The sequence below is a fragment of the Tauraco erythrolophus genome, chromosome 13, assembly GCF_009769465.1.
Source record: "Tauraco erythrolophus isolate bTauEry1 chromosome 13, bTauEry1.pri, whole genome shotgun sequence".
NCBI classification, from domain to species: Eukaryota; Metazoa; Chordata; class Aves; order Musophagiformes; family Musophagidae; genus Tauraco; species Tauraco erythrolophus.
The window spans coordinates 17,190,987-17,262,017 of NC_141477.1; the positions used below are offsets into that span (position 1 = coordinate 17,190,987).

The window sequence follows — 71,031 nt, forward strand, 5'->3', positions numbered from 1 at the left end:
GAGCCAGCCTGACCTACTCCCTGGCCACAGCCTACAAGCAAGCTCTACCTGCACTGTGACAAGGTTCCAGCTCACCCAGAGCTGGAATCTTTGTTCCCATCTCATGCCTGAAAGCTGTTCCTCCTCCCCAGCACACACCTGGCAGAACTTGGTCTGCACAGTGTCTTGCTCAGCCTTTAGTGAAAATTAGCAGAGCAGCCTTGCTTTGAGCCTCAAACTAGCACCTACTGAAAGATTCTCTTGCTATAGTTAACAGACTGATTTTGGAAAAGGTATCTGTTTTTGACTGTGGTAACGAATTGTTCTCAGATATACTTCAAGCTCCAGAGATTGAAGATGCATTGTGATAATTTCATACGAGGTTTAACCTGGGAGGAGAAAAAAGCTACATATTAAGTGAACATCTTGCTAATAATCCAGTGTTGACATTTCATGCTGTATTAAAACTATTTACCAGTTCAAACAATAAAAATAGATCCATTTCGTATAATCTTAGAGCCAATTTACTTGCATACTAGCCCCTCTCTGTTTGCAAAGTCATAGTGACTGAGCTTTGCGAAGCAGCATTGTAACCCTGCAATGGCCTGGGCGTTATCAGAGAGTCTGATGCCTGAGCCTCTGTGTGCCTTAATTGCATAAAGCATCTAAATGTTGGATCTACTGGAAAAGCAGTTACTGCAACTTCCTTATTACTGAAAATATCATTAGATGGAGGAGAACCTCTAGACTTAGACTTTTTCGAAAAGATAAAATGTCATAGCAAAAGCAAGTTTACTTAGGCGTTTTAAGACAGAATTACCTATTCTGTCTAATTCCCTATTTAGCTCTAAAATACAGGTGTTTCAAGCTGACAACTGTTTGTTTTCAGGAGTTAAGCTAAGAACTGTCATCAAGAAGTGTGATTAACTGTATTCTTCTCTCTGAATATTCCCGTTTAGCATTAGTGGCATTAGCAGCTAAAGTAGCTGAAGCCTGATCTGACCAAGCGTGAACTTTTGATAAAACTGATGCTGCTGACAAAGAACTTGCTGAATTCAGCAGATACGAGCACAATGAAGAAGAGAAGGACCAAGGAGACAATGCCAAGAGAATGAAGTAACTTCAGAAGGTGGCAGGCCCAGCGACAGTGAAAACCAGTAAGAAATCAAGACAGCACCAACCAGAATCAAGTGGTTGGACTTGGGGTTGTACTCGGGGATCGGGTGATGGAATGGGTATAATAGAGGAATAATTGGGGTAGAGGTCTCTCTCCAGAGGCACCCACCTTGGGCTGTAACTGAAGAACTAACAAAAGACTAATTGGAAACCTTCACTCGAACTTGGCGTTCTCAGTGGGATCCTAGGGTTGGATCCGGTTATGATGGCTGGAGTGTATAAATCCACAGCAATCAAACAAAAATTTATTATTTGCTGGATGCGAACTACTTTTCCTAAAGGGGTTTGTCTACCGTGGTGCAATGTCTTATTTATTTTAAGAAATCAACTTTCAAAGTTACTTACTTCTTTCGTTTATATCTTCATGTTTATTTCCCATAAGCAGCAGCAAGACAAGTTATAAGCCATTTTAAAGATGACCTCGTGTCAGGAAGCAGTTACTTAACAGAAGAAAAACCTGCTCCATTGTAGGTTGATCAACATCTATTACTGCTCTTCCCAGTTAACTCCATACTTTACAAGATACCCTCGGCACAAAGTCCAACGTCTGTTAACCCCTCAAGTAAGTTTTGAGGTGTTCATTTCCTAAATACCACGGTATGTCCACAAGCCCTTGCCTCTCTAAGGGGGATGGGGTGTAAATCCAAAGCTACCATCTTAAACGTGATTTGGCACCAGTTTCTCTCAACATCAGGAGATTTTACAGTAACATATCACACTTCATACAGTAACAGAAATGAAAAGTATTTACTGCTCTCTGTAATTTTATCTTTCTTCTTTTCTCTCATTATTAATTGAGTAAGAGTAATCAGTTTCTTAAAGCTCTTCATTCCAATATAGTAAAGTTTAGTATTTTTTTTTCTATTTTGCTCAAAGTTATTTAGCCTTAAGACTAATTTTTCTGGAAGCTGACAGGCTGCACACATCTTTTCAGCTCACAGGGCTGGATTAAACAGGACTCCAACAGCTCCAACCACTCCCAACACAGTACCAGGAGCAAGTCAAATCTTGCAAAGTGAATTGCAATTAAATTGCAAGTGAGACAAATAATATCTTTTTTTTTTCAGAGTAAATAGAAGATCTATCAATCTGCAACTATCCATCTGCTTCTGTAGGATTTTTTTCAAACAAAATTCTGTAGGATTGTGGAGAATGTAGGAAATACTCTTTTAAAGGAGAAATTGTTAGTGGAAAAATCATCCCATGCATTTAGATGCCTCCAAGCTGTAAGAGAGAAAGCAAGCACCTTGAAGACATTTACCATTCCTATTTGAAACCACCGTGCACTGGGAACAGTTTGTGATTACAGCAGTGCTGTGCAAGGTCAGCCTCCCTGTAGTATACGGAAGCCTTCAAGGCGGATCAGCTTAGAGGATCAGCACTTGCTTTGCTACAGCTATCTGCATTTCCAAACCATCCCTCCAGAGCTCAGAAAGTAAAATAAAAACACTCCGCCTCCCCTCTCCACGAAGTCCTGAGTGTCTGCACTGGGAAAGGCTGGGCTGAAGATATTCCTGACATTCTGCTCAGATTTAGTGCAGTGGTTCCAAATGGCTGAAGAAAAATTAAGAAATGGCCCAGTCAGCCATCATCAGTAAGAGAAGCAAGTTCCCTGTCCAGCCTGGTCCTTTGTACTTCAGTAACTGCACCAGAGCCATTAAAAAAATTACTAACTGCACTGGGAGACAAGGAATAATTGTACAGCAGGAGAGCAGCCTCCTCTATTAGCAACAAGCCACCACCCTTGGTATTTTTGTACCATTTCTGGCACTTCTGTACATTCTAATCCCAATTCAGAGTTTGTGAGGATGCTTATTTCCTTCCCCTCCAATAACCTTGTAGATGACTTAGTGGAAAAAAAAAATTCAGGAATGGAAGCCACTTAGAAAACTCAAGGGATTTTAATGACCGAATGAAGAAGGAACTACTTATTATTATATTTAAGTAGCAAACAGGTATTTTGCTATCAAAGCACAAGCTAAAGAATTTAAAGAAGCCACAAACATTAGTAAGCCCAACATACAGAACTTCGAGTAAGAAGGCATTTTACACACAAGAGTTTATCAACACAAAACTGTTTAATATTTATTAAATGACACAAAATACCTAGATAACAGACTCACTCTCTGAAAGGACATGTATTTACATTATTTACCAACTTAAGAAAGACTCTCTGTACCCATATCAGACTTATGAAACATAAAAAAGGTTTTGCTGCTTTTTGCATCGAAGGATGCAATGGTGATACATGCCCTGTTTGCAAGTCTGCATAAACTATAACTTTTTGATGCAGTGAAAAAGCACAATTTTATGTTCTGGTAGCCAAGTGAAGAGGCTTCTGAAAAGTAACAGGGTTAGTTAGTTTTTTTTTTCCCCCCACTCCAGACATACTCTGAAGAGCTGTTATACAAAAAGTATATTACATTTTTGAATGCTGCTGTACTCTTACAATTTTAGTGTAACGTTTCAAAGAAAATATTCTTCCTACTATATGAAATCACTAAAAAAGTGGTATTTGAATGTTTCTTTAGATGCATTTTTTTTTTTAAAAGAAAGCTTTAGGGCAAATGATATGTCTAGGAAAAAATGAAAGACTGACAAAAAAAAAGCAGAGACCAAAATATGAAGAACAGCTAAAGCAACTTAATTTGCTAGGGTTTGTTTTTTTTATTAACTATTTACTTTGGCACCTTTGTGTAAACTATAGAACAAAACGACGTTTACAACACATTTGCAATTACAGCGTTTAAACAAAATGGTCACTTTTTAAACCAGCCAAGACAAAAAATAGTCCATTTATGGGTATAAAGATTAAAAAACCTAAAATATATATTTCTAAGAATAAACTGCAATTTCTTATGAACAAGGTGCTATAAACTGCATGCAAGAGTCAAGATTAAAAATGTGTGGCCAAACAGACAAGCTGTCTTATAGCCAGATGAGCTGTGGTCCGAGCCCACTTTAATTTTTTTCTTACAGAGATATATATGGCTCAATAGGCAGGCACATGATCCCAGCAAGAAGTTGCAAGTTGTACGGCTGGATGATAAATCTTGGCTGCGGCTTTGTCATTAACCAGGAATGAGCGAGACCTTAGCAGAAGAGATGAACAAGTTCTTGGGGGAAACCCATGATGACACAAGAAGCCTTCTCCTCTCCCCTCTCTCACCCTGCTCTCAGCCTAGCCAGGGTTCTCAAAATCCAATCTTTGGGTTGCTTTAACTAGATTGCCGCTTAGGGTCTGCCTCAGATTGTGGAGGTCTGATGAGGTTTGAGGACATTTTCTGCATGTAAGTTACTGAAATGGATGGGATAAAAATTAAACTTTCAAATCTCTCCAGTTAGTTTGACTGAATGCAACACACTCGTCTAATGAGGGAGGGTTTTACCTGAATTGGTATTTTTAACACGGAGTGGCGTTAGATTTATACGCTACAACAGACTGAATGGAACCAGATCAATACTGACATTCACCATCTCCTGTCTCCCAAAGAGTTCAGTTGTATGCTCCTTCTCCAAAACACCTTTTTAAAAGGAATCTTTTATTGGCTAAAGATACAAAACACATACAAGAAAAAGGAACATTGAATGCAAAATACAGAAGGGTTTTTTGGGGGCCATTCTTTCCTCCCCAGCAGATCTCTATCTGAACTAATACTTCAAGATGTGCAGGAGCAGTCTTCAAGTTTCTTACCAGATAACTCTACTGTTAGTATTTTTCTTACAGAGGCAAGGGTGGTCCTGGATGTTTCCCAGTGGTTATGCTGCAATAGTGCCAAAGGGTAAGGCAGATTTTCTGCAGATCACAAAGAGCTATCTGACAGTTAGTAGAGGGTGACAGCAAATAATTTAGTAGGAGAAAAAACCATCCATTTCATCTGTCAGCTGAGGACTGCATATAAAAGAGCTTGAGAGAAAATACAGCTGGAGAAAATACAGAATTAAACAGTAGATCAAAAAAGCAGTAAGGATGGGATGTGTCAGATACAGTATACACACACACACTCCCTCTCTCGCACACGCACAGCCCTGAATGTGGGATCACAGTGATAAAAGTTATAGGTCATAGGGAGCTAAGCTACGCTGCCATTAAACAAAAGGAACATCTCGTTTCCAAGAAATATCTGGTATTCCCCAGGACTATCAGTGCCTGAAAGAGGATGAGGTTTTTCATTGTGCTCTGCAACACAGCTGATCATAGTTCTAAAGCCTGGCTGGGTAAGGAAGAACTGTTATGTGGAGGAGTTGCCTTTTCTGCTGACACTTTTTTTTTCCCATGTATTCCTGGCACATGCTGCTATAGCAATAGAAAATGCATTTTGTTGAAACAAAGCTCGACATTCAAGTGACTTATTCTCCCATGTCTTACAAAGATGCAAAGAATGCTCTCTGGTCATCTAAGAAAATATATTTTAGATGCCTTGTAGCAATACTTAACTTTCTATATGAGAGGTAGGCTTCTGGGTTCTAGGAGGCCTGCCACATCTAGGGCTGAGTTCTTAAAGCTTTAAGTTAAAGCAATCCAAAGCAGGGCAGTCTTAGAAGAGCTACCCTGTCTAAACCTTGAGGTTAGTTCAAGTTTAGAATGTTGCAAAGCAAAACAAGTATTAAAATCCATTTGTAATTTTTGTTCTTACAGCTTTACCACAAGAACAGTGTGGCTTCTCCTTTTCATAGATATCTGTAAATAGATTCTCTTTAGTTCTAGAGTATTGCTGCCAAGAGGTGAAGGCCTCCTACCCATGACTAGTAAAAACTGTCACTTTTTCCATTATGGCTGTTTTATGCTTAAAATTCCCAAAGAAGGTGAACACTAAGTCTTATAGGCAAGCCATATAAATCTAATCTGAACTTGTTTTGTTGTAGCAGTTATTTAAGAATGGTGTTTGTATGTACAGTATATATGCCCACACTGCAAACTTTATACATCGTTTTGTACTGGTACCATTTTTTCTTAATTGCAACCAAGAATATTTTTCATTAGATCAGCAATGAGCATAGCTTGGCTTATTCCCCATTTTCCCTCCCTCAAGGGAAAAACCCAAGTGTGGGCATCAACCAAACCAATGGCATGTTACTAACTGAAATGCATTCTGTACAGTAAATTAAAAGTTTGCATGCAGTTTAAGCATTTTAAAGGCTATTTTCTTATATTAATCAACCTTCCGTTTCCATTTAAAGGTGTGAAAGACATCTGTCATGTATCAAGGGACTCCTCTCCAGACCCAGAGACAAATGGAATCACAAAGACCAAGTACTTTCTTTCAGCTTTCTGCACATCTTACTAAATAACATGCAAAGAGTTCAACAGCATTCTTCTTAAAATGTAAATAGTACTCTTTAAACGGGCATGTTAACCACTGAAAGAAGTCCACTCTACTATACTTCTCCATTACACTGCTTTCATTCAATCATCGGTAGTATAAAAAGTCAATTAACGGGATCAACAGGCTAGTTTATCCACTGGCAACTGTGTATGACACCAAGTGTGCAGTAAAACAAAGGCCAACATATGTTTATGCAATATAGTTGTACTGATTCGGGTTTTCTTTATCTCTTTCCATGTAGTCCCTGTCAATTAAGGATTCTATTCTCTTCTTAAGGTCAGCAGGCTGTAAAATAAAGCAGATGTCAGCATTATTACTTTGCAGTCAATGTTTCTCAGTTCTTTTTTCTACTTAAACCACATATCCATACTGTTCAAGATAGCGGAGGAAACAGAAATCAGAGTTTAAAAAAAAAGTTTCTCTTAAAGCATCAAAGCTTTTAAAAGTCTGCAATGTATAATTGATTGAAGAGAAAGTTACAAAATTAGCCTGTCACCTGCAGCTAAGCATAGAATTTTTATGGCAGGGAAAGATACTTGCTGCAGTTTAAACTGAGCTCTACTTTAAAGAACTGCAATTTGTGCATTATGTACCAAAGCATTTCTATTTCTGACTTTACCTGGTAAAAGACGGTACAAGTTTCATTTTGCCTTGATGTGAGCAGTTTTGCAACAGTTTGGATGCCCTATGCTTTTGTTGGGTGAAGGACTTGATAAAAATGCCTCATGATAAGAGAGTGAGGAAAAACATTTAAATCATCTGTTATAACCCTGCAAAGCCCAACTACAGTTTATGCAGTTGAAACGTAACATGGTAACAAAACAGAATGAGACAGCAGTACCTTTTATTTACATTTCCACTGATAGAAAACACTGTATATTTGAACTCAAACAGATGCATCACCATGTATTTGAAAATCCATTTCCATTTGTACACAATAAGTGAGCTAATCATTTTATATTGCAACTCTGGGCTCCTTTAGCTTTGAGATATTCACCAATACCTAATTTTCATTCCATATATATATATATATGTGTGTGTGTCTGTCTCTATATATATGTATTTACCAATATAATCTGTCTGGAAAAAACACTGTACATTTATTGGTTACTAATTTATTAAAAAGTATCAAAACCAATTCTGCATTTCGTATCTGAATCATTTTCCTCTGGTCCCCAAGAATGCATTACCAGAAAACTTCAATGCAAGAACAACAGCGTACAAGGAGAACTAGCCTCACAGTTACTGCTAACAGACTCTGCTTCTGAAAGCCTTTGGTAATAGGTTTTATTAACTTAATAAAAGCTTCAGGTAATATTCAGATAAATGAATGCAGTTGGCACTTTAAAAATTCCTGAAAGTGAGTATTTGTCCTTCCTAATAGTAAGAAGATGCATGTTTTAGACAGAAGCACTGTTTTAACTGAGGAGAGGCCAGGGAATATAAAAAGAAGTAATAACGTTTTAGAAGAAAAAAAATCAGTACTACACCTTTACTGGGAATTTAAGCTGGTTGTAGACCTCTGACACAAGCAGGTTATGACTCAGTGTCTTGCGCATCTTCATGATCCGTACAATTGCAGCGTCAATCTGGTATTGCCGGTCCTGGAATACTCTCTCTGTCGTGCTCGCCTGTTCCTCTACCTGAAGGATCCATTTAGAGAAGTTTTAAAGAGAACACCAGAACTGTCAAAACAATTCTTCGTATCTCTAAGACGACTCTCGGCGTAAGACAGTAAAACATCTGTTGTCAAATATTTGGCATAAATCCTTTACAGATATGAAGACCAATTGCCTATTAAAAAACCACTTGTCCAAGGAACTAAAATCTTTGCACAGATTTCACATCGGATGCCTGTCAAGGAAAATTCACTGTGAACTTGTTTCTATGTTCACAAACCATTCAGTAAAGCTCCAGGAAATCATCAAGGGTGAAAAGAACATTCACCAACCGGAACTTCTCTTCAACATCTTATTTAGAGACATCTAGCATCGCTGGTGTCTGAGTTAGTATGGAAGCACATGTTTAAATCAGCACTGTTAGGTCCAAATTATGCAGGTAACTTTTACAAAGATACCAGTATATACATTACAACTGAGAGGGGAAAAAAGCTCCTAAATGGGCAGGCAACAAGATACTTAACCCAAGGATCTAAAGCCCAGAGGATTAAAAAGAATGTACCGTTTCTTTCATCTGAATTTGGTTGATCTTTATCCTGAAGAGTTTATGTCTGAAATCGTCATTACATGTGAATTTATCACCATCTTCCACATCTTTGCCTTTGGGGCTTTTAGTCAGGACTCTGGCTTTGCCACAAGCCAGAGACTGAAGTGTCCTTCTCAGCTCTCCATCCTCTAAAGCAGAAACAAGTTGTTTAGTTTTTTTTTCAGTAAGAACACTTGGAAGTAGTCAGCTGTTTTCAATACCAACCTATCCCAGTGGCTTGCTTTATCTCCTCTAAACTGAACTCCTCTCCTTCATTAAACATGAGCAGCACCAGTGTCTGGAACAAGGAGACCTGAAGTTCTTTTTTGCCCTGTCACAAGGGAAATTAACAGATATCACCAGGCTGTTTAGTTTGTGTGTGGTTTGGTTTTTTTTTTTTTTGGGGGGGGGGGGAATGCAAGGAACAAGTCACTCTTGTGTGACAACTATTTCACTTCAAGGATATGATTTATTCTCTGGTCACCTTGTGTTTACTATAAAATGCTGAATAAACTAGAGATCAGAAGATTAGACTATTATATCCAGTGACAAAACTCACCCAAGACATCAACTTACTAAAGACAAATCTAAAAGCAATGAATGCTTAAAATTACAATTTGAAAGACCTTTAAGTCAAAGTGTAACACAAACATTAGTTTAAGAAACACAGTATTAGGAACTATAGGATCTTAAAAATAACTAAGTGATAATATTTGTTTTACCATTAACATTCTTCTGAAAAATAGAACTGCTAAGCATTCCTATTCCAAGAGAAATTTTCTTGAAATATATTTGTGCCCATGAAGAAATGCTGAAGGGGAATAACTGGAAGCCCTTTAAAAACAGTTGAATTTCTGTACAACCCAAAAGTTTTTATTTATTTCAGTAGTGAAAAGCTCACTGTAAAGATGCTTACTGCTGTCAGATGAAATAAGGTCATCTATGGAACATGGCCCCTCTTTTTTTCCTCTCCAGTATAAAAATTAGTGTCATTTTTAATATGCAACTAAACACACTGGATATTTTCCTTGAGCAGTAACCAACAATTTTTTTTTTCAACCAATACAGATATTGGATGCATCATCTTGGACCTTAATACATCTATTTCAGAAACTACCAACTCCACGAATGATAGCAAGATGTCAAAAGTTAAAAGTAATTGCAAAACCAGTGCAAAGTTTTCCATTATAGCACAAAAAAGCTTCTTAGTACATCCCTAAGGTACAATCCAGACTTGGAATCGGCAAAGCAACAGGAATAAGAGAAACAATACACTCACCTCTTTAAATTCTGCTTTTAGTACACAGTGTCCTAGTGTTGACTGCCACTGAAGTTTCCTACCACTGTGTTTTCCTAAATAAAAGGTCTTGAAAATCTCCTGTAGTTTTACCATCTGAAAAAATAAAGAACCCAAAACACTAAAACACAATTTCTACTTTAAAAGCATCCTTCCCTCTCTCACAATCAAATAAGCCTTAAGTAAAGGCTTAGAAAAATGAAGGGAATTGCAAGAAAAGCAAAACAACTTTCTTTAGAAAAGACACTTCTACGTTTCTTTCTCGAGATAATATGAATATTTAAAACCAAGTTGCAGTTGATATCAAGATGCATTACTGACAGGCTGATGCTTGGTGTAATACGTCTGTATTCATTACCTCTGGGGGCAAATGAACCTCCATAGGCACGTAGGTTGGCCAATAACCCATAGTCAGAATATTCACTGTTAGCTCGATGTTGCCAGGTACATTCTGATTTTGCATATACTGCAGAAAGAAACAAAGTAAACTGAAATAAAGCAATGATTATTAAATATATTTCAGGCAGAGCCAAAAAAGTTAATTATAAAAGGCATTATGAAAGCACAGAACACAAGTGACCTTATGATATCTCTGCTACATAAACCGTGAATTGCATACAAGAAAATCAGGATAAGAAGCACTTTTCTGAAGTTCTAAAGGCACTTCCATACAGGAAGAAAACAGCAGAGGTAGTGTTTTAGCAGGATGATGTGAAGATGTACCTAATCATGTATGAATGGAGGAAAGAATGTTGAGAGAACATTACGGAACTGCTGGAACTAATGGGTAAAAACTCACAAGCCAGTCCATCAGAATATACTGGCGTTAAAACGTTTTACAAGTTTACAGCTCTTCTTTTATTACTGTGGGTGGTTGTGCTTTTTTTTTTGTGTGTGTTTTTTTTTGTTGTTGTTGCTGTTTTGTTTTTTAAGCTGCTTGTTTCAGATTTTTTTGCTTTGTTGTTCAGGAAAAACATTAACAAATTCCATAAAATTTTCAAAAGCACAGATAGCACAGAATTAAGAAACAGATTTGGACTGATTTTCAGTAGAGACTGTTTTCCCAGCTGGGCTTTTGTGTGCTCCTTTGAAAGCAATCACCTACAGAGTCCTTTTCCCTGTAGTGAAAGAACATTACAGACAACTGGAATAATTCAAGAGGAGTTTAGCTCAATTATAATAGAAATGTTCACAATTGAAGACATCTTGCATTGTCTCGTTGGGCTTTCTCAGAATAACTCACTCAAAAAGAAAGTAAATGAAGGAGCCACGGCAGGCTTTCCTGCAGTACCTGTTTAAATTGTATCATTATGTCTTTCGAAAGCTCCATATCTTTAACATTCCTTCAAGTTTGCTGGTGAAAGCAGCTCCACATTCTATAAAGAGAAAATGTAAATCTGGAGAATTAATCTAGTTTATTTTCAACACCAAAGAGTAGTTCTCCTAAATATCACAATGTACTTTGAAGCAAGACAATCTATTTTAGCATATGCTCTTACGTAAAGATCTGGATTCTAATTAAGATACAGAAAAAGGTTATAAACAAGAAGGAGGAATATGTCTCAATGCGGCAGCTATTTTGCAACCCAATTGTTTTTCCACGTGGACAAGACTGTTCATGCAAGGACTCCACTGGCAGCCTGTCACTCACCATGACAATTCTAATCCCTATCAGCTGCCTGCCAAACTGTCTCTTGATGGTAGAACAAGACGAAGTTCTAAAAATGTTACTCTTACTACCCAAAGACTCCATCCTATGAAACAATGAAGACTAGATTAGCAAACTGCTAGCTGGTAGCTTCATGTTTCAGACTTTATATAGAGTAACAAGCAGAAGTCATCCTCAAGTTCAGCAAGGAACCTCAACTCTATCCCACAGGCCAAGAGACACTGTGCACTTTAAGTTTCTGGTTTTTGGCTATTGCTGCTACAATTACAAAACCAAAAGCAAATGAGTCTCCTCAAAACCCAGCAGTCATTCAAGGCTTGCACACGAGTTTTTTGCTCTTTTTTGCAAAGAGGAAATACAAACAATATTTCTGAGAAGGCCTGTTAAAATGACTATTTTTACAAGAACACAAGCTGATAGACAGATAGATATTTACCATGTTTGAGTTTGGAAAGCATAGATTTTTCAGCATCTACTGATGCACTCTTCCCAACTAATAGTCTCTTCGCTAGATCTTTTTTATAAAAGGCCTCAAAGACATCTTTTCCTGTAAGAGATGAGATTTTACAGTGATCACAAATCATTGTTTGTTTTAAAGAAACATTACCTACAAGAGGCTCAATTCAAAGCTCAGTAAAGCTAACAAGAGCCTTCACATTAAGATTTCCACAGAATTTCAGTCTTATTATCAGCATTTTAACACACAAACTAGTTAAACAGCACTACAGCAGCAAACTGCATCTAGAGAAAATGCACACTTAAAAATGCAGACAGACTGCAAAAATTCTTTCAAAGTACCTTTATGTTACTGTATCCCCACAAAAACCCCAATACTTACCATATATGAATCTAAATATGATCATAATTTTATCCAGCATTTTTTCAAGTTCTTCATCAGTAGCTTCTTTGTTGCCTGCACGAAGCTTTGAATCTACATATTTAGCTAAAAGAGTGTTGAAGAATAAGAAGTTCAGCGTATGGTTAGAATCACAATGAAACAATTTTTTTTTTTTTTAATCTAATATGGTGAAATCCTTTGGAAATGTAAATTACCTTCAAATCAGTTTCATAGCAGCTGGTTTGATATATTTTAAGAGAGGCTATAAAGTTATAAAACCACTGTAGCCTAATCTCTTTTTTCAGATACGCAATTCCTGCATCTTAACTTTATTAGCATGCATAATGTTAAAAAGATTTTGAATGTGTAAAAAATCCTGGTCCATATTATGATATCAAAGTCAAAAGTCACTACTGCTATTGATGGACACGGCTATAATAGAAGCAAAAAGATCAGGAGAAAAATACATAAACCAGTTATTTAAATGTGCTGACTACACTGCTGAATTTCTCCAGCAGATTACTGTTTGTTTTAATTTCAAATGGCCTGGTAAGCACGTTACAGTTAGTGAACTAATGCAGAAAAGGAGGGCAGAAGGCACCACTCCACAAGCCAACAGCACAACAGACTGCAAAGCAGGTGTTACTCACTATGTAGGAAAATGATTGAGGTGTTCAAAAGTGCAGGAGCCAGGCTTGTAGGCACAAATCTGTAAACAACGTTCTTTGCAACCCACAGAGGATCCGTCCCCATAACACAGAGTACAGTGCACCCTCCTCTCTCTCTACTTTTATATATTCAAACATAGATGTCTACGTAGAGCCCTCAACAGCTCCATGCACAGTGCTGGTGGCACAGTTACGTGAGCTCCTGAAGAAGGCAAATTATCAGCAGTGTTCTCAGATCTGGACACCAGTCAATTGCTGGAATGCCCAAGTCCTAATGTTCTTCACTTTTCTATAGTCTAGCCAGTGTACTGATGAATAGAGCTTGTTCTTAATGTTTAATGCTCTCCCATCAAACAATTCCCTTGCATTAGGCACAGATCTCCAGTTTGACAATGCATTGTGCATAATGTCTTTTAACGCACGGTTCCAACGTATCCCGTCTGAGCTGCGTCAGCAAATCCCTCTTGTTCCCCACCCAAATTCTCACACGGGAAGGAACAGAACAAAAATACCTATGAGTTCAGCTGGCTTATTTGGTCTTTTGTTAATGAATGTTTCAAAGGCTTCTTTCATGGCATTTACAAACTTCTCATTCTTGAGAAAGCAAACATCAATAATATGATCAACTTTGTCTTTAAAATCAAGTAGTTCTTGGACCATTGTTTTGTCTTTTTCTGGATTAATTACTATGGTGCTACCAAATGCCTGCAAAATAAAATAAGTCTTTCAGTTAGTCTGAATAATGAATTCAAGTGCCAAGACTTCTAAAAGCCCAAGTTATCTTTTTAACGTCATCTTTCTGGTATTCATATTAGTTCCACTAACACAACAGAAGTAACAGCATTCTGAAGTATTTACTATATACTAATTTCTAGACCTTGTATAATGATTCAAAAATCCATCTATGAATAAGTGAACAGATTCAGAACTTTTGTCTGAAGAAATGAACTTAAGCATGACAAAATTAACACACCCTTTTAAAACATCTATATCCTCAGTTTCTACACAGGTAAACTAAATTTTATTTAACAGTACTCTTCCGCGTTACAAAGCCTTCCTTCACAACAACTATACTTTCTGGGATAACATTTTCAATGAGTAGTAAGATGAAACATCTTAAGTGATATTCAAGTGCTTTCTGAACTTCAGTTGGTTGGCAACTTAAGCTACCACTCTTTCTGACAAGAAATTTTAGAAGGTGTCATGGTTTTGGCTGGGACAGAGTTAGTTCTTTGTAGCAGCCAGAATAGCTCTGTGTTTTGGTTTTAGTCTGGGATTTGCTAAGAGAAGAATGTCAATAGGGCACTGATGTTTGTAGTTGGCACTGAGACCTGAAGAACTTCTCAGCTTGCCGTGTTTTTGCCAGTGTGAAGGTGCACGGCAGCCTGAGGGGGGAGCATGGCTGGGACAAAGGGTCCATGACTGCCCTTATGATTTGAACTTAGACTTAGGACTGAGCGATAAGTTGGCCAATTAAGTATTCCATATCATGCAATGTCAGGCTCAGTATAAAGATGAGGGTTAACCAGAAAGAAGGGCTTTTGCTCTGCCAGGGGCTCTCACTCAGACTCTTGAAGTGCTTGCTCTCTCTCTTTACGGGTCTCTCACTCGTCTGGGATTGCGGTGTCAGGACTTATCTGTTTCAGGACTGTTAGCTGGGACAGGCCAGGCCTTGGTCACCAGGTGGTGAGCAATTATACTGTGCATCCCTTGTTTGTATATATTATCATCATTATACATATATATATATCCATTTATTATTATTATTGTTAAATTGATCTTATCTCAACCCATGAATCTCTTTCTCTTTTCCCCTTTAATTCTCTTCCCCATTCCCTGGGAGTGAGGGAAGGTAAGCAAGTGGCTGTGTGGCATTTAGTTGCCAGTTGGGCCACACCATGACAGCAGGGAGAAGATAGAAACATTCTGCCATTACCAAAATGGCTCCTGGAGAAATACAATTGTCCCCCTCAACTAACTATAAGCAAGATAAAACCTACAAATTTATTTGGAGTACAATAATTCAATATTTTTCTCGATAGGGCTAGAATAGTTACTTTACTTTTCCTAGTACAGTTTCAAAAGCTGCCTATTAAATACATGTTTATAAGCAAGTAGTCTTTAATTCTTAGAAAGACGCAATAGTTTATAGTGATGACTCAAATATCTATGCATAAACCCCACTGATAGAATAGTGGTATCTGCTCTGGAGCTCTAGGAACAGTACCTTAATGTACTCAATCCAGTGCTGCAAGAGAACCTGTACCCCGCCTCTCACACGACTGAACAACTGATACAGAAGAGACAGGTCTTGAATTCGGTTCTCATCAAGAAGGTGGTTTAAACCTGCAAATGAGAGAATTTCAATAGAAATTAAACCCACAGTAATCCAAAGAAACCACAGCATATTACTACAGGAAGGGACCTCTTGAAAGCTAGTATTTTTTATCAAGCAATTAGTGGTGTGGTGAGGGTTTTTTTGTTTATTTGTTTGTTTTTTAGCTGCCTAATTTAACAGCAAAACACGGAATTGCCACCTGAATAGGCTCAGGTGTTAGTGCACCGGATATCTTAGGCTACATGTGCTTTACATAACATACTTATCACAACACCTTTGCTTACTTCTGCTTTACTATTCCCTAAAGATTTGCAAGGTTTACGCTCGACTGATCTGTAGGAAAGGTTCTTTGGCACGACAGAGCTCTGAGTCTCAACTCCAGCTGTAAAATAAATTTTACAGATGTACGAAGACAAGCAGCTTCAGGAAAAATTTCACCTTTTGCTTTTCAAGTTTTTGGCAAAGAAAGTCAAAGGTTCTAAGAAAGTGGATGGGTAAATATTGCAAATTGGATACTCCTCTCAATAAAGAGTCTTTTACAGATGTGCAGGAAGATGCTCATGTATCTGTTTCATCCAGAATCTGGCTAGTAAGAACTTGATGAATTTTCTTTTATTATTCAACTCTTGCTGCACCCATATCTATTTCCAGACTATCCCTCAGGGCAACACAGGGTCACTTGACTCCACAGAGACTATTGCAGAACTGAGGCAATGTACTTCACTGCTCAAATTGTACTACATTTTAAAAACAAGCTGCTTTTTGTGAGCAGCAAGTAATCAACGTTTCCCCTTTTTGGTGCAGCCATAATTTGAAGGCTCTTCCTTTACTTCTGAGTCTTCAAAATGCTCTTTAGCACACTAAACTCACGAGTCCTCCATTCTAGTTTTCCTTTGGCTTTGCTGTGTATCTGGAGACAGCGTTGCGTCTCCTTACCTCTGACGAGGAGAATGGTACTTGTCCTCTTGCAAAACGGTCAGTGCTATTTCATGAACTGAGTAGCAAAGGGCGTTAAAGAGTGATGCAGCTTGTGTACTCCCCCAGCACCTGAATCTGCCACTTTCTTTTTCAGCACAGGAATTCAAAGCCCCGAAGCAGTAATTAGAAACATTTCTATAAAGAAGAAAGATTACCTTTCTGAAGAATGGCTGTTAAATGTTCACCTAGAAGTTGCTTTTCTACAGTAGCAATTAGTGGCTTCCTATAGAAAAAACGTGTAGAATTACTTTTCCTTTTTCCATTACTGACAGTTTTAAATCCTTTTTTTTTTGAGTTATGTTAACTACACTCGTCATTGGGAGCGCTCTAATTATGTGTATAACCATTTTAGGTCCTTGGCCACAGATATTTATCCTTTTTCTTCCCCAGTAAGCTTTCTTTTTTTGTGTTTGCTGACTGAGGATTTAATTCACAATAAGCCTGTTGTACATGACCTCTAGGCAGCTGGACAATGATTCCATCAGTGAAGAAACTGGGCAAAAGTTTGTCAAAGAATATACCTTCTTCTCTTCTGTGGGAGGAGAATCATGTCTTGGGAGACAAACCAAGGAAAAGAAAAAACACATCTTACAAGACAAGAGGTATTAAAACAAAAAAAGGGAGTTGGCCACTAATAATGGTGTGGAAGAAGGAAGCCACTAAACAACCTAAGTGTTTTTAACAGCTGAAGGAGGAAGGAAATAAAAATGTATGATGTCAGCAATATGTATGATGTCAGCTTTCCTCTCAGACAGATCCTCTGTACCTGCTCTTTAAGAACTTGCTACCACTTGTTCGAAGAGTTTTGTTATACTAGTGACCTACATTTTCTCTCAGACATGACAGCTGTGGCTTTATGTTAGGAGAACATTTCTCCTGTCCTACCAGTCACGACCTCCACTTGATTGTATTTGAGGAAATCCTGCCTTTAAGTGGACAAGATTGAAGAGTGACATAAGTCAATAATTTCCCAGACTGCAAAAAGAATATGCAAATATTTTAATGTAAATATTCAGAGCCTTTAGCTTGAGAATTCTCTATTCCAGGTCCTATCTTTTTCAAGTGGGATGACAGCTGATTAATTGCATTTCTGCAAGAAAGAGATATTTAGACTGGGGGTGGCAGCCTGTTTTTCTCCAACCAAATGCCCAACAACATTTATGTCAAAGTAACCAGTGGCTTAGAAAGGGATATTGGCTGTGTGAGCCAAGACAGTGCTTCATTGTAAACAAGGAATTGTGGGAAGTGAGAAACACTTGATGGTCAGTCAAAAAATGAAATAAACTGCAGTTATTAGATAGCACTCAACAGACGAAGAGCCAAACAGCTAACAATACCAAGCAAGGAGAGACTGCACTTACTGTGTGCTCTGATCTAAATAAGTGATTATCCTGTCTGCTTCTTCTTCCAAGCGCTTGTTGACATGGTGAAGATATTCTGGAACCTGAAAACGCCAGAGTAGTTTTGCGTGTTTTAAAAAAATCAAGAGGGGAAAAAAAAAAAAGACAGTACTGGTCTGACAGCAGCAGCTCCAGTTTTAAGCAGAAATCATTAGCACTGTGACTGAAGGCAAATGCATGTGAATTTCTTTTTTCAGAGTACTATAAAACATAAAGGTCACCTTATTGCCCTGTATGCTGGCTAAGGCAGCAGCATAGTTCCTCTTCCTGACAAATGCTTTGTTATTAGGCACAACAAATATTGTTAAACATTTAAAATACCTCTCGTTCCTGCATAAGCCTCTGTCCCTCTGCTGCATACAGGCGGTTAGTCTCTTCCAAGAATCTATGTTCGAAAGAGTCTTGATAAATCTAGGGAAACAACACGACAGCAATGCAGGGTAAACCTTACTGAGCACTAAATAAGAATCTGAGCTGTTTACTGGTTTAAAGGTGAAACAAGTTTACTCACCTGCAAGTCAGAAAGCATGCTCAGAAGGCTTCGCAGTAAACTTCTATCGATAGCCTCACCATTTCTTTCTCTCTCAATTAGCAGAAGAATGCCATCAATAGTTTTGTTCTGAACCTTCTGATCACTGATTATATGAGTTCTGAACAATTCTAGCCCCATATCCCTAAAAAGAAAAGTGTTCAATAAATTGTGTAAGAATCAACCCCAAATATTCTCTATTCATAAAATTCAATCTAGATCAAACAGAGAGGTCAATAAATACTAGCACTCTTCAGATTCCTCATTCCTCTGCCCCCAAATCACTTGAGATGAACAAACACACAAACATTAAAATAAACCATGACAAAGAATCAACAGTAAGCTACAGATTTTAAAGACCAAGGCATATATTTTTTCCTAAATAATCACCTAACTTTTGCAGCATCTTTATTTTTCACTTGGTTGGCAGGGTGATGGAAACTCAATGAACAGCAGCCTTCATGAGAAAAGGATAGTGTCACCCTGAGTACCAATTCCACGGTTAAGCTGTTGGATAACATTCTTTTTTGTCCATCGCTTTCTAATCCCTACTTCTTAGGGAGAACTTAGAAGAACTCAGTAGTGTAAAAGACAAGGATCTCTGCTTTGGGCATTCCAGTTAAAGCCTTTGGTGAAATTGAAACTGTAGGTCTGGACACTTTTCTAGGAAAAGCCACGCCCTCCTCCACCACTCCTTCAATCTCTGGCAAAGCAATTCAGGTAGTGCCGAAGGCATTGTGGGGCATTTGCTAATTGTTAAAGTATTGGGAGTGGATGGTGGAGGCTGAAGTCCAACAGACAGTAACTTGCTTTTATTTTAGGTAACTTTCTCCTCCAAAAATACAGCACTTTGAATACAATGCATGTTAAAACCAGTAACGGGGCAACCCAAACCCTTGGAATTCAGTTGTTGAACAGGCCCTTTCTTTTAACTGTGCAAACTGGAGGTTGACACCTATTTTGCTGAAATGTGCTGTTCTAGAAGAATCCTGTAATTCATAGCAAATAAACTAAAAGTGAAAGCTCCCTTTGCAACAAGCACATATGCATTCACCATCTAATTTACAGGTCACTACGAAGTTTATGTTAAAAAAACTCACACCTGAAAATCAACAAGATATATGTGATAATTTAAATGTACCCCCCAATAATTTTATTTTTTGAACCCTTACCAAATAGATGGCAGCATTGAATTCTGAAGTACATAAGTTCGATCCAAGAATAAAAAGATACTTCTAATCATAATCTGTTATGAGAAGGAATAAACAAGTCACAACTATTTCACTCGAGATTGAAGAGCAACACAAATTATGCTCAACAACAACAAATCCCATTGACAAATTTCAGGCAGTGTTTTCTTAGACAGAGTTGATTTGTTTAAAACATTCTGCCAATCTCAGCAAGATGATCAATGCGACATTTAGCATCTTTTTGTATAAAAACTAGCTCCTTTTATAACAGGTATAGAAGGAGAAAGGTTTGCATAGAAACAAGTTTAAGAACTGGGAGCGTGTGTGTCCAAGATCAGACCAGTATGTCAAGAAACACACTACAGACAAGTATTTTCAAGGCTCGATTTGTAACAAACTAGATACAGTTTATTTCACAAAGAAGCCTTATATAAATTTAACACAATGTTTCAGAAGCGCAGTATTTTTGTAAAGGAACAAAGTTAAGCAAAACATAGGCTGACTAGGCAACAAGTTTCTTCAAAAAGATAAAAAACTTACCATTTGTCTGCAGTGATCTTGCCAACATTTGTCTATTTTCTTTAGAAAAAGGACACTATCCAATGAATCCGTGAAGAAATCATTAAGAAAATTACGATTAATAGGTAGGTAGTGTCAGTGATGAAATGAATCAACATAATTCTTTTTTTAGACACTTAACAGAGAGAACAACAAACTCACCTACTCTCAAAAAGAACCAGTTAACTTCTTGCAACATGTGTTAATAATGATAAATTAAAATGATTTTTTTTTAAAAAAAGGACCTAAATGCTTTTGAATGTTTTGTCTAAGCCCAGTCTCTGGGGAATGGAACAAACATACATACCCCCACGTCTCAAAACCCAACAATCCACAATACGTTTAAGAGCCCACCACTACACAGATACTATTATTTTGGCTCATGGTAAGAGATAACCTTAAGAGATAAATTTTGTTCTTGAAATTTAACTTGTATTCAGTTCACTGCATAGTTCTGGTACTAATTAATATCCACTTAACAGGATCTTGATCTGACGCAACTCAAAACTTTTGAAAAGAAAACATTTCGCTCCTCAGAACCACTACCATTGTCTGCTGCTAGACCATTTTTCAAAAAGAAAGCAAGAACTACTTGTTGGAAGACTTTTCTGTTTACCTGAGCGTGAAAGTTCAGCACATGAAACAGCCTGAAGTGATACAGTCAATACAGCTGCCTTAAGCCTCGCTGTAAGCCTAATACGAGCTTTTGTACGATGTTGAAGTGTTTCATAAATACCAAAGAAACTTTCTCACAAACTTTTCCAATGTTACAGACATAAAGGAACTAGTAGTGTTCTCTGAGGTCCCACAAAAAAAAAATGAAAACAGACTCAATTATGCAAAAACTAGGAATTTGGATTACCATGGCCTAGTGTCATGAACTAGTCAAAGAAATCCACCCCCACATACTGGCAGGTAAAAATGTTTTAACTTGTCAACAGCTAAAAAAAGGATATTCTCTGAATTGGTGAATTTGTGCTTTAATGTGGTCTTCACAGATCTGTCTCAATTGTTTGTACAAGTTTGCAGAAATCTTGTAGGAGCAGAGATTTTCAACAGCCTGAAGTGAAGAGAGATACCAAGAAATCTGTTTGTATTCTTATATGTGGTTTTACAAGGAAAGGGGGGGGGGGAAACCCAATCAAACCCAAAACAACTATGGAATTCTTCTGCTTCTCACTCAAAAATGTACCAGTTTTTCACTGTAACACCAGGGCATGGCACTGTAATGGTAATGAGACAAAGGCAGGCCATGCCCAGCACAGCTTACAGTTTATGAATTTCAGTCGGAGTACTGATATCTTGTAAGGAGCTGCAGGACTTGCATCTCTAAGAACAAGGATGTTAGATTAATATGTTCCAGTGACTTGCTGGGTTTCATACTTCAAAGCAGACATTTAAGGTCTGAATTTCAGTGACTGGTGTGCTCTGCAAGTCACACTGATATTAGAAGAAAAGCACTGCTGGCATTGTTTCCTTTTGCAGTCCTTTCCTTGATTAAGCTTCCCACATCCCCCAAAGTGCATAAATATATATTTTTATATATATCTCTATCCATCAACTCCTTGCCTGAATAAGTTTAGTTACAATCCTAAACAATTTTTAGTAGTAAGACTACATCCCAGATGTTTACAGTGACAAATCTGATTTCTAGATCATAACCAAATATTAGAAGAATTGTCACCCTGCTTCACAGCAAGAAGTGAAAAGAAGTTTAATGGGGACATTTCTTGGAGACTGATCAAGCAAACAAGCATTCTTAATTCCATACGCGTAACTCAAGACTTTTCTAAAATTTATTCTAATTGCCCAGATTTGGAAAGCAATTGAGAAACTTTAACTCTTTGCAGATTACTCTGTAAAACATCCGTAGAAGCCAGAGAGGAGAGGTATACATGATTTTCAACTAATGCCTTGCCATTTTATTTATTTTTTCAAATGGAAAATATTTCAGTTGCCAGTACAACCAACTCATAGGAAAAAAAAAAAAAAAAGGACTGGAAGATCAAGTTTGTTCCCCAGCAACCACAGGCAACCATGCAGGGACAAGTGTAGTTCTCAAGTACACAGAGCAGATCTACTCCTTTACACTGAAGTCCCCCAAAATATTCCCCAACGGTCCAAATAGAAGCCACCAGGAAACAGTAAGCAGCCACCACTAAAGCACAGTGACAATCAAACCAGCTAAACAAGATGTTCCTCAGTTTATCCTAGGGTATCAACAGGAATCTTTCCCAGTATCGACAGTAACAACTCTCTAGAGCAACGACACTACAGCTAATACTGGTTCTAGGACACAGAGGAGTTAAAAAAAAAACAATAAACAAATTCCACAACAAACAAAACCCCACTACAAAACCATCCCCCCCCCCCCAACAATAACAACAAAAGAAAACCAAACCTGCATAAGCTTACTGTCAGAAACAAACAGGCATAGCAAGAGGATGAGCGTGCCAATCATGACTAAAGCAGGTCTGAATGAGGATTACTAGGAAAGCCAGAATTATCACCGAAATGTACATATCTCAATATTTGGAAATAGCAACAAGATTCAACTCTCAACCTTAATGCTCAAGAAACCCCAAACAAATACAATGATATGGTAAGAAAACATTCTCCACTTCACTGCTCAGAGCAGGTTATGGACGCTGCTCAACTCCATTTTGCAGGGTCTAAACGGAACAGCAGCAAGAGGAAATAGCCGCTACTGATGTCAGAAGAAAAAGGGGATGGAAAGCACTAAGCTTGAAAAGCCCGATTAGACCTTCACCAAGTGCAACGAATGGGTTTCTTCTTTTCTCCCACTTCGGGGAAGCCAACTGAGAGCTGGGAAGATGAATGTTTCAGCAGAACTTGCCAGTCACCGGCATCACCACCGTCAGCCTCGCTTCCACCTACCAGCCCAGGACACCAGCCGCCGTTCTGCTGTGCTTCTGCTCGGTTCATCCATCTCAACTACCAACATTTCTGTAACTACTGCCTATCAAAACAGGTACTGTTTAACCACGCTGCGCCCCGTCCTTCAAAGAATTAGCCTTCGTGCCACAGATGGACAAACGCGTATCCTAAACTCTTATGAAATACATTCACGTGTATTAATACACGCTTTTCATAAAAAAATTGTTATGTGTTCACAAAAAGCTGTGCTTTTGCATTTCTGTATCAGAAATTCCCAAGTGTTGAACATGTCTGCCAGCATTGGGTGTTTAAACATCAAATGCAAAACTGCATCTTCACTACTAACATCCATAGAAATGTTTCAATTTTAATTTGTGCATTCTGCTCAATTGGTTTTTTTTTTTTTGAGATTAAAATTTCCAAGCACACAAATATAGAACCTTTTACTAAGATTTGCTCCGTGGAGCATAACATCACTACTGCAATATTATGCTTGCAAATTCAATTACTGGTGTTGTTAATAATTGCAATGTATCAAAAACTCCCAACAACTTTAGGGGCTCTAGTTCACAAAATTATCTTGTTCTGAATTAGCTGAATAAAGCTTTCTGACCAGGGAATCTGTGCCCTGAGGATGGTCAGAACATCCGAAGGCAAAGCGTCGTGTTTCCTTTGTGTAACATGTATTCTGTGGGTTTTGGTTAGTGTTTTTTTTTTCCTGTTTCTTTTGGTTGGGATTTTTTTAATTGCAGCATCCACATCTGGGTTTGCGTGCTGGGGAAAAGTAGGAAAAAGAACTGAACACAGCTCTGATGAGAGAAAACCAGCACTTTCCAGAAGTACTTAACTTTAAAAAAAACCCCAGAAATTAAACTAGAGGTCTGGTACCAAAGTTCTAGATGTCTATTTTCTGGTACTAATCTAAGGAAAATCATTGTAATAAAGCAGCTTTCAATTCTGTAGCACTTCAGCTACTCAAGGATGTGTATCATTTCTCTTGCTGGAGAGGAACAAAGCAAGTGCGAAGCTAGTGTCCCGCAAGGAAATAAAGCCTCAAAATGTTTGCTCAGTGGGATTTTACAACATGGACAAGAGTTAAACCAAACTCCAAAAGTTTAGCTGCATTAAAAATATTTTGAGGTCTACAGCAGAACTTGTGCAGACTTTTGCAATTCCCTTCTACACCTGGATAACGGTGTCTGCCAAGGCATGTTTGGCATCGGATCCATTTATCAAGCAGCTGTGCAGAAATGACAACTAGTTAGCATTTAAAAACATTAGTGATTCCTATTACTATTTTTAAATCAAGACATTTATTTTTGATTTATTAAAACCTGAAAATTTTCATACTCGATTGCACTCTATTTCACTGAAAAGTATCCAAATTATTACAATGTTAAAATTGAGATTTAAAAGAAAAAAGCTTATTTTTGGTTTTCTGAGCACAAGTAACATTAATTAAGCCTGTGATAGAAGTGAGCAGAAATTTAAGTGATAACTGTGAAGCAGAAGCAAGGTTTTCAATAGAACATTGTATTTTTAAACATTTTGGATATCCATCAGGTATTTAATTAACAATTATTTGCTCTGTTGTTCAGTCTAGAGTAAATAATTTACAACATCAACCGATACAGTGGGCTGTAATTTGTTATTATTTTGCCAAGTTTTGCAAAAGTAACAATACTACTGTTACTTTAACGATACTCTATATTATCCTGACAAACTGTTAAAAAAAGCTATTTTTATAGATTAATTGAACATTATAAAGATTATAACGAGCTTAAAAACGCACTGGACTGAGGAACTTGGCCCATGAGGTTCTCGGTTCCAGGGAAAACAGCGATTTATCCTTCCCTAAATCTGTTCCCAAACCTTGTGCAAACAGGATTTTTCTCCCAAACTTTTCACAGAAACTGGTCACATACAAACGCAACTTTTATTGAAAAGGACAGGGCAGGGAAAGAAGAGACACCAAAAACAGATGGAGAGTAGGCTGTATACACACCGAGGAACAAATCAAACAACTGAGCAGGCAGTAAAGGCTTTAAAAGTAGAGTAAAAAGTGTAAGTGCTTCTTAATAGCTAGCTAAACCACTACTGTTGCTAGGCCACTAAAACTGCGAGTACTGCGGTGTTAGTAGGGAAAAGGTGAGGGGGGAGAAGTCTCCCCAACGCCTTTGGCTGGAAAAGCAGAAGTGGAGCTTATAAAAGAAGTTGGAAAACGCAGTTCAAGTCTGATCACTTCCGAAAACGTTCAGGGTAAAACAATCAGAGCTGTTGCTGGGAACAAATTCTGAATCTCAGTTGGTAGAACAGACAGAATGCTGAATGATAAAAAAATTACAATCAAACCAAAATAATACAGTTCATGAAGAAAAATAGTATTCTACTTACTCTTAAGAAGTCAAATAAAAAGTTTCAGTTTTTAAATGATTTATGATCCTCAATCATGAACAGATACTGTCTTCAGAAAAAGGATTATATTTTAATATAAATTGTCTTTTTCTTACCTAACCACCAAAGTTTTATGGTTTCACATTTCTCCTTTAGCAGCTACACACCATAAACCCCAAAACAGTAAAGGGAATACAGCTCCTCGCCTTATTTAATTCTGGTCAACTGTTTCAAGGGAAACCATACCTTGGATTATGTTGTGGCAAGTAAAAAAAAAAATATAAATTCTGAGTTCAATGTGAATGTGTCTTGTGAAATTTTTACTGATGATTTTAAAATTTGAGAAACTACTCAATGACAAGTTTTGCAATGACAAAAGCTGTTACCAAGCAAAATGTCATGTTCTTATCACTGTATCAGAAGAGTTTTAAGCAAAAAATCCAACAACGAAAAGCCCTACCCCACTGCTCTTACCTAAAGCACTCACCTGATAGAGCTCCTCTAAGTTGTACTTAATTGAAGTACTGTTCTGGATAGCTTCTACAGCTTCTTTCAGTTTTTGCCAGGTTTCATCTGTGTAGTTTTCAGGCAATTTGGGTTTATCTTTAAAAGAAATTATATAGAGTGTGAGCAAGTATTTAGAAAAAGCAGATCTTTTTATTTTTCAGCTAAATTAAAAATGTAGCTTTGAGAGGACAGAGGTACGGGCTGATGCTCTAGATTTTAATTTATACTTGCATGAAAAGACAGTATTCATGCAAAAGCAGTATCTTATTTACATGTGAAATAGTAACGCATTGTAAACACGCAGCATTGCTCTTCACCCCTCGCATGCTTAGCCCAAACAGTGCGTGTGATTTACCAAAACCACAGTACTGTGTCGGAGCGGCTCACGAAGGGAAAAAAGGCTAAAAACCAGCAAGAATTAGCTACGTCTTCAGTTCACTCTTTTTCACTACCAGGACAGCACAGCTAAAAGAAAGTGAACGTAAAAGCCAAAAACGAGGGGTTAAAAGATAGAGTTGTGTATAGTTTATTTTTTTAAATTTACTGCTTATTAATTCTACTCTGTATTAACAGTTTGAAAGAAACCCTCAAGAAACACACGTGGAAATACAGGCAAGAAAAGCCTTCCTATTTGAAAGTAATCCATCTACGCCTCTCTTGGGTTTGGCCAGCAGGTATTTTTTAGAGTTAAGCCCTCTTTTAATGTTCAAATAGCTCAAGCTTTGCAGATTTGACTCTTTCTGTTATTATTTTCAGCCTCTTTTCTAGAGATGCCCCTGCTATGCAGCATCATCAACACGACTGAAACATTTACAACAGGCTAAGAGAGATTCCCCAGGTCACATCCTCAGAACATCAAGACTATTTAAAACTCTGTATGTTCTCATAACCAGCTAAAATGACCATTTCTGTTCTAATAAGCATGTTCCCAAATGGAGAAGGAAGGTGGAGAAAGTTTAGGGAAGAAGACATATACACATCCATGCCACCAACAGGTGAAGCTGGCCCAGAGTTTATACTCTATTAAAATCGACTTTTACCTAAGTGTAACAACCAAATTGTAAAGCTTTATGATTTCTTTAGAAAGAACAAACAGAAGCAATGCTTCTGTCCTCCCGAGCATTTCCCTACAATATCAGCAACATCCCAGCATTAGATGTATTGTAAGAGTCCAGAGAGGTAACTAACTACAAGTGAGACTTGCCTATTTTCACTAGCAACTAATGGGCATGATACTCAGCAGTAAACGCCAAGATTCTGGATTTTAGGAAGTTACTTAAATTGTAAAGGACATTATTGCTATCACACTGAGATAAAGACAATAATCTTATTCAGTTTAGTGTCTGAGAGCAAATAAAGAGCAAAGCTAGCAGATTCTTGAGACATCCTTTTTAAGCAAGTGATTCAAATACCAATTCATGATCACAGCACCATGCAACCCATGACATTTAGCAAATATTTTAAACATGAAAAGTTGACTTCCTTTAAAGATAAGAGTGTACAAGCAACAGAAGAGTAGCATTTATTTCTCACTATCATGCACCATAGGTATAAATTTTAAAATAATCAAATTAAATGATGATGATGTGATGGGTGGAGAACATTTTTGAGAATTAGGAGAACCTTAAAGCAAAAAGTTACACTAGGATAATGAATCGCTGTAAAACATTGCAGTGGCTGAAACAATCCTTACCTTCTGTGATATCTCTACAGAAGATTTGCATCAATTGCGTATTTAGAAATCAATTTTAACATCAGTAATATCTTTTACTGCCTCATCAACTCCAAATACATGGGGAAAAAGAAAATGAACTCAAGCAGGCTAGCTATCAGACTGTTTTAGAAGATAGCAAGAGGCAGGAAATAAGAAAACCCCACAATTTCTTTATCTTTATAGGGGGAAAAAAAAAAATCACAGAGTTTTAGCTAAGCTTTCTGCCTACACCTACTTGTATTTTTGTTTACTAGAAAACGAAGCAGCATCACAGCAGAAAAGTTTCGTTTCTCTGCTTCAGTTGGTCTCTAGTAACAACACTCAAAAATCTAAACCATATCTTTTGAAAGAATTTATAAAACAACATAACTTGTAAAGTGAGAATACGTTAGGATCAAGAAAAGACATTGAAGAGTTAAATAATAAAAACGACACCAAGGATATTGTAAGGAAGACACTCAGCAAAAATCTGAACTACCTACTTTAAAGGCAAGTGGGGAAAACAGAAAGGAAATCCGCCATAATAACCTGCTAATCACCTTAGTTTCAACATTTAAAACTAAGCACAGGCAGATTAACCTATAAAGAGACAACAGACAGAAGCAAGACACATCGATTCAGGCCTAATTTAAAAAAAACACAACCACCACGTTCTGTGCAATGACTTATCATAAACTGGGCTAAAATATACACTAAGCCCTGATCAGGATTACTAGAAAAGATACATCAAATGCTAAAAGTTTGAAGAAATGTACTTTCCTCGTTTATATAGTAAACCTTTTGTCTAACACACGAGTGAAGGCTTTCCCAAGAGACCAAGTGAAAGGAGGCTGAAAAATAATGCCAAGCAGTGAAGAGCAGCTCAGGATGTGTACATGACTGGGCAAGTATGAATCATAACACAGCACTCCCCCTTTACACAAGCACAGAAACATTCACCACGGGAAGGCACTTCCTGTAAAACCTGGAGCTATCTGCAAGCCGACCGGTTTTCACACTGGGAACGAAACCCAACATCAAGAACCAGCTCCCCGTAGGTTGTGACAAATCACAGCCTGTTACCTTTAAAGTTCTTGATCACTAATTTCTTAGCGGAGCCAGGTTTGCTGTTGGCGAAACTGGAGACAGTCGAGGAGGCAGCTTTGGTCAGGCCATTTGCATGGTGCCCCACAGCCACGGACGAAATTAAAAGGCTTTTATTTTTCAGCTGTTGTTGGTGCTGCTGCTGCTGAGAAGAAGCAGCAGGAGAGGAAGAGGAAGAAGACTCTTCAGCCATCTTCACATCGAGTCCAATAAAATCCACGGAGTCCTCAAAGCGCAGCTTCTTCTGGAGGTGATGGTTAGAGGAGGCAACCCCTGAGGAGGAGCACGAGGAGGTGGTGATGACAGAGGAAGATGACGAGGAGGTGTTTTTGGAAGGAGAAGAGGCGCAGGAAGAAATGGAATCAAATTCTTCTCTTTCGGAATTGCTGTTGCTGCTGTTATTTAACTTTCTCTTCTTGCAGGAGGAGCTGCTGCTGGTGTTACCATCAGTGGCAGGTCTGACCTCCTGGGCTGCAGCGGGGGGGTTGGGGGAAGAGAAACCTGTGGGAAACATGAACACACAGAAGTGAACAGGCTGAGGGGCATCAAATCCTTGTGGTGTGACAAAGGGAGAGAGAGAGTTTGAGAGTCAGTCTCTGTTCGGCGTCTCTCGGGGGGGGTGTCTTTCAGCTCCTCTCTCTCATCAGTGGAGTCCTTCAGTATTCCCTCTCCTTCGCTGTCTTCTTTCTCGGAGGGATCGCTTTATCTCCTCTCTTCCCCTTTTCTTTATTACTTTGTTTCTTCTCGCAGTTCGTCTCTGCTTTCCCTCCTTTCTCAGCAGAGCGTCTCCGTTCCTGCCTCTCGCCACCCACCAGTTCCTTTCAATTCTTCTCTCCGGCACCAGAATCCCCCCGCGGCTGCCCGCTCCCCCAGTTCTCCCTTCCGCTCCCCTCCCGCTCCGGCCGCCTCGCCTCCGCCGAACAGCAGCGGGGAGGGCTGAGCACCGCTCCCTCTCGCCTCAGCGCCAGCCCCTCGCCTCCCGCTCTCCCCCCGCGGCCCGCTCTCCTCGGGCTCCCGCCTCTCCCCTCTCCGCCTCCTGCTCGCGCTTCCCGTGGCGGGACGGCACGGCCCGGCCCGGGGCTTGTTATTGTCAATACACGGCAGAGAGGGAGCCTAAAGATGGCGGCACATCCGGTCGCCGTGCATGCTGGGCCGCGGCCGCCCGGAAGCGCGGCGAGGCAGCCCGGCTAGGCGGCGGCGGGCCCCACCCCCGGCCCGGCGGCCCTGCCCGCGCGCCGCGCTGCCGCCGCCACCCTCCGGCTCCTTTCCGCTGCCCTCTGACCTACCGGAAGTGATCATCGCTGCCGGCCGCTCCTAACGGCCGCGCTCGTTACCCCCCGGCGCGCCGGCGCAGGGCGCGTCCTGTGGGAAGGGGGCGTGGCCGCCGCCCGCCCTCCTCGTGGCGGGAGCGCAGGGGGCGGGGCTCGAAGGGGGCGGGGCTCGAAGGGGGCGGGGCTCGAAGGGGGCGGGGCTCGAAGGGGGCGGGGCTCGAAGGGGGCGGGGCTCGAAGGGGGCGGGGCTCGAAGGGGGCGGGGCTCGAAGGGGGCGGGGCTCGAAGGGGCGGGGCTCAGGGGCGCGGGGCTCAGGGGCGCGCGGCTCGCCCCGCCCCGCCCCGCCCCGCCCCGCCCTCCCCTCCCCGCCGCGCGGGCGGCTGTCCGTCCCCTCAGGCCGGGCGGGCCCGGTCGGTGCCGGCGCCCCGGGGCGGGCCCTGCCGCTCGCTCGCCCCGCCGCGCGGGCTCCCGGCTGAGGTAAACGTGGTGCGAAATTGGGTTTCATGCGGAGTCAGGCTCGGGCGCTCGGCGCCGGCGGTGGGGCTGGCGGCTTCGGCCTGTTAGCTTGTTTTGGAAATGATTTTTCTTATATTTATTTATAAATAATCGTTCAGCGTCAGCTTTTTAATACGATATTAATGTATGTGGGCTTGCGTTGGGCTAAAGCCTAGGGTTGCTGTTTGGTTTTTTTAACGTTTGGAAGCAAAGGTAGAAATGGCGGGCCTGTAGCTCGGTGACAAGTTGACTTTTGTGATGCCGGCGTATCTGTTAGCAAAGGGAACGTGAACTCTCCACGGGCGTTGTTACGGTTCAGTCGCCGCTGAGAAACAGCGGCAGAAAAAGTAACGAAACAAGCGATGCGGTTTTGCTCCAGAAGAGATTCTCCACGGACTTCGGCCGAGAGGTTGCACCCGCCTCCCCGACGGCAGCGCTCCTCGGGGAAAGGCTGCTGGCAGTGCTGCGGCTGGGAGAAAAGGCTACGCTGACTTGTCTTGGCAGAAACTGTGGTTCGTAGCGGTACGAATGCAGTTTTAGTGAGGTTTTTCTAGTGATGCGTAGGAAAAGCACTTTTTCCAGATTAAGCTTCGGTCCGTTTTTGACTGGCTTTAGAGCAGGTTGTGTAGTTCCCAAGCACTATTAAGTGACGTTCCAAGTCAGATATAACGGAAATAAACGGATTTGCTAAGTAAATAAAACTTATATTTGTGATTATACTGTCAAGTTTTCCTGTTTCCAGGAACTGTCATGTTCTCTTAAGCAAAATTAGGTAAGAGGTGGAGAGATGTAAGAAATCTTAATTTCCTACAGATTCTTGAGTTGTGAAAACAATTTTATTTATAAAAGAGGAGACATGAGTCAGTGTCCTTTTCCTGGAGAAGCAGGAGGGTTATGCTGTCCATGCAGTCATTCAGATGGGCAAGAGTCAGTGACTGTGTCCCATCAGTCAGAGTATGCAGCTCCTGACCAGTCATGGTCTGGGATACATGAGAAAGTGGGTGAAGGCAAGGTGAAGTGCCGGGGACCCAGGAGGAAGCCAAGTGCAATGGATTTTGCCCCTTTCCCACTGGAGGAGAAATTCGAAATCCTTTCTATTCAGCATGTGATTCTGAAGGGTGGTTTCTCTCGGAGTTGGAGGGGTTGTAAAACCATTTGCTGGATGTGCCTCTTGCTATGTCAGTCTCATCCAGGTACTATGCTTTTAGAATTCTGTTGCTTAAAAGTGGCACTGCAACCAGAGCAAATGTTTCCAGCTTTTTTGGTGATGAGGCTGAAAAAGAGTAGAGAGCTGCATTACAAAACTCCGGTCTAGGTGCTCAGAGCCTTCTTCAAAAATCCTTTGTACAAGCAAATTTAGATTGGGCAAGCAGTTAGCTGGCCTTGAAGTCTTTGCCTCTACACCAACAAAAAGCATTTGGAAGAGAGGGAAATGGTGAGACCAGACTCAAGGTTAGCCCAGCCCTGAGGGGAGGCAGTGGTCCAGGTGCTTTAATGTAGCAGAAGAATGGAGATAAGAGCTTCCTGTTGACAAAAGCCTTTTTTGAAAATTAAGAGTTAATCTTGCTGTTTCAGGGTAGCATGAAACCAGTGGTTCAGATGGCTTCCGTGAGATGTGCCGTGTTTACTGGTGGTTGTTTAGGGTGAAACCACCTTGTGTTTCTAACATTCGAGGAGAGAGTACCATGAATTTTTCACTACAGTTTTTAAAAATGAGCACACCTGTAAGGACTGTTTACTTGGCAAAGTATTATTTAATAAACGTTGTTCTGAGGAGCACAAAAAACGTATGGAATAGTTTGTTGGTGCGCTAAACTCTTGTTCTCACTTCCTAATCTGGGCAGGAGCGATGTCGCTGTGTTTCAGTTGAAACTGAATTCTTGATTATAGCTGAGTATTTTAGTGGTGCTACAATGTAGGTGGAGGCTGCGTTCACGAGTTAAGTGCCTGGATATTTACATAATGCCATAGTTCATTCCTATACTTTTTAAAAGTTATTAATGTGTTCCTAGCTCTGTATTTTGCTGTTTGAATAAATGATACCTTGAGTAAATGATACCATGTGTAAAGGCTTGATTTTTGTATGACTGATGTAACTCTTAAGTATTAGAATTTAATTAGTTGTTGTGGTATCAAAGCTGATTAATTTGTTTTGTATGGAAAAAAAAACCTTGGCAGTTAGCATAAATGACGACCTGATCTTTGACGTCCTCCCCCTTCTCCCAGCGGTAACATTTACATCACTCTAAAACGCAACAGGGCGGTCACCTGTAGGTGTGCTTCTGTAGCAGCTACGTGCCTGAAGAACAAAACCATGCATGTCTGCTTCTCCAAAGAGTTAAAAAGCAGGATGGTGAACTCTCTCTGTCCATGTTTTCTCATTAATGTTCACAGTTTCTGCAGCCATTACCAGGCAAAACCTCATTTGATTCTAATGAACACCGTGTAACATAATCGCCTTCACCAGAACCCATCGCTCTGGCGGCTGAGATCTTCGCTGGAAGCCAGGTTTCTTCTGCTCCTTCCGTGAAGGATGTGGCACCATCACCTCTGACCCATTCCCGGGCCGGCTCTGGTATCTGCTGTTTGACAAGAAATTACTTTTTTTTTCCCCAGAATACTGTCAACAGGATATTGTGTCCCGTTCTGACTCTGGGGGGAGGATAGCTTCTGCTTTGCTAATTGGAAGGTGGCGGCGTTTCTTCCCGTTGGACGTACTTTGCGTTTAAATGACGTTAGTAGTTACTAGCGCTTTGATTTCCTTTTAACGGGTTTATTTCGATGGAAAGCGATCCCTTGCCTGGGAAAGCAGCGCCGTGTCTGCAAGTACCGAGCACCCGCTCTTGTGCAGGCCAAATCCAGCCGCTGGTGCGCGGGGCAGCATTCTGGCAGGGAGCACCCACAGAGCCCAAAATGCCTCCGCGCCTCGTCCGCACGCACGTTCTGGCAACCGGGGGGTTTCCGTGTGCCTTGGGAAAAACGCCAAAGCGTTCTCCATCAATCCCAGCGCTTCGAACGTGCTGGCTTTGAGAAACGACTTCACTTTGGAAGTTGGGGTTCGCCCTCCCCGGCCGTGGCGCAGGTCGGGACGGAGCCGTTCGGAGAACGGCGATACCGGATCAAACCGGAGGGCTCCGGAGGGGAGCGCTAAGGAGGACCGGGACGCCACACGGCCAGCCCCGGAAAAGCTGTCGCGGGGCGCGGCGCCTCTCACCGCGACGCCCTCACCTGCGGGCACCACCTGTGCGCATGCGCCGAGGCGCCGCGCCGCCCCCTGGGAACTGTAGTTCCCCCCGCCCCGGTGACGCGGCCCGCGTTCCGTTGTCATGGAGCGGCGCGACAGGCCGTAAAGCGCGCGGCGCTTCCGGCTGGCGCAGAGGGGCGGACTGGGAGCCTCGTGTCAGGGAGCGCGGAGGCCGTGGGTGCCCGCGCCGCCGCTCGCCGGCCCCACGCCCGGCCCCAGGCACTCGCCCGCCCGGCGCCCACCGCCCCCAGGATGTTCAAGAAGTGAGTGGGGCCGGGCTCGCCGCCCCGCCACGCCGGGGCCGGGGGGCGCAGGGGAAGGGAGGCGGGTGGCGGGGCGGGCCCGGCGTCCCCCTTGCCCCGGGGCTCGGTGCCGGCCCGGGCTCAGCGCTGCGCCCGCGGCACCGGAGCGGCCAGGCCCTGTGCGAGGGGCTGGAGCTGGGGCCGGGGCCGGGGCCGGGGCAGCGCAGGAGCGGCCAGCTCCGCTCCCCGCCGGCCCCCGCGGGGCGCGCCCGCAGCCGCCAGCTCCGCCCTCGGGCTGTTGGGGCGTTTGCTTGTTAGAAGGGAAAAACTGGAAAGTGAGCGGAGCCCTCAGCCCGTCTGGGCTCTGGGGCGGGACAAAGCGCGGTTCGTGCTTCGGTGGTGGTGGTGAAGGACTCAGACGCACCTGAGCGGGGCTGTGGGTGGTCGTGTTACCAGTGAAGTCCGCGAGCTGGGCAAAGTAAGGCTGTGTGCCCAGGTGCGTCTGGGAGACTGAAAGCGTGTTTCATGGATGCGCACAAAGTTTAGGGACAAAGACAGCCTGCTAGTGCGAACCCTCCTGTCTCCCCCAGGCCGGAGTTCCCAGGGGACAAATTTAAGCCCCATGAAATCCGAGATTTGAAAGTCGGACAGATGCAGTACGGCCAAGGTTTTGTAGAGAATTTACAGACGTTTCTGAAGAACGGTGCTGAGACACAGCGTGTTTCGGGCAGCAAGTTGTGCCTTTCTGAAATACTTTCACTCACTTGACAGATTTGATGAAAAGGAGAATGTATCAAACTGCATCCAGCTGAAGACTTCAGTTATCAAAGGCATTAAGAATCAACTGATAGACCAGTTTCCTGTTATTGAACCATGGCTAAACCAAATTATGCCAAAGAAAGACCCAGTCAAAATAGTAAGATGGTAAGTTTCTTTTGTCTTAACCTTTGCTTCCAGGGTGCTAGGATTCCTTTTTATGTTTATTTTGGGCAGTAGATGGACCTAGTGTTTTTGGAAAGCATCTGCCATTTCCTACAGATAATGTTATGACTAAATCAGAAAGTTTGCGCGTGCTTATCGTGCTCTTGAAGGCATGCTAGCAGGACGCTTGCAGAAAACAAAAATACTGCCTAGTAGTGAATGTGTAATGTGTTGTCAGGGACTCTACAGGGCTCAGCCTCCTCTGGAAGGAAAGCATCCAGCTTTGTGGGTATGGAAGCTCAAACTTGTTTGGATAGCTTTCAGTAGCATTTTTGTACTGTTTTTGACTTCCATATATTATCTGGATTGTTTTTTTTTTAAGAGAGAGTAGTATATTTTTGCCGATTCCCTCTCCTTGTCTGCTCTTTCTATTGTATTTAAAAAACTCAAAGAAATGCAGTTTATGAGCAGCTGGATGTTTCTCTGTAGATTTTTTTTCCTTGCTTTTTTTTTTTAAGAGGAAGGAAGTGTGCAGGAGGCCAGTGTTGAAGAACAAGCCATAAAAAAACCCCAGTATTTTTAGTTTTAAATTTTCTTGCTACTTGACTGTTTTAATTCTAAGATGCCAAGATAGATCAGACTCTGAAGTGAAGTATTTCATTTAAACTATAAAAGGCTTAAGCAGCTATTGGAACAATTATTTTTTTCATCTTGCAGTCATGAACATATAGAAATCCTCACTGTGAATGGCGAGTTGCTGTTCTTCAGACAAAGAGAAGGGATTTTTTACCCGACACTAAGGTTGCTTCACAAATGTAAGTTTCTTGCGGGTGGTGGTGGGGAGAGAAGGGTGAGTGCATGATTCTGCCAGACTTCTGTAGAACTGAGTTAAAAACACCGCTTGTGTGCATATGTATGTTCCAGAATAGATCCTAAAGATAGGATATACCTTCTCAACTGCTAATTTATTGCTTTGCTATTTCAGGTGCCTATATGGATTGCTTCCCCCATAGTTATTTTACAACACTGTATGTAAAGCAATTTGAACTTTGATTTCTAAGAATTAAACTGTGCAAAGCTCTGCAAAAGTTCTTGAGAGAGGTTTCCCTAGGACAGAGATCTAAATTTCCTGGGTTTAGTCCCTGTTTTTCTTCTTTTACGTCTTTCTTTAAACCCTTTTTGCTTCCTTTCAAATACTTATAGGTTCTTATTAGAAAAATACTCTTTAATCATCAGTTTAGTGATGTAATGTGTGCTTGTCTCCTGTGAGAATTTACGCTTCATGCTTCTTACTTTTTACAATTTACTCTGTTGTATTGTTTTTCTTGCTGTTCTCACTGTTCTGCTTGATTGTGTTACTCTGATTTGGGTGAGCATAGGTGTCCCTAAAAATGTTATTCAGTCAAATCTCAATGTTTGGAATACTTCAGGAAGGTGCATGCACTTGAAGGATGGCTTAGAGAGCTAAGAGCCTTCGTGAATTTTGTCCATCTTTGCATTTTTTGTCCTGTTAACACTCAACTGTTTCTTTTTCCTGTAAGAGGTTACACATGTAATTTGAGGGATTTAAGACTCCTTGGTTTTAAGGCCTGTCAGTACTTGGCCAGTTGTGTGATTGTTTTTGCTGGGGGATCTTGTTAAAATTGTTACTCAGTATATGGGTATATGAGTATGCAGTAATAGGTAGATAATCCAACCAATAGGCTGGTAATCCAATCCAAGCGTTGGATTACCCTTTGGTTCTCAGAGAGAAGATGTGGTCTGGGAGAACGGCCCTTGTGTCCTTTCAGGACAGTACAGCCCAGTGGTAGTTGTTTCTCAAACTTCCTACCCTCACAGCACGCTAGGTGTCTAATTAGATATAATATCTGGTAGATATCTAATTGCCCTATCTCAACTGACTTGATAATGAGTTATTCATGTTGTCATCTTACTGTGTTAATTGTAACGCTGTATCTTTCCCCTCCTAGACCCATTTATTCTACCACATCAGCAGGTTGATAAAGGAGCCATTAAATTTGTGCTGAGTGGAGCCAATATAATGTGCCCTGGCCTGACGTCTCCTGGAGCAAAACTTTACCCTGCTGCCGTTGATACTGTTGTTGTATCCTTCTTTAACTGTAAATTACTGCTGCTGTTCTTGTGTTCTCAGCTGATCATAACCTGAATGACTTTGGATTTTAATAGTATTTCACAGAATAAGTAGTTATCTGAACAGAGCTGCAGAGGTTCAGATGTTATTTAGCAAAGTTAGAATGATTCTTAATTTTTTTTTACTTACTGTGGTGTTCCAAACCAAATAATTATTCTTGCCGTGCTGTCAAGAGGGATGCTGTTCCATTAATCTAACTGATAAGTGGAGCTCCTTTGTCATTTTATGCAGAACTGTGAGTATAGATGAGGTACAGTGTAATCTGTCCTGTGCCTCCTTAATCTCCTTGAGTTATAGAAGAATTTCTTCCTGTTCCTAGGGAATTTGGGAAGATGTTTAGGATCAGCTTTGCTGTAGTCAGGACTTCCTCCGTGTTGGATGAAATTAGCATATGTAGAATGAGGAAAGTGTGCTAATTGACTCGTGCACGTTATATTACTGAGAAAGGAACCCTGAGCAAACTCAGCGTTAGTAACACTGAGCTGTGCTGCTTTTGTTGTTAGTTGGATTCTACAGGAAAAGAGCAGCAGTCAGCATCACGTGTTGCTAAGCTTTGAAGAGGACAAGTCTGATTTCAGTACTTGTATTTTTTTTTTTAGGTTTGTGTCTCAGTTCTTCTGCACCATAGAATCTAAAACGGCCCCACAAATGTGCAGTTTTGTTCCAGAAAGGGTGAGACTATCATCTCTCAGTGTTAGGCACAAAGGAAGAAATGGAGTGTAGCGCTGGGAGATCTTGGTCTGTAGTTGCTGTTTGAAGTTCCTAAATACACGCTTTGTTCTGCACACTGTGATTCAGTTGTTAAATGCAGCATGTTATTTTGCTTATCTTTAAGAGCTAGAGCTCTAGAATTACTAAAAGGGTAAAAGTTCAACACGGGATTTTGAAACTTTTTAGAAAGTGATTTCCTCATATTGCTTTTACTTCTCTGAAATAGTTTTTTTAAAAAAACAAATCTGTTTTCCTTAGTGGTGATTTGTAGGCAATAATGGCAGAGGGAAAACAACATGCGTTATGTGTGGGAGTAATGAAGATGTCAGCTGAGGACATGTAAGTGTTTTAAAAATTGAACTGTAACCTGTACCACATCACTGTTCCTACGTTAGTCTGGAATACAAGCACCACTGTCAAGCTTACTACGTCACTGTTGGAGCGTGGGTCGTTCAAGTATGGAATTTATTTAAGATTTCATTTCATTGATTAATACTCAGGGGAAGAAGGGGAGGCAGGGAATATCTTCCCTACTTAGTTTACCGAATGGAATCAAAATAGTTCCTCTGTATGAATATGGCTTTTAAGGTGCACAACATGAGTATTGCCTCTGAATGTTAGTATTTCTTGTTCTGTGATTACACTTCCTCAAAGATCTTGAATAATGAAATACCTGTGTAGAGTACTTACTACCCAGGCTGAATAATGAAATATCTGTATTTACTACCCGGGCTGGACAAGAGATGTAATTGGATTTGAGGGGGCTGAAATGTTGAAGTGATTTATTGATTTATATCCCCCTGCAGGGAGAGCAGAGGCTAAAGTCCTGCTGGTACTTGGTTGACCAGCTGGGCTTTCTTCTGGCCATGTCTCTTTCTTTGCCTTGTACTGACACACAGCATTCCTGCCTGTTGTGCTAACTAGTTTAGCTAAGCTTCTTGTGAAATGTAGAGATCCGTTCAGGGGACAAACATCAACTGAAAACAATCTGAGAAGGAAAAGAGACAAAGTGGAAATGGATGTTTGTTGTTCTTAGCATTCAGATGGTGCTAAATTCTAAGGAGCTAAACCACTTTCTCATTTTAAGTTCTATAACATCTTGCAGCAGGATGTAAGAGGCACCCAGCAGGCTTGGGCTGTGTTGCTTCCAGTCCTGTCTAGTGCTTGTGTGGGTGAGGAAGCTGATTTTGATAAAATAAGCCACTCTTGTGGGGATAATTCTCAGCAGGATCACCTGTACTGGGTCACCCTGCGGTGCTAAGTCATAACAGGAGAGAGGTGGGAATGTGTTACAGAGGACAGGGATAGAGCGGGACTGCAGCAACCTGGATTTGGACCTGCTGCAGCTGTTGAAGGATTATATTCCTCAGGATTCTTTGTAGTGCCTTCAAAAAACTCTGAAGAGTGGGTGGAAAGTACAGTTACTTTTGTCCCAGTCCTACACCTGCAGTGATCTGTTATGATCACTGCAAAGCAAGATGATCTGTATTTCTAATCCGAACTTCAAATCCAGCAGTTTTGCAGCTGAATATCCTGTTCCTGTGAGAAGCAACACAAACAGGAGAGGAAGACAAAATTACACTGATCCCTGTGGCCCGTTAGCATGCTTTTTTGTGTGATGTTGTTTAAATCAGAAAATTGTGAAACAGCATGATTTCAGCCACTTGGTGTGATTACGGTACATGATGCGTTAATGCAGTTAACGGGAGTATTTCCCTTCCTGCTTACCTTTGGACAAGTTGTACAAGTAATGGAACACTTAGTGTAAATACAGTAAATTATGTTCTCCAGAGGAATTAAACTTGTTCTCAGTCCTAGAATGATGAGATCTGTCTTGCTTATTGTGACAAAACCAGATTTTTTTCAAACGAATAATGTACTGGAAAAAAGATGAACACAAATCCAATGTAGATGCACAAAAAAAAGTTTTTATAAGATGGTATGATTGAAAAGATATAGAAGATACAGAATGTTATGTCTGTAACATGCTGCAAGTCCTTGGCACATAAATTTAGCATTTATAATTCTCTGTTAGTGGGTAGATGTCTCACAACTAGCAGCGGAGCAGCTCACCTGCATTTAATTATGGCAGTGGCACACTTGGAACCAGAACTCTTCAAATTCCACACTCCAGCCATGTTGCATGACCTCCTGTGCTAGGAGGGGAGGAACTTAACAACTGCTGTGCTACTTTGATAGAGAAACGGGAGGAAAAGTGGCAAAAGTGGTGTCTGAAGAGCTGCCTCCCACAAAGAAGTAGTTAAAAATATTGTGGAATGTTGTTGCTAAAATGTGGAAGGCAAATACCGTGACCTTATCCTGTGGGTACATGGGATAACAGGTGTTGTTTCTTGTCCACCTGCTGTTGAAGATTATGACTTCTGATAGCTTCTACCCTTCCAGTTGATAAATGTTCCATTTTCTACTTTAAATATTGTGTTTTATACTGCTCTAATATTTAACCAAGCTAATTCTTCTGTACCTTTTTCCTCCTTTTACAGTGAGAAGGTCAACAAAGGGATTGGTATCGAAAATATCCACTATTTAAATGATGGCCTTTGGCATATGAAGACATACAAGTGAAACAAAAGGAACTGTGTTACTCCAAAGGAATGCACTTAGATTAAATGTGGACTGCTTTGTAATTCCTTGTTTTTAATGTGACTGAATGTACAAATTACTTTGTTCTGTGGCTATGCTAAATAAATCAAGTGAATGCGAAAGTACTGTTAGGCTACAATAGTTTTCTAGATTTCTTTTTATTACAGTTCTTTTGTTTTTTCTTAAACCCAAGTCTTCAGTGACTGAAGATATCTGATGGAAAGATCCTGCGTGGACTGTGAGTAGACTATTTCAAACAAAAAGGAGGAAAAAGCCAAGAAATGTTTACAATTTTTATGCTCTTCTAAAAGAGTAATATAAAGCATACGTGAAATATAATTAATATGGTTTGTAAAACCTCTGAAACATTTCAGATTTTTTTCTTCTGATTAACATCTCGTTAGTCTACCTGTTTCTTGAATGTGGAGAAATCCGTTTTTTTTTGACATTTATTTTTTAACTTAATTTATTAACAACATTAACTTCAGTATTTTACTTAAAGATTTTCTCTTTTTAATATGCATTTATCTGTATAGGATTTATGAACTTAAGACTGGTATGTGGACTAGAAATTCTTTTATGCTAGTTCATATCTGAAGAATATATATATATATATACACACTTGTCCAAATTTCTACCTGCCGACACTGTTTAATACTGCTCTCCTTATAGTGGAGTTTGTAGTAACGGTGGGCATACTCCAAATGGAGAGTGTGCCAACTTGGTGCCTGATGCTCTACTCCCTGTTTGCCGCCTTATTTTAGGAGCAGAAACAAAATCACTGTTTAACAAAGGCATGATAGCAAAACGTGGCTGTCGGTGTAGCCAGGAGCAGCTGCTTCAGGTGGAACTTCAAAAGAGATGTCAGCTTGTGCACACTGCCACATAATGTACATCCGTAGAACGGGTTCAAGAGCACTGTGTGTGTCTGGATAATCCAACTCTGTTCAGCGACTGCATACCCAAAGCTATGCCTATGGAAAACAGCCTGTGCCATGGATTCATTTAATAAACTAAGGAAACTTTAAGGTCTACTACTCATAACTCTGTCTCTGGAAGCATTTATTAATGTTTCAAGTTTCTGTTCTAACACTTGTATTTTGTAATGGCAGAACTTAATTTTGTTACGCAAATGCCTTGTCTCAGTGCTGTTCTGCATCTTTGGTTTCCCCACCCTGGTGCCTTTACAGAAGACGGTGGCAGAGGTGTTCTCCATCCGACTCTGAAGTCTTAACAAATTAATATATGGGAGATGGAATGTGATACCTAATAAGTGCTAATTTTATATTTCTCCTGTAAAGTTATTTAGGAGACTGTACTTATGAAAATGACAGGGTAAATCTGAAACTGTATTAAAGTAGGAAGGCAAAAAATTATTATTACTGCAGTGTAGCAGAAAAAAGCTTGGTCAAACCTCAGCCTTCCCTTCAGAATGCTAACGGACATTTTTATGCATCTTAAAGACTGCTACAAATGTATTAATTTCTTGTTAGTGCAATGGAGAATTGGCTTGTGCTTCAGTGGTTCTTTTTTGCATGAAAAGAGCCAGTGTTGAGTTCTGTGGCTTGCTTTTTCCTCTTCCATCTTGTTTCTTCCTGTTGTAATACAGTACCTCTTGTCACAGATCGGAGAGTTACTCTGGTTTGAATTGTTAACTCCTTTTTCCTTGACTTGCCCTGTGACTGCTATTGTTGCAGTGGAGTCAGAACTGTCTTTAGTATCAGAAACACCACTGAAATTGAAATTTTACTTCCTTTGTCTGGCTTTGTCAGAGTATTCCCAACTGTGGATCTCACCTTTTAAAAATGATTCCGTAAGAAGATGCAAGTTAAATCATGCTTAAGCTAATTTGTATACCAATTTAGCAAAACATTGTCAAAAATACTACCTTATCTAGGTTTTGGCAGCAATCATGTACACTTGTTTCTTGTGCTGTTAGCTGAGCTCTGACTGGCATGGATGAGAACCTGCAAAACATGCACCTTCTGCAGCATCTGAACTGTGGGAGCTTGCTTCGGGGTCTGAGCAGTTGTCTTACCATTCCTGTGAAAAATGAAGGACCTGATGCTTAAAAAAAAGATGTGGATGTTCTCATCAGCTCTGAAGCAGCTGTTTCACTTTCCCCACCTGCCCCCTTGCAGCTGAGGACAGGATGAGGTATTACAAATGGTCGGTTAAAGAAAGCTGAGATACCATGGTATCTTCTCAGGTCTTTTATGGATAGCAACAGAGCCTGTGATTGTCCTAGATGCAGTACCTTCCTCAAGTCTTGAAACATCCACGTCAGGTTAGTGAATTCTAAATGGAGTAAATATTGAAGTGGTGTTTGTTCCCACCTGCTGTGACTGCAAGGGAGTGTGACCTGGTAGCTTGTGTAAAACTGATTTCAAGTGCACTCAACTGTAAAACCAAAAAAACCCACCAAACAACCAAGTCTACCAGAAAACCCAAACAAAAAATCCCCTACCAAAGCCAAACCCCACCACACAACGCTCCCCCTACCAGCACTGGGGAGTTCTGCATATTGCTTTGTTGTGCACGTAACCTGTTTTGCATAATATTCAACAACAGGTTGGGAGTGCAGGTGTGGTGCTTTCCCCATCCGTGTTTAAAATACCTGTAAATCTATCTACACCCCATTTGTATGGACAGATACCCAACTTCCTTGTAAATACTGTCAGCAACACTAACAGAAGTGGAAACTACACAGGACCTTTAATATACTTATGTACGAAGTGAAATTTTAAATAAGCAATTGCTCTTATGCTAACAGGCTACCTGACCATGTTAACACTTACTCAAACACAGTTATCTCTCTCTTTTGTCTGCTTAAAAGCAGCAGTCCAAAGGTCGCTTACTATTACTCAGCTGCAGCTTCTTAACAGATCTCTTTTTGTCGGCTTGCTTCCTGCTAATTTCTTCCCAGGTTAGGAGGCTGTACATAAAGTGACAGGTGCTGCACAAACAGCGTAGCTTAAGCTGTTGGGTAGTTCAGTGTAAAGGAAATGGCTTAAAGTTAGTCTTTGAGACTGAATCTGTAGTCAGTTTTATTGGTGCATCTTAGAAAGATATAAAGACATTCTAGAAATGCCTGGAAGAATTCAAAGAATCAAAATCTTGCAAAAATATATTTGTAACAGTAGACTAAAGCTCATTTGAGTTTTCATTAATAAATATTTACATGTACAAACCCCCCCATATAAACTTAATTTCCTTTTATCATAAACATTAACAACTTCTTTATCATTTCATTCCAGCACTGTCAAAAGCCAGAAGCATTTCTGTATAAAAGATGTAGAAAAAAGTTCTCCTTCCACTTTTAAAATTAAGAGCTTTACCAAACCTCAATGTGCAAAAAAAAACCTGTACACCAGTACCACCAGGTACAAAATCAAATCTGTCAGTACAAACACGTGTCACGTGAGGAGCTGACTCCATGGTTCCAGGTCTTCTCCGAAGAGACATCAGTCATTGTCTGAGCCTGCAGGCGGGAGGAAGACCAGTGCATCGTTGTACGTGTGGCCGTAGGGCCTCAGCCTGTAAACGCCGTACATCATCACATGCATGTGGTTGGGGGCCAGCCCACTGAACGTGATGGCCATGTCGGAGCAGCAGCCGTCCACCACCTGCTGAGGGTGAGTAGACATTGCTTCCTTAATGAGCGCACCTACCGACTTCGTGTTAAAGACATCTCTTCCTTCGGAGTCTTCTGCATTTTCAGCAAACACCCCAGTATACTTGAGGCAGATCGCTAGCTGTTTATCCTCAGCAAGTTTCCAAATCATACCTCCCTGCTCTGGACACTTGTCGGAGTCTTCGAGAACATGGGACAGTCGTCTTAGCGACTCAATGCTTAAGACGATTCCCCCCTCAGCATCCACGTACTCGAGGTCCCCAGATTTCACGGTATGGCCTATATAGAAAGGCTGCGAGGCGTCTTTTTTCAGTAAGAAATACTTGAGATTTTCAATAATAGCAAACGTTGTTGGATACGCCAGGAAGAACCAGCTGAATTCATCTTTATAGCGTTCGTACGTTATCTTGTAAGCTTTCCTCATCATCACCCACATATCGTTTGTGTTGAGGGCTACAGAATCAAACACTTTGACGTTTTCAGAGCTGTAGAATTCCACCTTGTCGCAGTGCTTGCTCCACGTCTCTTTCACTGCAGCCCAGTGCCCCAGATCTTTCGGCTTCACAAGGATGATACAATAAACGCGGATACTCTTACTGAGCTCCATGCGTTCACCTTCCGAGAGGTTTAGGACATCCTCTTTGTTGGGAGCCTGGATGTGATGATGCTCGTGGTGATGTGCTTTAGTCCCGTGGCCCACCTTAATGTGCCCGAGGAGTGTAACCAACATGCAGAAGGCTCCACCCAGCACCAGCCCCTTCACAAAGGAGCTGCCTTCCGAAATCATTTTTCCTAGGAAGGAGACACACTGTAAGAACTTACAGGAATACGTTTATTGCTGCAGATTTTGTGTAGCTTTAACACGCTCTTCAATTTCTAAATCCAGCTGCAGTTCCCTTAACTCACACCCCAGGACAACGCTGCTGGAAGAGCAGTGGCAAAAAGAAAGTTCCCAGTCTCGGGGCTCCGGACCGGTAACGGTGCGACCGACCCCCGCGGGAGGGGTCCTGTACCCCCCCCCCCGCTCCGCGGCCGTGACCGCGCGGCCCTCTCGCCCTGCCGCTGCTCTGCGCCGGCCCCACAGCCTCCCCGCCGCCCGGCCAGGGCACCGAGACGCCGTGCTCCGGCCCGTGCGCACCGGCGCTTCCCCGGGGGAGCCCTGGCGGAGGCAGCGCCCTGACAATCCCGCTCGCCGGGACCCTGCCCGCCCACCGCAGCCCCCCGGGACACCCGGACCGCCGCGGGAGCCTTACACCCGCTGGGGCCGCCGCCGTGACCCGGAGCACGGCAGGGCCCGCTCCCCCGCCGCTTACCGGTGCTGCCGGGGCCGCCGCGCCAGGACACCGGCACCAACACCCCGCCCCGGAACCGCCCCTTCCCTTTTCCCGCCGGAAGCGCCGCGCGCTGCCCTTCTAGGCGCCGCTCGCCGGTGCCGCGGCGCCCCCTGTCGGCGCGGAGGCCGGCTCGCGCTGCCCGCCCAGTCCGCTGCCCGCCGCCCTCACCCGCGCGGCGGCCGTCCCCACTTCGCCTGATCCCCCCCCGCGCCCCGTGGCGGCCTCTCCCGGCGCGCTGCCTTCGCGGCGGCGGCCCCTCACCGCGGGCAGGTGTCCCGCCGGGGCCGGTGGAGCTGGAGAGCGCGGAGGGTCCCGTCGGGGCGGCGGGCTCGGCGGGCGGGTGCGGAGCGGGGCCTCGGGAAGGGCGAGGCCGCCGCAGCGCCCTTGCGCTTGGCCGGAGCGGGGCGGCGCGCCGGCGGTTCGCCGGTTCTCGACGGGCCGCTGCCGAGCGGGCGGACGAGCCGCCGGCGCGGCGGGCAGCGCGGCCGCTCGCGGCGTCGGCCCGGCGGAGCCCGGACCCACCGAGCGGGGGCTGTGGCCGAGAGGCGGGGGCTGCCGTGGCCGGGGTGCCGCTGCCCCGCGGCCGGTCCCGCTTGCGGAGGCTGATGGGCGTCTCGTTTGCTGTGTTCATCCGAATCTCCCTGCGAACGTACTTAGGGACTAACGGGGAAAAAGAAGTTGCAGTTTCCAGCCCGAACTCGCTGCCATTAGATTAGAAGGTGTATAAATGGGGACAGGCTGGCGAAGGAAAGGCAGAACTGGCCTTGAACCACGTCCAGGATCAAATCTGCTGACTTCGATCGGATGCACTGCCCTAAATTTCCAAACCAGCTCAATAAACTGTGCTTCCTTTCACTTGTTTTCATTTCCCCTGACACAGAGCACAACACGCAGACATAGTTAATATTTAAAGAGTAAAGCCAGAACATTCTGCTACTAACATAACTTTTTCTTTCCTTTAGTGGTAATTATTCCTGAGCTCTGGATTGAAAGAACTGCGTCAGAATCACCTTCTACACATCATCTCTCAAGAACTTAGAATTGACACCTGATTTGAAGGGACATCACTGAACGATAGTTTGCTCCCTTTTCCCATCAGCCTCTTGGGGAAAAAAAAAGGGTTTACATGTTTTATCTCTTTATTAGCTGATTGTAGTGATATGTTAGGCCAACATAGTGCTTGCGATAAAGTCCTATATAGGTTTTTCCCTATATTGTAAGGTCTGCCCTGCTTGGCTGAACTTAGTTTTATTTAAGTCAATTTACGACTGAGTGGCTCTGGATTCTCTGGCATCTGGCTGGGCTCCCAGATGCCTCAGTTATTCAGGTAAGGTTTATTTTTCTAGGCTTATGGCTGTACTGTAGACATCAAAGCTTAAGGATGTTATGTTTGGCAAAGATATCTGTAAGAACATCAATTACTTCGACTCTTCTGGGCTTGGGGAACCATTGCTTGTGGTTCAGGTAAAAGCGTTACAAAATAGTGATTTTGGTTGGATCGGGGTATGTCCAGAATGGCTCCTTTTACTGGAACTAAACCCTAAGTACACACTGTGACAGGAAAATATTGTCAGTTTGTATGTTTGGGCAGTTCTGTTACTGCACTAAGGGAACATGGCTCATCCTATCCTTTCCTGCCTGGCTGCTTCTAAGGTATAAATAGGTGGACACTCAGATTGTCACCACATACCAGAGACTGGAGGTCAGTTTAAAGTTTGTGTTACGCATCTCCTATTTACACAATCAATTGTGGCTTTCAGGGCTTCAGCAGTTGCTTGAACATGTATGTTAGAGAGATTTGAATGAGTTGCGACTCACTGCTTCAGCTGATGCTTCAACAAACTGTTTTCCTGCTTGACTTCAGAGAGGTTCTTTCCAAGGCTCTGACTGAATGACTAGTGTAGCTACAGATCTTGACTGTCCCTTTAATATATTTTCAATGTTGCTTTTATCCAACAGCAGGTCAGTGAAGAGAAAGTTTAAGCAGCATGTAAAGCATGTTATAAACCTGAAGGGACTCTTCTGCCTTCTGGGTTGCTTGAAATTGGTGCTTAGTGTTAAAAGGACTAAAATGGCATCGTAATGCGTAAGATCTCACAACAGCCATTGTTAATTATTCTGGAGCTGTGTTAGAGCTCATTTAGACACACACATACTCCTGTAAACTATCAATCTCAAATTACTACAGAAACTGCTTTTTTGCTTTTTTTTTTTTTTTTTTTTTTTTTTAAGAACTGCAGGAGATAAGTGTTTGAAGTCATTCTGCCACGAGCTGGGAACCGGACAAATGTCGTAACCAAGGAAGGGCCAGCCCTAAGATGGAAGTTAAGTGAGGAAAACAAGGGAGATACTGTTTCACACGGTAGGAATGAACCAGGAGAACTGGCTCTAAGATCACTGCAAATGGCTGTGCATTAGTTTTGTATTAAAACATATAGTTAGGTATGCACACAGAATATCAGCCAGATTTCGGCTGTGAGTACTGACTTGCTGTCCGCTGAGATGGTCTTTAGTTGCAGCTTCACCCCTTACTTGCTACTAATCATTCGTAGTATCTCTACCACGCTCTCAAACAACAGCAGCTTTTGAAACCTACAGACCTGTGCCAGGATCTAAACTGCTGACATAGCTGCAGAGCTCCACGGCTGGTTGCTTCTCTTGACAGACAGCTGGTTCCCTGCTGTGTTCTGTTTGTCTTTCCTTGCTGGCTGCAGCTGCGTTTCCCTTCTGATGCTCTTTCTTGCCTTCAAGGAAAGACATCAAACATAATGTTCTCACTGTGTGGTCCCAAATGTCCGTGAGAGATTGGCTATTATCAAAACATATTTGATAGGAACTTTGTTCCAATTAATGCAAAATGTTTCAGCTGACACATGAGTTGTCATCTTTTACAAGTGACTGCTTGTTAATGATCACAAATGACTGTCCACTCTTTTGGAAACGGACTCATCTGTCTCCCTGTTATGTAAGTGTGCAGCAGAGGGGCTGGGCTAGAGCAGTGCAGTGAAGCTCAGTACGGGTAACTGAAGCTAGAGGCGAGCTGTTGCAGACATTTCCGGGCAGTTAAAGCACCAGTTGAACTATATGCCATATAGAAAGAAGACCTAATCAGAAGATACAGTTCAAATTATGAGAAATGCAGAGGTATGGTCACATCAGCCATATACACTGGAAAACACACATGTTCTACTCGTCCATCTGACTCCTTCAGAAGAGGGAGTCAAGTGTCATTATGGTCTGAAGGTTTCAAACTCTTTATCTCGAATAGTTGATCTCTCGTTGAAGCCAACAGAGTACAGGAAAAGGGTTTTTATGAAGAGGCCAACTATTACTGTTCTGTTACATGCCTGATACTTCCATTGTTTCATTCATCCTATAAAGTGCATAATTGAACAAACATATCTGCTGAGGTCTACAATCCTTTTGTTGGTAAAGGTTTGCAAATCCCCGTTCTGAAGAGTCCTGGTTTTGGCTGGGATAGAGCTAATTTTCTTCTTAGTAGCTGGTGTAGTGCTATGTTTTCAGATTTAGTATGAGAACTACACTGACACTACACTGATGTTTTTAGTTGTTGGGAAGCAGTCAAGGACTTTCACCTTCTCATGCTCTACCAGGTACACAAGAAGATGGAAGGGAGTATAGCCAGGACAGCTGGCCCAAACTGGCTGATGGGATATTCCATACCATATAACGTCGTGCTCAGTATATAAACCGGAGGAGTTGGCTGGGGGTGCGGGATCGCTGCTCGGGAACGGGCTAGGCATTGGTCACCGGGTGGTGGGCAATTGTATTGTGCATCACTTGTTTTCTATATTCTTTTATTGTCAGTGTTGTTATTACTACTACTACTGTTATTTTTTTCCCTGTCCTGTTAAACTGTCTTTATCTCAAGCTACGAGTTTTTTTTCCAATTTTCCTCCCCATCCCATTGTGGAACAGGGGAGTGAGTGAGTGGCTGTGTGGTGCTTAGTTTCGGCTGGGGTTAAACCATGACATAAAGTCATGACATAGTGAGGTGGAGATTCTCATTTGCAGGTAAGTAAAGCCAGATTGCTTCATTCACTTCACAGGGAGCTGCTCAGCTCAGCATTTCTTTTGGAGGAAGATTGATTCTGGAGCCAAACTCTAGCCCCCTCTTCTGAAAATTTTGCCTTGCATCCTCTTCACTTTAGTTTCACACTTAAAACCTGGAAAGACGTGGACTCTTTGCAGGTTGAGTGCATCTTGAGCAAGTGTGCACCGCCACGTATGACACCAAGACCTCTTCCCAGAGATGGGCACTGGGCAAAGGAAGGAAGTTTTAAAGCCAACAACAGGTACAGTGTTATATTTTTAATACTGATTTCAAAACCCAGGTTGAAGTATTTACCTCTGAAAAAGCATTTTCTCCAGTTGCTGGACAAAATACTGGGATTACAGGATGAAATTGTATAGCCCAGGTTTTATGGGAGATAATGCATAATATGATCTCGAAATCTGTTAAATCGTTTAACTGTTGAATGATAGTTTTAAATCACTTTTCTCTCCTCTTTTCATCCATGAGCACTGTCAAGGAAGGGCTTGGCATTGAAATAGCTGTTATTTAAATGGTACCCTCAAGCACAGGAAGATATATGAGAAACAAAAGATGTGTGACTCCAGAAGAACTTACCAACTTTGGACTGCTTTGTAATTTCTTCAGTTTTTAATGTGTGTAGATGAATGCAAAACTCATCTTATTCTCTGGGTATGCTAAATCAAGTGAATGCTAATGTCCTGCTAGCTCCAGCAATTTAGCTGGAATTGAACTAGCAGAGACAATGCCCAGAGCTGAGCTGACATCATTGTGAGTGCTTCTGATGCACAAATACAAGAGAAAGAGAATAGGAACTAGACATTTTAGTGTCAACTCTCTTAGAAGCAGAGGAAAAAAAGAATCATCATTGATCAAATAGAAATAGAAAGGCAGAGATATTTTTCAAGCTCCCAAAGGAAAAAAAAAGGGTGGAGATTAAAATAGAATTCTATCAGAAAGAATGGGTTCTTAATAGTCCTTTAAAATAAAATGCATGAAACAGTGAAGAAATGATTTTGCTGCATCTTTAAGGAGCTTGCTTTTGTCAGTCTGAGGCTATTTGAAAAAGGGCCTCTGCAGAAAATTATGGTCTCAAATTATGGTTTTCAGGCTCAGATTGCATAGGTAAGAAGCGCCATAGTGAGCAGCAGTGACAAAGACAGCCCTGTGGCACACAGTGAAACCAGAAAAGGAACCTTGCTCTTGGGGTGCTGCCTTGACATGAATTACAGATAGTTTGTGGATCCTGAGCACAGGACTAGGTTTGCGTTTTGGTTTACAGGAGATCTGGTCCAGTGTTTGAGAAAATCTTTAGACTTTGCTTAGTTTGGTTACCTGCAACCTGGAGATACACAAAAGCTTCTGACATGGTATTTCTTGTAGAAAGGATTATGGTGAATAAATAGTTATTGTTACTAGATGGAAAGATCTGTGTGACGTTAGGCCATTAAGGAGGAAGAGGAGGGATGGAAATAGCAGAGCTTTTGACAGGCCTGAATGTCAGTAGCTTCCAGGAGATGCTTTCTTGTACCAAATGTGGACATCCCTTCATTTCGCCAAGGAAAGTGAGGTTTTGAAGTATCAGATTCTCTAAGCAGACATTTGCTTTCCTATACTGATGTTGAATAAGAGACTTCTGAGCTGTGTGTGCAGAGGCAAAACAAAAATGTCTGCTAGGTATGTGTTTGCAACACACTGGAATTATTAATGGTGTTAGAGCAGCAACTCAAAGCCCTGTACTGCAACTGTAAATCTGTGATTTAGCAGAGGTGAGAGCTACCACAAACGTTATATGCCTGGTCCTGGGTGGGGGAAGAACTGTTTCATCTTTACCTGCCAGCTGAGGACCCGTGAAGGAGGAGAGAGCTTGTTCTGTCTAGGAGGATGCTGTCACTCTGGCGCTGCAATCTGGTGTAAAAGCTTTCTGCTTTCTGGTGAAGCTGGGCTGTAAGCAGTGCTCATAGCGTGTGCATGTGAGCAGGGAGTAGCCTGGACTGTGGGCGAAAGAGGAGAGCACGTAGGGTCTGAAATTGCTGCATTTGGGATCAGTCGATGTGTCAGATTTTAGCCTCTGTCTCTTTCAAACAGATGTTGATGGTCTTGCCTTGTCTCACAAGGGCTCAGCTGTGCCAGTCCTAGCATGCTCTCGGGTTTCTTTCTGTTTGCTTTGCCAACAGTGGGGCTGTGTTTAGACTCCTGACTTCCACAGGCTGCTGTTTCTGCAGCTGCTGTGCTGCAGCCTCTAGCCGAGGCACTGCCGTCGACAGCTAAACCACGGCGCTCCCTCGCTCTGCCTCGTAGTGGCCTTTATGGGTCCCTTTAACATGTACAAAAATGCAAAGGTGCCACTGCTCCTTAGTACTGTAGTGGTATCTACGGTGTCCCATGCTTAATCACATGGGAGGGGGCACCACAAGAAAGGCATCTGGGGGATCCCTCACCCTGCAGTGCTCAGTGTTGCTCCTGGCTCCTTGCAGTGCTGGCATCGAGGATGGCAGTGGTGTGAAATGAATATTCTGGTTCTGTTCACACCAGCTGCACCTCCCAGCAATCCTTGAATGGCAGGGGCAAGCAGTTGTCACTGCTGCTTGGGGCAGCAGGTACAGATAAGATGTCACAATTCCTTATTCCTAAGAGAAGGAGGTCCTAGGCAGTAAATACAGTGGGGTCTGTTGAGGGGCAAGGTGAGGGGATGCTATGTACTGCATAGTCTTCTCTGTTCTCCCCTCATTTCTATAGAGCTTCCACGGACTTTATACTCTCTATATGGGACTTTTTTTTTAATTTTTTTTTTTAATATGTGCAATATCTAACGTGCTCGTATTTCTGAGAGGACACTCATAGTTTGAAATGTTGGTATGCTGATACACGGATAATGGTGCCCTAGTTCCCACTCATATCTAAACATCTCCCTTAAGATACGAGGAAAGCGATAGCTGATTGCTACATCTGCTTTCATCTGGGTTTAATTTTGCTATCTCATTATTCTGAGGAATTTTTCTTGAGAAAAAAAATTATGCGTGTTTGAGTCAGTTACATCAGTACAAGTGGCTGTGAAGCTGCTATGAAGGAACAGAAAAATCTCTTTAGGAGTGTGAATTGTCAGTGATGTACAGTATCTATTCACACTCTAAAAGATTGAATTAAAAGTGATAATTATGTGCTGTTTTTGCTGCTTAAGTGGTTTAATGCCATAATGACTGTGCTACTTAATGGAAAAGCTTAGAATCAGACTAGCATGGGAATACTAAAAATTTTAATGGATTTCTGCTCAAGTCTTTCTTCCTATTAGGAAACAAACCCACCAAAATATATAGCTAGATCCTTGAACTCAATTATTAATCCTCTCTCCTAATTTGAAGAGCAAAATTATCACTTAACAGCAGTTCTCTGAAATAGAATTTTAATGATACTAGTCATCTCATAGTTGAACATGATTTTTCCTGATCAGAACGAAGTTAGAAGATTCTCAGTGCTGAATTAGTTTTAATTATTAATCCTAAGCAGTTAAAAAATATACTGTCAACAGCGTGTCTCGAACATCTGTCAAAGAAGCTGTCAGAAACGTGTTCAGGGGGTTCTCATGTGTTACCTGACTTCTCTGCATGAGGAAAAAGCTTCGGAACATGGTAATTGGAATGGGATTGTAGAAATAATGTATAGGAAGAGGACTACACCATACTCTTGGAGGATTCTTATGGACTGATCCTGACATTTTATAGTCCTAAACCAAATCTGATGGGCTTCATCATAATGTGATCCCATCTCCCCAAGGATATTTGCAGTAGTTTAGGTGAAGTGCTTATTTTTTTGACCATGAAATGAGAAAAGGAAGCAGGTAGAAAACTGAAGAGTTATGGGTCATCTTTTTATAGGTTGGTGCTAAAGCAAATGGATTGAGGTGGTGTAACTCTTGTGAGACCTCACCTGCAGTACTGCGTTCAGCTCTGGGGCCCTCCACATAAGACAGACATGGAGCTGTTGCAGCAGGTCCGGAGAAGGGCCACGAAGAAGATCTGAGGGCTGGAGCACCTCTGCTATGGAGACAGGCTGAGAGAGTTGGGGTTGTTCAGCCTGGAGAAGAAAAGGCTCCAGGGAGACCTTCTAGCAGCCTTCCAGTACCTAAAGGGGCTTACAAGAAAGCTGGAGAGGGACTTTTTACAAGGACGTGTAGTGATAGGACAAGGGGCAATGGCTTTTAAACTGAAAGAGGGGAGATTTCAATTAGATCTAAGGAAGACATTCTTCCCTCTGAGGGTGGTGAGGCACTGGAAAAAGGTTGCCTAGAGAAGCTGTGGATGCCCCTTCTGTGGAAGTGTTCAAAGCCAGGTTGGTTGATGCTTTGAGCAACCTGATCTAGTAGAAGATGTCCCTGCCCACAGCAGGGAGTTTGGAACTAGATGATCTTTAAGGTCCCTTCCAACCCAAACCGTTCTACGATTCTATAACTCGTGCTCCTCGAATGTGGATGGAGATATTCATAGCTTATAGGGAGGTGCTATTGGTTACAACTGCTATTGCAAGTTCAAAATCAGAAATAATCCCTTAATAATACTAAGCTCTGCAAAACTTCTCTAGGAGGAATACAGTTAAAGGTGGGAAGACTTAGTTCAAAAACCCTTCTCTTTTCATGCTTAGCCACGTTTCCAACTGTTCATGCATCTGATTATTCCCTGGGATTTTTTACCTAGTGTTATAGTTTGTCAATCTGTTTAGATTATTACATATTCTTCTTTTTCCATGTGTTTGTATTTTGTTTCACCTCTTTCCATGCTTTAATGACAAATCAAAAAGTATAATGGATTCGTATTGTATATGTTACCAAGGTCTTTCTGGTGGAATTATTGTGTCTTCTTTACAGTTGTACTCCCTTTTACTGACTTAAAGCAAGACAGCAGAGCAGAGCCTTACAACTACGAACAAATACTGTGAGGTTGAATTTCTTTCCCTTTGAAACTGAGTAATCGATACAAGTTGGTAGAAATGCTCATGTGCAAACGAAGTTCTTGAAAGGCTGACTGAGGTTCATGGGTGCTATTGGGATCAATGGAAACATTGCTGCTTCATTTTCTGCTATGATCCCAAATTGTCTGTCAGCAGTAGCTAGGCTAATCGTGGGAGTTTTCTCCTTTGATGATTTTTCTGGTTGGAAGTCCAGCAGGAATACCACCATGATCAACATTAATATAGGTCTTAAAACCGCTCCCCCTCCTCAATTTGAAGTGAAGGGGAAGTTGGAGAGCAGGATCAAGCCCTTAATTTGTTACTTACATTTGATTTGAAGCTTAGTGTCCAAGGTCGAGCTAAAAGGGTAACAAAATAACTCAGGCCTGTGAACAACTCATCATGTTAGACAGAAAGCAATTTGGTCCAAGGCACAGCATGTTGGAAGATTGCCACTTCTTTCTCTTTCAGTACTGTTGTGCATTCTCACTCCTCTAAACAGTCTCGTCATCCCTTTCTGCGGGTAGCTGGGCTTCCTTCCTGAGACCTTCCCAAATTCAGACTGCATTTGGCAATAATTTGGTATTTGTGTTTGATACAAAAGTCTTCAAAGGAGCTTCACAGACACTAATCAGGGTAAAAAATGTAAATCTAAAATCTGTCTTATTCTAATGTTTCCTTTGGAAACCATTTAATTTCTTACAAGCACACTTTGGCAGATGATGCGGCCCTTATAGTAATAAATCGCAGGAACATAAGACACTTCACTGCAGCTGCAACATGACTAGTTAGGATCCTATTCAAGAAAAAGGCTTAGGCAGTGTATTTTCTTTCCTATACTCTGCTGTACCATTTCTTCCCCTTATAGATCAAGTGAAAAGACTCTCAGAATGCTCTTATAATTGTCTCCTTAGAGTTATAATCTGCAAATGCTTTTTTTCTACAAGATAAAAATACCCAAATCTTAATGGAGCCTTTTTAAATGGCACATCATTAACTCTCCAACCTCCTTCACGGTTTTGTAAATCTCTTTAATAAGGGTGAGAAGAAGCTTAGAGAGGTCTCTTTGATTAAAGGTTTGACCTGGAATTACTTGGAATTTGTATTATGGAGTCAGCAGGTTTACTGTGGTAGTCTTAACAGAGAATCTTTTGAAGTACTTTGCAGGTAGAGCTGTAAAGAGAGTAAGTATTATATAAAACTTGCTAAAAATGCAGCAGAACCAGTTAAGTATCAGGGCACTATATTGAAAAGCCGTATCCATAGAGCACCGGGAGGAAGCTACCTTGCTAGTTTAAAGCCTGAATTTGCAAGTCTTGCAAGTGACATTATATGGCAGGATCTCAAGAAAAAGAAACTGGATTCAGTGATCCATGAGGTCCCTTCATCCCTATGGCCAGGGTTCCTGCAATATTACAATCACTAAAAAATAACAGTTTTAAGAAATGACACAAATCAGCAACAAATAGTCAGGACAGGAGTTTCATGGAAGTTAATGTGCTCAGTGCTCCATCACCATGCATGACTTGGCTCAAAGGAGGTGACCAAGGACATGAAAACTTGAGAGGCATTTTAACCCCACTGATTTTGAGTCTTATGGGTACAAGTTTCTTAGAAGGTGATGTTCCCCTCAAGGTCACCTAACTCTCTGCTAACAGATTTGCTGGATTTGTCAATGGTGGCCCTATAATTCTGATGAATGGAAATGCTTCTCTGTAGGATAGGTGGCCTCACTTCTCCCTGCTGTAACTTTTGCAGGATCTCTAAAGCTTAGAAAAAACTTCCAGTATGGGACAGTGAGTCTACACTGGATATATTGTACAATATTTAATGGCTGACTTAAGTGTTCAGAAGCAGAACAATCCAACATCTACAGTACTCATAATATGTCAGAGTCTCAGAAAGGTCAGATTTTCTTTGGCAATGCCCTTTTTCTTTAGATTTTGGTTTCATGGTTGGCTTTCTTGCCATGAATATACTGACAACGTTCCTGTAACTGCCAAGTAAGGACAGGAATTTGCAGCCTACAGAAATCAGCATTGCAGTCTAAGTAGCCTTTGCTTTGGAGAGTCTGTTTGCCAGGCCCATACATCAAATGTCAGCATGATGGAGCATGCCTTGTATGTAGCCAAATCTGCAAGACCTGTAGCAGAGCCGTAATGTTGATAATACCATTATGAAGTCAACAGAGAAGGTCAATCTTAATTTCCCCCTGCCTACCTGTTCTTTCTGACTTTTGTACTCTGCAGAAATTCGAACAGTGTACGTAGAGCAACAAGTACATGCACATTTGAGCTTCCCATTCACTGCCTGGTGACAGGTGATGTCAGCTGAACTTCTCACAGAAGCAACACTGTCTCACTAGCAGTGATGATATTTTTCAACCTTTCAGACAGGGTGCCAGGACTTTTCCCTCCTAGCTGCACCCAGCCCCTGCTGCTCTGCTGTTGCCAAGGTGTCTGGATGTGTTCTAGGTGATATGCCTCATGCTGGAGGTGGGCGTGCGAAGCAGCCCGAGGGAGTGCTGGTGCTCCTGTTGTCTCTTCCACCTACCCTAGGTATAGGATGTGCCATCCAGAGCAGCTCTTCATCCAGATACACAGGACAGCTCCACACTGGCAATTTACTGGGCAGAGAGGGAAGGGCTGCTCGTGGGGAAGGGGAAAAGATAAGAAGAGGGGAGTATGTTTTTCCTCTCCCAACTGCTAGAATAGAAAGGCTGTTCAAAGAGGACCCAGATCTCCAGATCTGGAGAAGGGAAGCAGGAAAGACCCCCAGAAGGAGTGGGCAGAGCAGAGATGGTGAAAAATAGGATGTGAAAGTGGCACTGCAGAAAGCTCTTTTACCCTTAAAGAAAAATGAAAGCTCTTCGCGGCTCCTGAAGGAAAGCCTTTTCAGTGGCTGTGAGTAGGGTTTTTTGTTGCTTTTCAGGCTATGTTAAAAAAAGATACTCAGTTGCTCTGATAAAATGTTCTTTCCCCCCCTGCAATGATAGCATTAAAGACATTGCAAGTGAATTTATTAGGCTCTTGTGTACGACACGTGTGCATCCTACCCCGGAACTTGGTGGCTGAATGTAGACAGATTTCTCTGCAAGATGTTCAATGCTTTTAATCCCTCCTGAGGTTGGTGACAGAGGAGGCTCCAGCTCTTATCAGAAGCCCTTAGCATTCTCTTAGCATAAGCCCCATTTCTACAGACTCTGGGGAAACTGAGTGCTGATCTGTTTAGTCTGATTAGGTGGCAGCAAGGCTGAAATACTGTTGAGAGAAGCATTGCCGCAGAGTTGCTTGAACAAGAAAAATATCTAAGGTGATCCCAGAAGTAGCTGGTGTTCAAAGCACAGCTCAGGTGAGTACACTGAAAACATCTGATGGGACAGGGTAGAGGACACGGTAGAGTGCTAGCAGTGCTGCATTCAGTGTTCAGCAGTGCCAGATGCACTGTAGGCTTCCTGAATGCCTCAGAGTTTTTGGATATTTAAAGTTTTGTTACTGCTCCTTTTAAAGAAAGATGGTAGATATAAATTCCTGAAAAAGCAGTAGCATAGTACCTGCCTCTGTATGTGGCCAAATAGGATGGTTCAATAGCAAGTTGAACGAAGCAAAGCATTTCACTGATTTTGCTGTAGTTCTGGGTTGTGTTTCCTTTATGACTCCCCAGCAATCTGCAAACATCCTCCTGGAGAGAGAGAAGTGATTGTTCCTGCCTGTGACAGCCTAGCCTTTTTTGGAAATGCTACTGCAGTATTTACATCTACTCCAATGCTGGGTGACAGGAGCCAGGACAAAACCTTAGTCTCTGTGCAGGGCTGATGGAACTGGTGGGATGGTCTGATGGTGATGAGATGAAAGGGCTCCAGGTCACTGTTGCCCTTTGTCTCAGTGGGGAATGCTGTCCTTCATCCTGCATTTGATCCAGCTCCAATTAATATGATGCAAAAACACCCACAAACTTTTCTATTAAATATATATTTCTATAAAGAAAGATCAGGTCCTACTAGTATTTGTTGCTGAAGTATGTGGTGCTACTTGTGCGTTGTCTTCACAGACATCAGCAAGAGCAGAAGATGATCACATCTCGTTAGGAAAAATTCAGTGTCTGGAGAAGTGTATGTTCTGTGACTTATGCTCCACAGCCCTGGGATATTTCTGTGTGGACCAGCCGAGAGCTGCTTGAGCCATCCTGCAGTCCCCAGCTGCCTGTGAGATCAGGCCTTTGCAAGAAGGAATGGGTGGACCCATGGATGTGACACTGCTGCAGGGCACTACGAGTGTGTGACGGTGGACTGGGGCTAAGCACGCAGGGCTTTTCCCCTGCTGCACACAGGGAAGTTCGATTGTACTAAGCTTTCTCTCATTTTTGTTATGGAGTTTCAAAACAGTATCTAATACTGGTTTTGATACTAGCAGAGTATCTAAAGGGCTAGTGCTGAGGTGAGTCCAGCTGCTTTCATAGAATCATAGAATCATAGAATCATAGAATCGTTAGGGCTGGAAGGGACCTTCAAAGGTCATCTAGTCCAACCCCCCTGCAAGGAACAGGGATATCTCCAACTAGATCAGGTTGCTCAGGGCCTCATCCAACCGGGCCTTGAACGTCTCCAGGGATGGAGCATCCACCACCTCTCTGGGCAACCTGTTCCAGTGTTCTACAACTCTCATGGTAAAAAATTTTTTCCTAATATCCAGCCTGAATCTACCTCCCTCTATTTTAAAACCATTACCCCTTGTCCTATCACAACTGGCCCTCCTGAACAGCCTCTCCCCATCTTTCTTGTAGGCCCCCTTGAGGTACTGGAAGACCGCTATAAGGTCACCCGGAGTCTCCTCTTCTCCAGGCTGAACAGCCCCAACTCTTTCAGCCTGTCCTCATAGGAAAGGTGCTCCAGCCCTCTTATCATCTTCGTGGCCCTCCTCTGGACCCTCTCCAACTGGTCCATGTCCTTTCCAGGTGAAGGGATTACTCACCCCTTCCCTGTTTTAGGCACATAATCTTTTGGTCCTCTGAATCACCACCCCTGTTGGAAACACCCTCCTCCTTCACCTTGTATTCTCTTGGGGGAATACAAACTCCTATCTTTGGATGCTGCTTTGAAAACCAAAGCAGGCTCTGTGTGTGCCCCTTCATACAAAGCTGGAATAGGAAAAATAAAAATATTACCTTCTATTCCTTGGAGCTCTGACATCTGTCTCCTCTTCTCTGATTTCATACCATGTCATTTCTTCATCTATTTTACTGGGTGTGTAGGGGCCTTTATTGCTTCCAGAATTTAGATAAAATGAAAACTATTGCTTAAATGAATAGCTCCTGAAATTGTTTCCTTGCTGGGAATCGTTAATATGCCATATGGATTCAACTCATGTTCATGAGCTAATATTGCACCCAGAATTGCTAAAACTATTTATTTTGAACCCTTAACCCTTTATTGGATAGGAGAGGATGATTTTTTTTTTCTTTTGGTAGCTGAGGTTTTAAATGTACGTATGCTGCAGTCATTCAAGATGTCCCGTTTGGATATTTCCTTCTCCCAGACTGTTATATATCTTATTCTCTCACCAAGGATCTCAGGATGTTTTGCAAAGTTATTCTCAATCCAGATGTGAGGAAAAGGAGGCACTAGAAATGTCAAAATGTCTCTTGCAGAGTGTCCTGGTTTCACTGGGACAGAATCATAGAATCAATTTTCTGTTCAGAAAAGCCACATCTCTAAAGGAAGCTGCACTTTTAAGACAACTGCAGCACTGGAATCCGTGAGAACAAAGTTAATAAGACACTTGGGTTTAGTTTGCAGCTAGCTGTGGTATGCAGGTGTCTATAGTGCTCGAGGACTTTTGAACTTAATTTTTGCTAATGATCTAGATGTCCAAGAACCTGAGGGGAGCACAGCCAGGGTAATTGACACCAAAACTGGCAAATGAGTGTTCCATACATGTAACGTCATACTCACTATAAACTGGAAAGTTTGTTGGGGATGAGATTTCTTTGGCTCTCCTTTGCTCTCGCTTTCCCTTCCTCAATGATTACCATCCCTGGAAGGTCTCACTCATCATTCTGCTCCCAAGGCTTACTCTGTCTCTCTTTCAGGATTGCAGTTTCGGGACTTTCCTGCTCTGGGATTGCTGGCCAGGAACGGGCTGGACATTGGCCAAGGGATGGTTAGCATCTGCAGAGCATATCACTTGTCCGTATATATTATTATTTTTATAATTATTATTTTTGTTTTAACTTGATTTCAATTATTAAATAGTTCTTTTCTCAACCCACGGGTCTCCTTTCCTTTTCCTGATTCCCCTTCTTGAGGGGGGAGGGGTCATTGGGTAATAGAAGAAGATACGGGCCCAGATACGGGCTAAATGTAGACACAGAGCTGAGAATAGAGCTGCCCTCTGGCTGCCTAGGACGGCGTGCAAGCCTCTGCACTTCTCTGTGCTGGTGGCCCAGGCACCTGTATTGCTCAGTTATAGAGCCCTCTCCAGTGCTCAGAGGTCAGTGGGAAATTCAGCAGGAACTGGCTGGAGTAGCCAGTGTTGGGAGAGTTGGAAAAGGCTGAAATGAAAATGTGGAGTAAGGACAAGAGACTGCAGTTGATGGAGATGTGAAGGCAAGTGGTCAGGCAGTGCACACTCAGCCTGCTGCAAATGCCGAATTAAACATACCTCCTAAAGCCTTTCTGGTGTTTACCTGCTACCTGGAAGGAAATAGTCTCTCTGGCTCAGCTGACAAATGGTAGTTCATTAAGATATGGTAATTCAATTGCTTGTGATTGTCTTTCTCTCCTCTTAGTATCTGAGAAAGAAGAGTGCTCTAAATTGTAAGGGAAATAAACTGTCCTGATTAATGCCACAAAAAAAAAACCAAAACAGAGAAAGATTAATTCCAAGAAACAAAAGTGTCTATTAACATAAATGACTGTTAGCTATAGTAAGCATTAAACTTAGACGTGTCTATTCTCTCCATGTGGCACCACGGGTTTTAGTGTAGAGGCTTGAGTGCTACATTAAGCTGAACGAGGAACAGTGGCAGCCTTATAGCTCAGCTAGGCATTGAAATGGTACCGGTTCGGAAAGCTTGACGGATGAGACAGGCTTGAGAAAGACAGGCGAATCAAAGCTGTAGTTAGAAAACCAACTCATCCCCGATACACCCATTTCTCATATGGTTTCGTAACGATACTTCTGTTGATTTACTTGCCTCACCTTGTCTCAGGAGATGAGATCTGTAACAATGATAGAGAGCTCCCTTTTGAACTTACGTGAACTCACTCAACAAAGGGATTTAAATTGGGTTTCAGCTTAGTAGCTCTCATGTCATCTAGCATCAGGTAGCGTGTTGCTGGCAGGACAGATATCCTGCTGGGTGTGCGCCTGTGTGTCCTTGAGTATTAATGTGCTACATAGATGCCTCCCATTTTTGGGCTAAGGTTGCTCAGATTGCAACTTGAAGGCTTGTCGTGGCTGAGACTACTCCACTCTGTGAGCTGTCCTCAGACCAAATGGGTTGTGCTGGTCCCAGCCCACTCCTACTCCCTGCCTTCGCTGTGTAACTGCCGTGTTGGCTGTGGGAGGACAGTGCTGTGCATTTGCAGTCACCGTTCTGCGTCCTGGCAGGCAGCCACAGAGCTTGCGCCTGCCTGCGCCGCTTCCGCTCTGCAGGAAGCCCAGCACGTTCTCCTGTGCTGAAGAAGCTACTCTTCCACGCTTGCAGAGCCAAGCACGTTTGCTTAGGAGGTGTCAGGGCCGTGTGTGTGTACAGTCAGCCCAGCGTGGTGGGGGGAGACGTTGCTGTGGTCTCTTTCTCTCTTTTTCTCAGGCTGAAACTGCGGAACTGACCCAGCTGACCAAAGACGAGGAGGTAGTTGTGTCCATGCTGCAAGGTGGAGCACTATTGCAATGGGGCTTTGCGTGCTGAGCATTTACATTGCTCCGGCACGTTGTGCTCACGCTTGGTCGGTAAGTACCCAAAGTCAGGTATGAGGGATTATTGCCCAGTTGCAGTACTGTCAATGGTGTGAAAAGAAATGTGAAAAGCAACAAAAATACTTGAGATAAGCAGATGCAATAATGCAACACTATTCTAGACAATGCCAAAAGAAGTGGTGACTTCCATGATTAGCCAACCCCTGTTTTTAAGGGGGAGGGAGTAAAAATGTTCTGCAGATCTGTTCTGAGCAGGACGCTGGAGAGGCAAGGACTCGAAGGTGCTGGTACAGGGAAGTTAAGGTCTGGTAGAAAAATCTGGAGCCTGTTGCCACTGTTTAACAGGCAGCTGTTGGAGAAAACTGAGAGCTGGGGACTGTTTCTGATCTGATGAAATAGATCCTTCCTTCAGGATTAACTTTGTGGCGGCAAGCGAGGCAGTGACTGCTTCCTCCTCTGGCTGCTATGAAATCTTCACCTAGATGGTTACCTCAGTTGTCAATCCTGGACCAAAGAAGAGGCCCGATTTTTTTTTTTTACCTGAAATATCCTTTGTCTTCATATACAATGCATGTGAGAATAGCTTTTGAAGTGCTATCTTGGAAGATAACAATTTCTAACAGCCTGTTCAAAAAGGAATAGACATTTACTCTACCTGCCAAAGATCCTAGCTCCAGCCCTTGTTTGTTTAATACTATTGGAACACTGAATAAGAGTAAGTAAAAGCTCATCTCACTTGGTAGTTGAACTTCATCCTAGTAGGGAAAAACCTAGATGAGGCTGCAGAGCAGCTGCACAAGAGGTAGCAGTGTTGCTATCGGAAAGCATCTCATGCTATATGTGTTCACCACAGCTGGAAGAATGTAAGGAACAGAAGTTCCTTGTCTTGAAGGTGGTCACTATAGTACTGAAACATGGAAAAGTATGGTAGAAACCAGTCTGGCCAAACAGTATGTTCATGAGGCTATTCCATGTATTGTCCTTGGTACCATTCATCCAAAGGCTGGCAGTTCTCTGCGTTGGCTGTAGCTGGTTCTGAGAGATGTTTGCTTCTGATTCTCTCCACTGGAGGATAAAATAGATTTTTGGAAGAGTTGCTACTGGATCTGCTTTTAGATAGACTTAGAAACTGAAGAAAATGACACTTTTTCTTAAATTAAGGTGGAAAGGCTAAAATGCTGGGAGGTGGCTTGCTGATGCTGAGTTTTTTCCATCTGACGGAGTGGTCTATAGGCTGGTGCCTTGATTACATCTGTTTTTAAGCAAATATCTTTCTGAAAGGAGAAAGTGAAATAATGGCCAGCCAGCTTCACCTCAGTAAAAAGAATGCTGCTCTTTCCCAAGGTTGCAGTCAACACCATCTCTTGCTCTGAGCCAGCCCCAAGGGCTGGATTTGTACACTGGTACAAGCCTTTACAACATACAAGTAGACCCCAGAGGAGCTGTCTGTGTTTTGGGAAAGAACTGTTGGAAAGCTTCATCTTTTGTTAAGGTGTGGGTTAGTGTATTGGGTTTGCATGGCAAGGTTTTGGTAGCAGAGGGGCTACAGGGGTGGCTTCTCTGAGAAGCTGTTAGAAGCTTCTCCCATATCCAATAGAGCCAATGCCAGCTGGCTCCAAGACAAACCTGCCACTGGCCAAGGCCGAGCCCATCAGCGACGGTGTTAGCACCCTTGGGATAACATATTTAAGAAGGGGAAAAAAACTGCTGTGCAACAGCAGCTGGAGAGAGGAGTGAGAATATGTGAGAGGAGCAACTCTGCAGACACCAAGGTCAGTGAAGAAGGAGTGGGAGGAGGTGCTCCAGGTGCTGGAGCAGAGATTCCGCTGCAGCCCATGGTGTAGCCCATGGTGAGACAGGCTGTCCCCTGAAGCCTATGGAGGCCCATGGTGGAGCAGAGATCCATCTGGAGCCCATGGAGGACCCCACGCCGGAGCAGGTGGATGCACCTGAAGGAGGCTGTGACCCTGTGGGAAGCCCACACTGGAGCAGGCTCCTGGCAGGACCTATGGAGAGAGGAGCCCATGCTGGAGCTGGTTTGCTGGCAGGACTTATGACCCTGTGGGGAACCTATGCTGGAGCAGTCTGCTCCTGAAGAACTGGGAGGGACCCACGCTGGAGCAGTTCATGAAGAACTGCAGCTCATGGCAAGGACTCCTGTTGGAGAAGTTTGTGGAGGACTGTCTCCTGTGGGAGGGACCCCACGCTAAAGCCAGGGAAGAGTGTGAGGAGTCCTCCCCCTGAGGAAGAAGAAGCAGCAGAGATGACGTGTGATGAACTGTCTGCAACCCCCATTCCCTGTCCCTCTGTGCTCTTTGGGGGGAGAAGGTAGAGAAAATCGAGAGTGGAGTTAAGGCTGGGAAGAAGGGAAGGGTGGAAAGAAGGTGTTTAAAGATTTGGTTTTACTTCTCATTACCCTACTCTGATTTGATTAGAAATAAATTAAATTAATTTTCCCCAGGTCGAGTCTGTTTTGCCCATGATGATAGTTGGTGAGTGATCTCCCTGTCCTTATCTCGACCCATGAGGCTTTTGTTACATTTTCTCTCCCCTGTCCAGCTGAGGAGGGGAGTGGCAGAGCAGCTTTGGTGGGCACCTGGCATCCAGCCAGGGTCATCCCACCATAGTAAGTCTACTGCCTGTTGTATTTTAACTCCAGTTACCTTTCAAGCACACATCTAAACTCTTGCCAGTAAGAGATAGAATCATCTCGTAAGCCATTTCATTGTGGCTGCTTGATATCTGCTGTTGAAAGACTGGTGATAAAATCCTGTGCATTAAATTACACTGGAAAGCTGGCAGCATGGTGAAGAATAAACTGCAGTGTTGTATGCATTTGGCTCTTGGCACAATATTAGCCTTGGTCTGTAAGGAGGATTCCCACAAAGTAAATTTAAAAAAATGCACAAAATTTCCCTATTCAAAGCATTTATTCTCCTTTTGTCAGCTCCGCAGCGCTTCCTAAAAGACCCCAAACCAGATCTATACACGGCACAGCTGACCTGAAGCAACTGGGGGGAAACCTCTTGTTAAACACTGGCTGTGTTAAGCCTTTGCTTTAGTGCTTTACTGCAGAATAGATAAAAGGTTTGAGAGTAAAAGGAGAAATGATGTTTCCCCGCTTGTCTGCTTTTTCCGGTGTGATCACTAGAGGCAGAAGTGCCTTCCAGATCACCTGTCAGCATGGTGAGGCACAGATAGGTAAGTGCTAACTCCTAGTTGGCGTTTCTGTCCCTTGTGAAGGAGAAGATGGCTGTACTGCTGTGCTGCAGGAAGGGGAGAACTCCTGCTTGAAGGACTGGTGCTACTCCTCTCATTTCCTAATCATGCCAGTAGAAAGAGCTAATATTGGCTAATATGCCCCTGAGCATGGCCCCTTCTATGCCTTGAAATGATGGCTTGGAAGTGGGAAGGACCAGGGCTGGTTTTCTTGCTGTAAGGCATTTCTCTTAACTCTAGAGGTTGAGTTGCAAGTTGCATGGATAAAGAGGCTATGAGTGACAAAGGGTGTATTGGTGGGGCTGTACAGGAGCTTGGCAAGCAGCTCCTATGGCAATTAACCCAGGGCTCTGCTGGCTCCCACTGCTCTGGTTTGCTCTGGGTGGGTTGGGAGAGTGGTGGATATTTTCTCCACTCGCAAGACACAGTGGAACACAGTATCCTATTTTAAGAACACAAGTCAAATTGTTGTAAGTACAGCTAATGGACTGAATGTTTGATGTAGAGCCCACACAGGTCACTCAGTGAAGCTGAAATAACATCACGACCCTTAACAGCTTCCTGGTTCAATAGCGGCCCTGGAAATAAAAATCTGTCTTTTTGAGTTCTAGTATGTGCCAGGCTGCAAGCTCTGTGCTCTTGCAGCACTCCAGCACTGCTCTTTGGCAGTGGGATGGGGTGTTAGGCAGTGACAAGGATGGGTAGGAAACATCTCTTGGCCCTCACTTCCTTCCTTCTTGCAAGATCAAGCAAGTGACCCTGAGGCTTGGGAACGCTGTACAGGAAAGAGCAGGTGCGTATAGGTCAAGCCTAACTATTGTAGATAGAGTAGGGACCATCATGTTTGACTCAATTTTTTTCTTTCTTTTTTTCTCCTACAGATGGGTTATTTTGTTTTAACTCCAGCTATATTCATATCTGTTTCAGAGCAGAGATGTTTGTTTTGATAGCTGGAAGCTGAGGCTTTTTGTAGAAGATGAGTTATAAAGTGCTTAATTAGGAAGGTGGAGAGCAGTTTGAAATGAAACCTACACCTTCCCAGTGAGAATGACATTGTGCTTCTCAGCTGTAGAGGCTGTATTGATTAACTCATGCTGCCTTGTAATGCTATTGAGCTAGTTACCTTAGCTCTAGTAAATGGTTTTGTTTTTGTAATGAAGCGGAAAGAGATTGAAATAATGAGACGAAAATAATCACTATGATGGAGCAATAGAAAACTCCATTTCCTTAAAAAATGTATAAATTGTCTTTTTCTATGTGATTGGTCAGAGCAATGGTAGGGTAGCACATCACAGTGACTGCTCTGCTTTCTTCCATCTGAGATGATGGGGAGAAGGCAATTTCTGAAATGACAATGAGAACACAATGAGGGTACTTAAACTACTCCAGACTCCTTAGTCAACCTGATGAATATATCAGAAAAACATACAGGTTATGCTCTGTGTGAACAGGAGTGAGAAGGGAGCCCTTCCTTATGCCCCAAAAAACCCACACTGAAGTCAAGCCCCAAAACCCTGTCAGGCTATTTCTTGGCTATTTTGAAAACAAGCAATCGAGCGTGCATCTAGCTCTAATAGGCTTTTTTCTAAGAGAAAGGAAACCAAATCTCAGTATTAATGGGATAGTACCATTGGCATCTCACATATTAATTGCAAGAAGAAACTAGGGGGGAGAGGAGAAACAGGGAGACTCTTGTCTTTGACAATATTCTGGTCGTCTATATAAAACAAGTTTGTGATTGAAAATATTTATTTGAACTGAATGCAAGAGAGGATCGAAACTATTGTATCACACCCTATGAATCTTTATTCATAAGGGGTGAAGGAAGGGTATTTAGGTACAAAGATGTCATTGCCTTTGAAACAGCATTTCCTATAGCAGAAGAAATTGTCAGCTGCTAGCCAGAACTCTTATTTGCTTTTTTTATTAAGTAGACAAAAAACAACCCTATACCACTGTAATAGTTCTCAACATTTATGTATCAACCTCTGTTTCATAGCCATCAAGTTCTTCTGTAAGCTCTGAGTAACTTCAGCTTGCAAAACCCCCAAAAGTAGTTAATAACATTTACTCCTTATAAATGGGATGGTCTCAAGCCCAGTTCATTTTGAATTGTAATCCCCAGAGCTGTTGCCTTCTTACAATTCCAGTTGAAGACAAGGGTAGCTGGAGGAGCTTCTTGTAAGAGAGGATAGAACTGGATGAGGTTGGGTATGGTGCTGTGCTGACACAGGTACAGCCTTCAGCTGTGGAGTTACTGAGCTGGGAGCGGGGAAGGACACTTTGCATCTGTCTGCACCTGCATTTTCCAGAAAGCCCTAAATGACTTTCCAGGATTAGAAACCAGGTCTGCGCAGTGGTAAGGATCTTTCTGCTCTCTGCGTGTATTTTTGAGATGAATACATGCTAAAACTAATCTAGTAGCCATAAAAATCAGTAAAAATTACCCTGCTTGAAATAAAAATGTCAGACCCACTTGTGATTATTTAAGAGGAGAAAGTCATCATGTGCTGCATTAGAGATGAGGCCTGTGCGGAAGAGATTTCAGGATATTCTCTGTATTCTCTCTCAGTGCAGCACTGATGGCTACTCTGGAGCACAGCTATTTAAAATAATAGTTTGATGACTTCATTAAACTGTAAGTTTCTCCAATTTAAAGTATAGCCCAGAAGAGAATTTTTTTTTAGTACACCCTTAAAAAGTCAACAGTCCATCCCTTCCTGGTGTATATCCTTGACTGTGGGAACACATGGGGCTGTAATTAGTCTGAGTCCCATCCTTGTTCAACTAGGCAAAGTATTTCTCTAATTAAAAAAAAAAAAAAAGGGATTATTTGTCTAAACTTTTCTGTGTAACCTGAATTAGAGAACTGTGGATTTGGATCCCAATGTAATATGGATGCAATTGCAAAAATCAATGCATAAAACAGAGCCCAGAAGAGAATTATATTTAACAGGAGACAGAAAATCAAAACCGATTCCAAACAAATTAGAAATTAAGGCTGCAGCAGCTTGAGCCGAGTTTGCCTTATGGGGAAAGCTTATTAATGTAACTAAGGTGATTTTTCTCTTTCCAGAACTCCCCTCAGTAGTATTTGCCTGTGTCACGTCTCTGTTCTGTGACTTAATACAGCGACGTGGGCAGCAGATCAACAACGGTAAAATGACAAGGAGATAATTAAACCTTTACCTCACAACATGTTGGAACTTCAGACGTATTGGAAGGTGCTGATACAAATCCTGAGCACCAGAGCCGTAGCAATATCAGCGAACAGAAGCAGTATAGCTTTTAGTCTAGAGAAATATCCTGTGTTTCCTAGATCTAATAAAGTATATTGGATCCTTAATTTGTTTTAGAATTTGCATTTGTTTAATTTAATCCAGTCTTAACCATTGTTAAAATGGAAGGGCTCTGTCTTGCAGGTCACACAGAGAAAGATCTACCAAATATGTACCTTTTGGCAGAGAATGGTCACTTGTGTTTACAATAGTGACCAAAACAATGAGAAGAACACCCTCTTTCATATAGGTTCATGTAGTTTAAAAAGCACTGAAAGTCTTGTAACTATTCACTAGCTAAAATATCTGTAGGAAGAGAAGGTTCAGGGGAGACCTTATTGGTGTCTGCAACCGCCTGATTGGAGAACACAGAGGAGACAGAACCAAACTCTTGTCATAAGTGCACAGGGATGGGAAAAGAGGCAGTGTGTGCAAGTCAGAACATAGGAAATTCTGGTTAATTATAAGGAAAATCCTTTTTTTTTCTGCAACGGTGCCTAGAGAGGTTGTGGAATCTCTGTCCTTGGAAGTGTTCAGGCCTCAGCTGGATGAGTCTCTGAGCAATGCTCTAATTGACCTTGCTCTGAGCAGGATCTCAGGAGGACCCTTCCAACTCAAATTATTCTGTGACAATGTAATTTTTTGAGACTGGAACTTGGCCTTTAACTCTTGAACTGATGTTGATTATCTCTAGTAGTACTAATATAGATATAATCTCTTGACCATCTATAGCAGCTGAAATGTCTTGAAAGCATTTGACTTGACAGTATGTATAGCAAAATTGTTGTGCCTGGGCCAGTACGTGTCAGGCTGCTTTTCATGGAGTCTGGAAGTAAGGAAACAACCATGAGATTGTTTCTGTATTTCCCATTGTCAACATAGTTGAAAATAAGGGGAGTTAGAATGCTGACCTGGGACGCTGAAAAATGATAATTGGAAAGATAAACCTGTTCTAATTAAAAAAAAAGAAAAGAAGAAAAAAAGAAACTAATTCAGGATATGGCAGCACGATATGAAGTTGTTTATGTGTCAATGCTATGGTAAGAGTAAGAACAACTACATTACAGATTGGCAATGGAATATCTTTTACCCTGACTTTATATTGGATTCCGACACAGATCCAGGTATTTCCCCAGTGCTTTCCTTCAGGTAACCTATGTTGTAATGGCAAGTGTTTTATGGACTGCTCTATTCCTGTGCCCAGTTCTGCTGCTCACCTTCCTGATCTGATACCATTTCTGGGTGCTAGCATCAACCACTGAGGAGCATGTGCTTTTTTATCTTTACTGACTGAGGTTTTTTCTGTCTGAAGCAGGTGAAGGAGCTCTTACGAGATCAGTTGGTTATTTACAGATGTCCAGCACTCCATTAAATGTCTGCTCTGGGTACCTGAGGTCCATGGGTCCATTTGAATGGATAGTTTAGAATGTATTTAGTGCACTTAAGTACCACTGTCCCTCTTCTACCTTGAGTTACTGGAGTTACTGCAACATTCTTTAATGCCTCCTCTTTGTTTCATTCATCCTGCAAAAGAGAATGTTTAATGAGCTCCACTTGTGATTTTCTAACTGTTTGTCTGGCTGCAAACTGTCCTTTCCAAGAGGATATATTAACGGTGCTGTGATCTCTTGATCATGTCAATGTGTGTAAGTGCTGTTTCTGCGTTGTTCCCACATAATTACAAGCCTGTGTTTGGCAAATGAGGATATGTTTGCTTTCTTGATTAAGAAACTTCTAAGAAATTTTTGCATGCTTGGTAGGACATAAGTTATGAAAAGAGCTAGTTTAGAAGAGAAGCCCAGCAGTAGGGATTCTTAGCATTTCCCTAATACTTTCCTCTGCTGGGCAGAAAGCGGTTTGTGAATGCTAATGAAATCAGCTTTGCATTATCCCAGTGGAGTAGCTGTGCATTATTCCTATGAGAAGATGGAGGCACAGCATGATTAAGTGACTTGTCTGGATTCATATTGCTGCTGGGATTCCAGCATTTGCTCAGGTGTTGGCTTTCAGCACTAGACCCAAGGGCCAAACTGGGATACAGTACAGTGGCTTGGTAACTGGTATTTTTTTTTTCCTTCTGGAAACTGCTATTTTGTGTCCTAAAAGCTAAACTCCTGTTTGAACTAAAATGTCTCTACTCTTTATGGTTGGGAAGTTAATATTCAAAACATGAACTGCATGTAATTAATGCCTTATTCCTGCAGTCAGCCTGAAATAATAAATATTAGAGAGAAATGGACTGCAGGTGTTTCTCCCATGATGAG

General features: G+C 42.1%; 3 protein-coding genes across 6 annotated transcripts; 1 reads left to right on the top strand and 2 right to left on the bottom strand.

Moving 5' to 3' along the window:
* Positions 1-4,132: 4,132 nt before the first annotated feature.
* On the bottom strand, positions 4,133-29,617 carry CUL4B (cullin 4B). The gene is given in 21 exon segments (XM_009983321.2): positions 4,133-6,767; positions 7,973-8,125; positions 8,664-8,836; positions 8,913-9,018; positions 9,967-10,080; positions 10,343-10,450; positions 11,276-11,322; positions 11,325-11,360; positions 12,090-12,200; positions 12,492-12,596; positions 13,672-13,864; positions 15,387-15,505; positions 16,631-16,698; positions 17,837-17,919; positions 18,197-18,286; positions 18,387-18,549; positions 19,577-19,650; positions 20,135-20,204; positions 21,109-21,212; positions 25,932-26,047; positions 28,728-29,617. Coding segments are annotated over 21 exon segments (2,664 nt in total). The 5' UTR covers positions 29,263-29,617; the 3' UTR covers positions 4,133-6,671.
* A 1,814-nt stretch (positions 29,618-31,431) lies between these two features.
* On the top strand, positions 31,432-40,507 carry MCTS1 (MCTS1 re-initiation and release factor). 4 transcript variants are annotated; one of them, XM_086619682.1, is made up of 6 exons: positions 31,432-31,445; positions 34,772-34,924; positions 35,639-35,736; positions 36,892-37,025; positions 38,056-38,123; positions 40,286-40,507. In XM_086619682.1, exons 1-6 carry the CDS (start codon positions 31,432-31,434, stop codon positions 40,365-40,367), a joined length of 549 nt encoding a protein of 182 aa, XP_086475808.1. In that variant the 3' UTR covers positions 40,368-40,507. The 4 variants fall into 4 exon arrangements, with proteins under 4 accessions (XP_086475808.1, XP_086475807.1, XP_086475809.1 ...); XM_086619681.1 differs by lacking the exon at positions 31,432-31,445 and adding an exon at positions 33,969-34,021; XM_086619683.1 differs by lacking the exons at positions 31,432-31,445; positions 38,056-38,123 and adding exons at positions 33,969-34,021; positions 37,673-37,745 and having other exon boundaries at positions 36,892-37,041; positions 40,286-40,319.
* A 2,898-nt stretch (positions 40,508-43,405) lies between these two features.
* Positions 43,406-45,371, bottom strand: C1GALT1C1 (C1GALT1 specific chaperone 1). Its single transcript, XM_086619735.1, has 2 exons — positions 45,333-45,371; positions 43,406-44,811 (listed from the first exon to the last, which is right to left on the bottom strand). The coding sequence occupies exon 2, from the start codon at positions 44,804-44,806 to the stop codon at positions 43,850-43,852; it is 957 nt and encodes a 318-aa protein (XP_086475861.1). The 5' UTR covers positions 44,807-44,811; positions 45,333-45,371; the 3' UTR covers positions 43,406-43,849.
* Positions 45,372-71,031: the final 25,660 nt, after the last annotated feature.

Coding starts and splice junctions, on each gene's coding strand:
- MCTS1 (XM_086619682.1), top strand. Junction 34,925..35,638: donor CCAGTCAAAATAGTAAGATG/GTAAGTTTCTTT, acceptor TTCATCTTGCAG/TCATGAACATATAGAAATCC. Junction 35,737..36,891: donor ACTAAGGTTGCTTCACAAAT/GTAAGTTTCTTG, acceptor TTCCCCTCCTAG/ACCCATTTATTCTACCACAT.
- C1GALT1C1 (XM_086619735.1), bottom strand. CDS start 44,806: ATGATTTCGGAAGGCAGCTCCTTTGTGAAGGGGCTGGTGCTGGGTGGA.